This window comes from Melospiza georgiana, chromosome 19, assembly GCF_028018845.1.
Source record: "Melospiza georgiana isolate bMelGeo1 chromosome 19, bMelGeo1.pri, whole genome shotgun sequence".
In the NCBI taxonomy this organism is placed as follows: Eukaryota; Metazoa; Chordata; class Aves; order Passeriformes; family Passerellidae; genus Melospiza; species Melospiza georgiana.
Window position 1 is genome coordinate 6853888 of NC_080448.1, and position 72089 is coordinate 6925976.

General features: G+C 43.0%; 1 protein-coding gene across 1 annotated transcript; it reads right to left on the bottom strand.

Annotated features, from left to right (window-relative positions):
- Positions 1–275: 275 nt before the first annotated feature.
- On the bottom strand, positions 276–22657 carry MYL10 (myosin light chain 10). The gene is made up of 7 exons (XM_058037567.1): positions 22614–22657; positions 13934–14020; positions 11163–11238; positions 9710–9814; positions 6227–6305; positions 1253–1301; positions 276–507 (listed from the first exon to the last, which is right to left on the bottom strand). The coding sequence occupies exons 1-7, from the start codon at positions 22614–22616 to the stop codon at positions 409–411; spliced, it is 498 nt and encodes a 165-aa protein (XP_057893550.1). The 5' UTR covers positions 22617–22657; the 3' UTR covers positions 276–408.
- Positions 22658–72089: the final 49432 nt, after the last annotated feature.

Sequence of the window (72089 nt, forward strand, 5' to 3'; positions counted from 1 at the left end):
TGCCAGACACTCTTCCTAGTGCAATAAGCTAGAGGAATTCTCAATTAATACATGGAGCTTATGTATAAAAGACAAGAGGTTAAGTAAGATTGCAGTGCCCAATGGACCATCTGGTGAACATTAGGTTTGTCAATAAATCACAAAAGCACCAGTTCATCAAGAAAATTCCATTTCAAACCAATAAAAAAAAAAAATAAAAAAAAAAAAAAAAGGGAGGAAAAACCCTCACAAAATTGGAATTTTGATATTTTATAAAAACAGGAGCATTAAATAACTTTAATCTATTTTCAATTATTTTATTGGTTCTCTTCCAATGACCATGTGGCTTTCACATCCTGGATGTTTGTACATGAAAGCATCATGAAATAACTGGGTGCATCACCTCAGGAGAAGCTCCTCTCTTTGCTCTCAGTCTTTCTCCTCACCATGGGTGATAACATAGCAGAGGTTCTTATAGTCAAGGTTCCCAGAGACATCTGGAGGGAAAGCAGCAAACATCTGGTTGATCTGCCAAGCAAACAGAGAGAAGTGTCACAGACTGTGGGACAGCAACATGAACAGCTTTTCATTTTACACCCAGCTCAGCTCCCTGCTGCCCTGGTCCTTTAACCACCAAGGAGAAGTTTTCCTTGGGCTCGGTAAAGTTGAAACCAGAGTTGGAACATAACTGGTTAATAAAGTTCTGCTAGAATCCCACAAGTTCTCTGTTGAAAAGAGCTCTCCCTGAACCCCAGGTAAGCTCTGGTTGATAAATGTCCAGTCTCTGTTCTGACTGGAACAGACTGTCCAATCTGTTCTGTCCACAGACCAACTCCACTCAATCTCCTCTTCTGAGAATAAAGTGCCCCTAAATTCCTCCCAAACAGCAGAATCCATGCTGTCTCTCACAAACCACCAAGTCAGTACATTATTTCAGATTTCAAACCAAGTAACTCACAGAAATGGAAACCAGAACACAGTCCCCACCCAAATTCACTTGGACTCCAGTAGATCAATTGCCCAGCTGCCCTCCATGGGGAGGAGCAGCACGAGATAGGCCACACTTGCACTTGGATGGGAATCCAAAGAATCAGTTTGACTTTGATTTAGCCATGGAGCTCTTTAGAAGAGATGCTTTGAATTGTTTCTAATTGCCAGAGCTGGCATCAACCTCTTCTCAGGCTGGATTTCAGCTAAATTCATGCATTTAAAGAGGGGCAAGGACTTAGTGCTGAACAGGAGCTGGATTCCTGGTTTGAATGAAGTTCCTTACCTCTTCTTGACTGAACCGGTCTGCCTGTGTCATGAGCATTTCTTTGATGCTGTTCAAATAAAATGAAATAACCTGATTAAAGGGTGATAATGGCACATGACAATTCAGATGGCAAGATCCCTCCTGAAGTTGCATGAAAGAAAATCTGTGTGACCGCATAAATTAGAGCTGCTAATCCTTACATGATATTGTAAGAGATTTTCTGTGGGCACCCATCAGTGTCAATGCCTCGCTCTGCCAACTTATTTCTCTTTTGTGACACTTTATAGAGGTTTAAAATTGTTTAAGGTTATTACTGTAATTGAAATACAGCAATTTTGTATGCTTATCTTAGCCTAAAATGGTAGGTTTCCTCACTTGCTGCTTAAAGTTTGGATCACTTAACAAAACCAAAAGAGGGAATATTTTCTGTAAAATCTGAGGATGAAAGGAACAGAGCATGAAATGAGAAAGAGGACTTGAAAGAGAACTCGAGCCTCTATTGCCAGTCATCACTGGAGAATGCTTTATTTGCATGCAGCCATTCCCAGAGGAGCTGTGGAGCTGCATGAGCCCTGCTGTATTTCACGGTGCCCTGTCTTGATCTGGAGTCACAGCGCTGGAACACGGAGCTTATCCCACACACAATCTGCATCCCGTGCAATTACATCAAAGAGAATCTTTTGGGGGCAGTCTCTCAGCTGATTTACCCTCTGTTTTAAACCCATTGTGGGAAGGCAGTCGAGCATGTAATTTTTTTTTTTTTACCTAAGTTTAGAGGTGAATAGAAAAGCCAGGAAGAATTATTTTTGTTTCTAGTCTAACCCTTGTACATAAAATATCTTTATACCTCCCCCAGTTTCTCATGTACTGAGGGCAGCACATGCACCACTCGCTGGGACATTCACCAGTATAAACTCACTTAGATTCACATAAACATCCCTTCAATAACACCAATAATTTCCTCTTCCTGTAGAAGAATTCCTATATTAATCTCACAGTTTTCATTCACGCTGAAGAGGCAGAGTTGTCTCCTTTTGTCGCTACCAAATGTATTTATACATTATCAGACACAGCTCTGGAGCAGTAAAACAAACTGTAAAGCTGTGATAACAGGTGAGCAGTCTGTTGTACAAAAACAAAAGCTGAGGCAAATATAGAAATCTGGTTTGGTTTGTGGATTTGAAAAAAAAAGCTGCTTTTTTCAAGAATTTGTTGTGGGGGGAGTGAGAGTGGCAGCTTTTCTAGAAGAAGTCCTTTCTGCTTTTTAAAGGGAATATTTAAAACTATTTCTAACAGAAATGTTAGAATATATAGAATATTTATAACAGAAATCATGCCTGAACAGGAACATTTGCAGGGGAGCAAAATTCACCTACCATGGGTGCAGATGTTCAGGCAAAACAATAAATCCTCCCTTTCAGCACATGAGAAAAGTCCCCCAGACAGAAGTGCAGTTTGGGTGGCAAAGCTACAATGGCACTCACAGCTCTGAAAAATTATTTTTTTCCAGGAAAAGGCTACACATCCCAGTCTGCAGCAGGGGCACAGACACTTCTGCAGCTCTTGTTGGTATAAATGCACATTTGGAAGCCCAGAAAGGGAAAATTGAAAACAATGAAGAAGGACAAGTGTGAAAATATCTGTGCAAGCTTTGGGAACACACAGAGCTTAAGCTAATTGGTATATTTTTCTTGCATTACTTCACCATTCTCTGTAGTTAGCTAAATTTCTTCATCCCTTTGTCTCAAGTTTCTGTTTCTGTTCTGTTCCTCTGGCCATTTGGTATGTGACTGCATTTTTGAAGGCAAATTCTCAAATGATCAGTGGGTGCAAGAGTAGAGAGATCATTCCTCTCAGCATAAATTATTGGATATATTGGATATATATGGATTATTGGATATATATGCCCTGGACAAACAGAATTAGCAAATGCAAATGGAAGTGTGATCCAGGAAGAAGCTTGGTGAATAGAAGGAAGCACTTACAGCAGTTTTGTCAGAAGTCACAAATAAACTTCATTGCAAACAAGCCTGAATTAAAAAGAGATCTGGGCACTGTGTGTCTTCTATTCACATGCTTAAAGTATTTAGGGGAAAAGAAAAGATCAAATATCTAATTATAATCTTCTGATGCACAGCCCAGTAGGCTCTGGCACACTCACAAGGAAGAAGGACTGACTAAAGGATCCATGCACATTTTCCATTATTTATTTTATAGGGAAACAAACACTCACCATTTCCAAAGCCAAAAATTATGCACTTTTTTTGGTTTTGTATCTTGTTTTCTTTAGGAATCTTATATTCTTCTCAAAAAATAGCCCAAAAACCAAACCAAACCCCCCATTCCCCAAAAGAATTTCATTTGCCTTGACTTAGGAGTGTAAATATTGTCTCTTGTCCTGGCTCACATAAATTCATTCTACATTTACAAATACCTTGTTGCATTCTGATATCTTTAAAGCCTTTTAAAAAATTATCTGTAAAATCTCTGGGACATTTTTGGTTTTCCTCTGGGTTTGCCTTTTCTACAGAGCTGTCTTGGAGGAAATCAGGTGAGTGGGAAGGAGCAGAGCTCCACAGCTATGGGGAGAACCATCTCCAGCTCAGCCAAACACCTCCAAAGCCCAGCATGCCTGGGACCTCTTCCATCCCCTGGGTCCATTTTCCTTTGGCCCAAATCTGAAAAGTTTCATTGGCCTCAGCATCAGGCACAGTTGGTGTTGGCCTGAGTCACTCTGCCCCACGAGTGGCATTTGGGACTGAATCATCCAACCTTTCCAAACACTGCCCCAGTTTACACCAGCTGAGAATGGGACTGGGAGCTTTTTCTCTTTTTGACATCATGCTGTGGGAAGGGTTTTATGTGTGGTATAATGATGCAGACAAACAAAGTCTGTCATTGAATTTGGAAGTAAGTTATAAACTCCTGGAGCTTCTGGAAAGGTTAGAAGGCTCCATCCCAGCTACCATCACATGGACTAAGTGAGTCATTTCCAGACTAGAGGTGAAAACACGCAGAGGGAAGAAACATAAAAATCCCCAGAAGGATGCTAACTCCATGAACATAAAAATGAAGTTCTGATTAAAAGGTCAGCATGACTGGTTTTTGAGAGAAACATTCCAGGATTTTTTAATACGGAGAAATATTATTTATTAGCATTAACTGTCGCATTGAAATGGCTGCATGAGCCAACAGAAAAATTATTTCAAAACTTCAAATGTCTACATTTTGGAAGCATATGAATAGAAGTTAAACCTCAAAGACATCCACAGAATTGATTTAATGGTTTGTTCTGTAATGATCAACATTACCCTCGGGTCTAATAAGTAAACATTATGCTCTGTTGTGGTGATGAACTAAAACAATTGTCTAATGTTAGCAGTGCAGTGGGGGTGGGGACAAGATTGACCTTTTCCATCAAGGAAAAATTAAATATTTCTCTCTCATCTTCCTTTTGGAGTGTGATACTGCATTCCTAATTTGCCCCAAACTCCAACTGGCTTCCAGCATCCAAGGAATGTAGAGCTGAACACAGGGTGGCAAGATGCAGATTTTGTATGCAGGATATTGTTACAGATAGTGGTGGGAAATATAACGTTTCATGGGTTCTGGAGTATCAGAAGGTTGTATTTCATGGCTGTGATTTCACTACTGTGTGATCTGCCCTATTTGGTAAAAGGCTGCATTAATTCTGTTGTTTGAGTCACTTCTGATATGATCCTCTGACTCTTCTTCCCAAGCTCTTTGGGTGATGTTAACCTCAAAACCATCAGGACAGATCTTAACCTTCTGTTCCTTCTGATTGGTTTCTATATCCACTTGTGTTTAATTAATTTGGAATTTCTCACTCAAAGGTCTCTCTTATTTTGCATATTGCAGAAGTTCTCAGACCCACTGGGGTACTGCCATAGAAAACCACCTTGGTAAAGGAAAGAGATATTGAACACGAATCTTACATTTTCAACTACCTTTCATCAATTATTGCAGATAGTGTCATGGAAATCTCCACAGGGTTCTGGTCAGAGGCTATCACATCATAAACAGCAATAATTGATGTAAATGCAATTTTGTAACTCGTAGTTCCCTGATAGATTTCCTATACATATCATGCTTTATAAAAACCACCTGAAATGGCTGCTGCAGAAGTACAGACCTCAAATTCACCAGGAAATTTCAGCATATGAACAAATTTAAGCATATACATAAATCTAGGTACATAAACCACTTCTCTGGAGCAATAGGTCCAATATCCTTATCCTCTGCCCTGATGTGATATCATTTATCTCACTCACCTGAAAGTCCTGCTTGCACCATTCTGGCAGTGCAAGGAGGGTTTGCATTTGTGCAAATACCTCTTAAAGTCCTTTTACATTGCTTTGTTGGTGCAACAGGATATGAATACAAATGAAGTTCTGCCTCCTTATTTAAAAATAGCCATATTGACAATAATTGCCAGATTATTAATAGTATTATTTGGTTTGGCTCTCACTGTATCTAGTGGAATTTTACAGCAAATTATTTCTAGAAGCAGAAGGCTCAAATGATAAACACATAAAAAGGAAAATGTCCAGCACTAAAACCATGTCTCAGAGTTAATTAAATTGATCACTTTTTTAAAGAGGGGAGTAGCTTTCCCATTTTAGTCAAGCACTGAGAGTTAGGCACCAGACATTCATTTTAATTTTACATATGGAGTTAATTTACAAAGAGTCATGTGTCGATTTATATCCAGACCTTCAAAAAGAGGCTATCTAATGGCCTACATGTGATTATATTTCCGTTGGCTCTTGCAATGTCTGAAGACAATAACATCTCTTTTTGGTATACAAATACACTCATACAACAGTCCAGACTTTTAACTCTGGCTTACAAAGCTAAATGTTTCTCTGCCTCTTAAAATACTATGAAAAATGCAGCTTTTAAGCAGTTCTTTAAAACTCTGCAATTATTATTATTGTTGTTATTCTTCTAAAGGATTGGAAATAAACTTACTAGTCTGCCTTTATGCGGCCTTTTCCTTCTGGGTCGAAAATCTTAAAAGCATTCAGAATGGTTTCTTCTGGGTCCGTGCCTGAAATTAATGAAATATAATTTAGAAGCCTGGATGTATTTCTCTGGCTGCAGAATACTTGCTAAGTAATTACATTCGCTTGAAAACAGTGCAAAATGGAGAATTCTGCAGTTGTGGGTTTGAAGACAAAGGTTCCCTGAGTCGGCAGCATTTGTCATGTCAGATAAACAATAGAGGTGAATAGTTCAATGCTCAGAAGCTTAAAAATAATAACTCATATCTATTCTATGTCTGCAGGAGAGAAAACTTCCAGGAACTGGTCTCCAATATCAGTACCCAGAGGATTAGTGGCTTTCAGAAATGAAAATATAACAAACTGTTTCCCTCACTGGCTTCCTTTAATCTTGCACTGTACGTTCCTTGTAAAAACACTTTTTGATGTTACTTGTTCTTGGCCATATAGAGAAGAGGTTATTTCCCTCACTAAGGGAAATGGAGCTCATCATAAAATCCAAATGCCAATGGAACGCAATGGAAACAGGATGATCAATGTGAGATGGTGATCTGCACTTAAATCCCATTGTGCCCTTCTCCTTAAGTGTCTCTTCATTAAGTGTTACTTACAGAAACAGGATGGTGTAAAGAATTAGACTGTGGCTACAAGATTTTGCTTCTGCTCTTAGCTGGGCACAGATTTTTAGTATGACTTTAATATCCCTGTCCTTCTGTTCCCAGCAGTAAAATGATTGTAATGGTCTCCCTTTTCTTCCTTCCATTATCTATCCCATCTCTTTAGACTGGAAAACATTTGTGTCAGGGACTCGTTTTCACAGTGCCTTAATCTTGGCTGGGGCTTCTGACTATTCTGTAATGCTGCAGATTCTGAGTAGACTCATTTTCAACCCACACCAAAGGATACACTGTGTACTCTGTTCCTGACTGTTCCCCAATATTTCAAAATATTCCTGTAGTATACACAATACAAATCTTTGTAACTGTAGGAAACCAAATTTACAAGCAGATGAACTGGTTCCATGGACAAAATGAAGCTATTTGGTATGCTGAAAGAGTGATTAAAAAAGGATACAACAACAAAGGGGTTGCAGATTCAAAGTTTGTTTCAAAGTTTGGCAGAGGTAGAACCAGAACAGAACCCAGCCAAGGTTCCCTGCTCTACAGACTCTCCTGATGCCTTCACAGTTTGCTTTGTTTGAAAGATTTCACAAGGATTAGCAGGATCCTGCAGGATAGAATAGTGAACACACCTCGGGCTATGTGGCCTCCTCCTTGCCACACAATGGCCATGTACATTATTTTTGCCAAGCTGTAGGCAGTGCATTCAAACTGCAATGAATCTGTGATCAATACAAAGAGCATTGGTGTTTAATGAGTGTTTGGATTGTCCCATGAAGAGAAACATCCCCCAGCTCTGAGGAGAGGGCTGCATTTTAAGTAGTCACCGCTGTGGGGGGGATTTTTTTTTCCTTACTGTGTTTTACATTTTCTACTCTGTCATATCCTTGGACTTTGGCTTTGAAGAGAAGCAATGCAGCAGGCATTCTTTATTGATTAGCTGGTAAATAAAGTGGTTTCTTTGATGTGCGGCATCTCTGTTTTCTGTACAAATTGTATTATTCTGACTCCCTGTAGAAGCAGCTCCATGTGGTTGGCATTAACATAAACCGAGTTTTGTTAGCTGTTCATCTGGCATCATAATCTCAACATACAAAGCTAAAGCTCATCCTGAAAATCCCAGCTTCCCCTTTATGACAGAAATCAATTATAGCACAACAAATTTTACTTAGAAAGCACCTTTCACCAAATTCTCTGAGTGGTACTTAGCTAATAAAGAGTGTTGCAAAATTGCCATATCCACTTCCTCTAGCCCTTTCTCCCTTTCTAATTGCACTACAAAGGCTCTTCATCCCAATTAGTTTTGATTGGGAATGTGCAGTCTTTTGGCTCTGCTTCCTTTGCATGACAAACCCAACCAGAAGGGCATGACAAGCACAGCTGTGATTTTCCCTTCACCAAATGGAAATTAAAAAAACCCTCCTCCTTTGCTAGTAGCCAACAGGAAACCTGCAGACAAGAGGGCTCTGCTTTGCCATTCACCTTCCTGTGCTGGCTCTGCTTTTAGGCCTCAGGATTGGCAGGGCCAGAGGCTTTGCCAGCTCCAGCAAGGGGGAAGAGGGGAGAGGAGGAAGAGGGGAGAGGAGGAAGAGCTCATTTCCATGCTCACAAATGGAATGGGCAGCAGGGCACCCCACAACAAGCATTCACATATCCCAGGAGGAAGAATATGGAGGAGGGAACTCCGTACTCTGCCAGAAGACACCTGGAATGTCCTGGTGGAGGTGCCACACACAGGTCGATGTCTGGGCAGTAAAATCCTCTCCTCAGCCAGCCTTCTCCATCACCCCTCGTGCTTCCCAGACTTCCTGCCCTCTTTAGCAAGAGTGTCTTTCTTCCAGAACCAGCTACATGAATTCTTTCTTTCAGACCTCTCTGTTTTCTATTCCAAGCATAGAAAACCCTTCACTGGAATTGTGTTTGGCAATACAAAGCCAGAGTCCATCAACCAAACAATAAATGTTTTTAAGATATGATCAGATTTTTCCATTTTTCTATTCATTAGTTATTTTTACAAACTTCTGGAATGTGCTTGGCTAAGACCAGCCCTGCTTTGAAGGCTTTCACCTTTCTCTCATGCCTGTAGGAAGATGACTGGAGTTCTGTCTTGGCCTCACACCCCCCCTCTTGCAGTTTCCACCCATTAACTGGAGAGGAAACATGACTAAATTACCAGCTCACACAGTGAATTTACTACCCACATTTCCTGAACTTCCCACAGTGTTCCTTACATATTCTGGGGAAATGGGTAAAATCCCTCTCCCTTATCATTGTAAATCCACTGAAATTTAATTATTTCAGTTTATCCACCTCATTAAGGGTTATTCAGTAAAATCTTCACCTAATGGCAAAATCACCTCAAGTGACACTGAGGTTCGGCCATGGAGTTACAATTAATACAGAAAATGAGGAAAGCCCATATTTGCTTAATGTCCTAAGGAGTGCAAAAAGGGTGGGTTTTTAAAAAACAACCCAAAACCAGCTAACACAGGGAGTGCTATAACTAGAGCATGAGCAGGAGTTCAGCCCAGGAGCCTTCTGATGGTGAATAACTCCCCTGCACTGTGCTCCAGGCTGCTGAGGTTTCATCACATTCTGGACCCCAACTCAGCCCTTTCATGTTAGTTTGTGTAAGCTAAATCACACCTTTGAGTTGTCCTCTGCACCGTCCCTCAGCCTTTCATTCTTCCCCTCTGTCTGCAAAACTGGAGATCCCTCCTTGCCTCTAAGCACTGTTCTGTGGAGACATTATTGTAATTTGCAAGGTGCTGAGATATTTCAGTGCTGAGGATCTTTGACAGATACCTCTCCAATCCCCCAGAGGTACTTACCTTTCAGCTTTTCCCCAAACATAGTAAGGAAGACAGTGAAGTTAATAGGACCTGGCGCCTCCTTCACCATGTCTTCAAGCTCTTCATTCTTGACATTCAGACGACCTGCAGCAGAGATCATTTTTCATAATAAATCACAAATTGTGTTTCAAAAAACGATTCCCATTCATCTCCTCCCACTGGGGAGCTCAGGGCTCTGTGCAACTTTGCTAATAACATGGTAGAACACAACTCCCAAATACCCCAGTGAAAAAGAAATTGGCAGAGCTGGCTCTGAGATCAAAGGGTGATTGAAGGAGCAAGAAGGATAAATAACACAGACATGGCCAGCAGTGGACGAGAGAAGGGGAACTTCCAAATAAACTGCTTTTTGAGTTGGGGCTTTTTTTTTTTTTTTACCTCAGGTGAAATATGGGCCCCACTGATATTAATATAGCAGAGATCAAAGTGACTGAAGTGAATCCAAGGTCTCAGTTTTTGCCCTCGTGGATATTGAGACACCTCTCTGAGTAGAGGGCAGATGGATGAGATCCCTTCCCCATCCTTGTGCAGCCCTATTGATGAGAGTTTAGACCCTGGCAACCCTCCTCAAATTGAGTGGTAATTTGCTGTGAATGTACTTTATAGGCATTGAAAGGCTTCACTGAACAGGAAAGATAGCAGAACTTGGCCTTAAGAAATAAATATTTCAGGGTAACAGTAGCTACAGGCCAAAGTTTGCAAACCTCATTGTCACAATAAAGAGTTCAGGAGCTTCTGCTCCTTGCACTGACTCTGCTGGCGTCTGATTCCACCCCGGGGAGCACTAAAGATTCTTATCAAGCTCTTTTTAATAAGCTCCAGATGGCAAAAGCCCAAATGCCTACATCACTGTTCAAGCCTCAAATGCTGCAAGAAGGATACAACTCCAGGTTTGGGATCATGAGCGCTTGAATTTTTTCTTTCCTTGGGAAGATTTGCTCTTATGTGTTTGATATCCTCAAGGTTGTGATAGCCATGGAATGGACAATACCTAATCTCATGACATGCACATTTCACCCCACACAAACTCCCAGAACTTCACATGGAGCCCTCCTGGGTTTGTGTGGGCAGAGGGGCAGCTAGTCCATGACTGCAGTGCTAATCAGTGCATATTCCATGGCTCCCAGATGAAAAAGCCTGGGTTCAGAGGCAAATCAGAAATGCCTAGCATGGACCCCTGCTTGGGTGGGCTTCTTCTGAAATAGTTGCAGGGGAGGGATCAGATCTTCATTCCACTCCCTGCTCAGGACACTTTCCAGCTGGAGCTGTGCAGTGAGATCCCAACCACCACAGGGAGGAAGGTCAAACACAACAGGTTTCCTTTTGCCCCTGTGTATCTCATTTCTTCCCCCACTGTCATTCTAATACCAACCTTTCTTCTGTGCTTGAAATTGAGACAGCATATCTCTTAAGTATTGAATTGTTAGTTTACCTAGTGCAGCAAATGTGTCTCTCAAATCTGCTTTGTCAATAAAGCCATCCCTGTTCTGATCCATGATGGTAAAAGCCTGTGGGAAGGAAAAGGAACAGGAATTGCCATTTCCATTGCACAGAACAGTGCTCCAGTCACACACATCAGTCCATGGGAGGATGATATTCATGCTGTAAAAAGGAATATTTAACTTCCTTTGATTCCTCCACATCATTGCACTTTCCTCACTTTCAACACATTACTGTATCTTGGCAAGGGGCTTAATTAAACCCACCCAAACTTCTTCTTACTAAATTAATGCTCAGTGCAGCGTGCATTGGGCTGAAGCCAATGCTGGCAGCTCCAGCCATTCAGCCCTTAACCCATAAAAGTTTGAATTAGGGAGGCTTTAGTCAGGGCAGATTTAGCCAGAGTTTGCTCTGTGTTTATACCTTCCCCATACTCCATTCTTTGAACGAGGCTGAAATGTTTCTGTAAAACATTTCATTTCTGTGGATATCTCTCTGCTATCAACCTGAAGTCGATACCTCCTGAGCCTTAGAATGATCCATCACACAGAGATAGCTGAATTTTCAAAAGTACTGAGAAATGTAAGTTCCATAAAATTGTTTATTCAAAGTTTTTCCCCTTTCCAATACACTGCATCTTTGAGACTGTGCTGTGTGCTCTGACTGACACTGATGTGCTGACCTTAAATACCCTTGTCAGGCAAAATTTAACTTTTGATAGATAAAAACAGTTGTTTTTTTTTATTTTCAGCCAACACAAACTTGGTGTGCTCTAACCATTGTTTACCAAGCCAGCTAACTGCTCATCTATCTGTTTACCCATTTGTGTGTCCATCTCTTGGCTGCCATCACACTTATAATGTTTCATTGATTTGGAAAGATTTTAATGACCTGAAATTCCCCTGGCCATGCCATGGGGAATATGAGTTGATCCTGGCATGACTCTGAAGCTGGTTATCTGTCTGACAGGTACATCAATATGGGACAGTATCTTTGCAATGGCCAGGAATTATTCTTTCTTCAGACAGTGCTCCCCTGAGATTGCAGTAACTTGCAGAGTTTTAAAGTCTGCTGCCCTACAGGGTGCATTTCTTCCCATGAACAAGTTATCTCCACAAATCTTCAGGTATTTTCTCCTCCAGTTGCTTGCTAAGCCTCACTGCTCACAGCCCAGTTTGCCCATGAGGCTCCATTCAGTATTATGTTCATAATCTTATATTTACCTTCCAATCAATCCCCTTACAAAAAATTAAGCCCAACTCTTTGGAGATGTTTTGCCCTTGCTTTAAATGGTGATTCCCCATAATTTGGAAGCAAAAGAGAAAGAAGATATGAAGAGCAAAGCCAAACCCAGGCAGCTCACAGGAGACAGGAAGAGCATCAGGCACTGTAATGGATGAATTTTAAATAACATAACAGCAATGCTGAAACATTTGCTGATGAGCTGGTTGAAATCTCTAGATAAAAATATTCTAATCCAAACCAGGTTTTCAGAAATATGTGTCCCAGATTTGCAGTCCTTAGACACAACATGGTTTTGGGTTTCACTCGACCACTCCACTGCCTCATGCTTTTGCCATTATTCTGCCACCCATCCCCTTAGAAATGCTCCTGGTATTATCTTATTTAAAGAAGATCAAATAATGGCATTCTGTCCAGTTCTTTGTGTTGGTCCATCTTCAAACAGTAATTCCCAAAGAAATTAAAATTGAAGGTTCCTATGATATGGAGAAGAAGTGGGAGAAGAGAGTCAAATATTCCCATTGACTGCAGGGAAATGATTGGTGGGTCCAGTTAATTTAGCTGGGTCATATCCCCAGGCCTTGCCTTGGGTTTGGTCTTGTCCATCACTGAGCTTTCCTGGTGGGAATCCTGAAGAAAAGTAAACTTGAAAGCCACAAGAAGGCACAACATGAAAGAGCAGACATTTATCACACTGGAAATTGCTTTGGAGACATGAGTTAGAAAAAATGGGGAAAAAATCAGTAATTTAAAATGACAAACCAGTGCAGAATGTGATGGTCTCATGGACTCTCGAATTTGTCCCCACAGAAAAAGAGCAGAAACTCATCAAACAGATTATGTGTCTTTTATATTCTCCAGCTTTTAGGCCACCCATCAGTTTTACCTCCTCAGAGGTAACTGGTCAAAGAACCTACAGTGCCTGGACCACCAAATCCCTTGGGAGCTGAAAGCTGCTTACTTCATCTCCACATGTTGTCTTGTTTTATTGGCATTTGTGGAGAAAGCTGAGGGCTTCTTGGCATTTTCATTTCTCCTTTGTGGGCAGCTTTAGAAGGGCACAGATGAATATTTTCTGTTGCTGTTGTGGAACAGAGCAGGAATGAAAGCCCTGGTTCAGCCTGGCATCTCTATTCAGGACAATACTTGAGCACATAAGACTATTCTTATTTAAAATACCACTTAACTTTAACATGTGCTCAAGTGTTTTCCTGAATCAGGGCTGAAGTGGATGAGCTGATGCTTTTCCTTTATTTTGGGGTGGGGGCTTGGGTGCTTTTCAAATAAGTCTAGAGAGAAACAGGGGAGTGAGTGAGGGAAGTAAAGAAAGAAAGAATGAAAGAAAGAACAAACAAACACACAAGGAAAATGATCTACCAGCCAAAACCACAGGGATGATTCAGAAAACAACTGTGTGTTCTATTAAAGCAGATGGAGAATTGAATAAGGATTACAAACAAAACCTATGTTATTCATTAGCAATAACAGGAGACTATAGAGAACAGCAGAGTAGTGACCAACCTCTTTGAACTCCTGGATCTGGGTTTGTTCAAACATGGAGAAAACATTGGAACCACCTTCTATCTTCTTCTTTGCCTTTTTGGGAGCCTGGAATATAAATAAGAAGATCAAATATATATTCCTTTGTCTGTTAAGCACCCATGAAAACAAATTACATCTTCAACAGAAGGTAAAAACTACACAGTCAAGTAATACAAGCGGATTGTGCTTTGTTATTGCAAGGTTTTAAAATTCAATCTTATAGACAGATAGATTTAGATATAGATATGATTGAATATATATATATATTTATTTATACAAGGGATAAAAATTGCTGCCTTATTAACAGATTGAGGCTTTTTGCACTCCCTGCTGTGTCCTGGGACCTGACAGCTCAGACAAACCAGGACAGTTTGTCACTATGCTGCCTTTAAGAAGGTGAGGGACCCAAAGTGGGGCCCAGCCTCCTGCCTGGTGCACTGCTGGCTCCCCCAGGAGCTGCCTGTTCCTGGGGCAGGGTCACCTCCACCTCAAAGGATCCCAGGCCATGTCACACAGGGACCTCTCCCCTTCCATGCTGGCTCTGCAGAGCTCAGGGGTGACAGCCCTTGGTGTGCAGTGGTGTCACTTGAAGGTATGAGTTGGAATTCCCTAGAATTCTAGCCCTTGGTGTGCAGTGGTGTCACTTGAAGGTATGAGCTAGAATTCCCTGCCTGCTGTCTCAAGAAATTCCAGAATTCAGGTAAGTGCCTCCAAGGGCTCCCTCTTCCCAGTTCCCATGCTGGGACTGGCAGCCAGACTCCAAACAAGGCCCTGCATGAAGACTGAGCTCAGGAGCTGGAAAGGGAAGTTATATCATTTCCTACTCACACAGAAATGTTTGGAAATCTGCTTGGTCTGGACCAGCACTGACAGAACAGATTAATCCTTCCCAAGCAGGAACACCTTCTACTCCTGGAGCCTCTACTCCTGCACCAACCTATGGCACTGCAGTGCAGTACCTTACCAGACCATGTTATTTTAATATTCAAGATAATCATCTCAAATGAAAGGGCAGGACTGCTTTTATCACCATTCTCAAGTCTGGAGGCTGAGACAGAGCAAGATTGGGGAAAGAGCTACAATGATATCTAAGAATCTAATGCTCACTAAAACTCAGTCAGAACTAGGCTTCATTAAATATCTTTGAATAAGGGCCCAACCAGCTTGCCTAAGACAATATAGTTCTTGTTCTGCAGTAAAGAATAAAATCTGTGATTCCAAAGGATTACAGAAGTGTTTTAACCACAGTGTTATCCTTACTTGGGGCAGGATAATGAGCTGCAATGCCTTTTGAGTTCCCTTCCAGACAGATTACTTTTTTCTTTATCATTTTTACTTTTAAACTTCATTATCATAGTCCCACCTGGTTCTCGTGTCACAGAAAATTAGTCTTACTTAGTTTGGGCTATTCTGCATGAAACAGAAGGTAACTTCTACTGTCTCCTTTCATCAAAATAAAAAAGCCTGTGAAAGTTCAAATTCAATACTGATTTCAAATATCCTGAGGAGCAGAGCAGCTCAAGAAAATATTCCCACTTGACTCTGTTTGAAGCATACATTGTCTGATCAATTTAATTTGCCAGGCAGATTTCTGCACTCAGCCACCCTGGTTTAGATCCCAGGATATGGAAGGGGGGAAATTAGGGCAATGTTAGACACTCTCCCACATACCCACACTCCAGACCTGTCAAGCTCCTATCAGCTAATTCAAAGAACTAAAATTTGGAAATAGGAATGGAAATTAAGTGAAAAATATACTTGTAGTGAGGATAAAAACAAGGATAGAATGCCACCACAGGCATGGAAAAAAGAAGTTAATAAGTGGAATGTTTAATGAATGTAGAAATATTGATTTTGGAATAAACAGATTCCCTCCTCCTCCTCCTCCACATGAAATAAGTGCTATTTTGAGCAGTAATGGGCAATCTTCCACATAACGTGAGGTGCCTGGAGGAGGCTTTCAACACTTGCAGATCGAATGGAAATATTCAGAACAATCCTATGTATTTGCATGGGTTTGTTCCCTGAGGTAAAGGGGAAGCAGATGTGGCCCAGGGGAGAGTCCTGCCAGCTGTGGGGGGACAGCAGGGCTGGGGGCCTGGGCAGGGCAGTGGGGCTGGTTCTGAGGGCTCCTGGAGCTGCTCCTGCTGGACACAGAACAGGCTTTGCCCTCCTCATGGGCTCTTCTGCTGGGGCCAAACACAGCATCCATGCCCACACTGATAAATATTCCCCGTGCTAGGAAACCATGGGCAGTGGGGTCCAGCTCTTCTAAATGCCAAATACTGGCAATTCCTCCATTATTCCTCAGTTTATTGGGTTCTCTGGGCTGTAAGGCTTCAAGCAAGAGCCATAGCTCTAAGGAAGGACCAGATAAATGCAAAAGCTGCAGCTCAATAGCTATTAGAAAAGACCAGCAATTTAAAAACCACCCAAAAAGCTTCTGTACATTAGTGAAGTTCTTTTCAAGGCAAAGAAGATGGAAAACTGATTATACAGGGAATAATTACTGTAGCATCACAGAATCTTAGAATGTTTTGGGTTGGGTGGGACCTTAAAAATAATTTACTTCCAACCTAGAAGAAGTACTAGAAAAATTGATCCTAATATATTTGTTCACTGTTACTCTCTGGTTTGCTGTCTCCACGGATGACAGAGAAGATCAGTTCCCATGATGCCCAATCAATTTTTAGTTTTTCTGCTGAAGGTCTGGATATGGATCCCATTTATGACCTGCTCATAAATAAGAGAGGGCTGAGACCAGCAACACATTTCACAGGGGCCCATGAACAGCTGCCACGTGGGTTTGATTTCCATCACCAGGTTCAAGCTAAGTCTTGTAGTGTCCAACATAGAGCATCTTGGATTACCAGTTCCCAATACTGGGAATGCAGCTTACCTGCCCTTAAAAGCCAGAAAATTCATAATCACAGAGAGAGCTGCACCCCAATTTTGCACAAGGTGTGGGCAGGGAGGTGCTATGAGGGGGAAGGCTGAGAGAGAAGTAGGTGGAGCAGGAACAGAACAGAGTTCATTGTTTTTCTGGTGGGTAACTTGAATTAAAAGACAGCTCTAAGAGAACAGAAAAGAATAACTCAGAACAGAACAGTTCTGTGCTGCTGTCTGACAATTCCAAACACTCCAGAATTTTTTAATGAACACATTCATGGTTCTGACTCCAGAGTCTCTCTCTGAAAGAATGACATATTAAAAGGAACATCACAGAGCTGAGCAAACATATGGCTTCTAAGATGTCAAGGATTTAGTAGGTGACCCACAGAGGAGAAAGTGGGTGACTGACACATCCCTTCTGCCTGCCTTGATTTCCCAACTCTTGAAACCAAAGTGTGCCAGGCTGCACTTTGCAGAGATAGAGCAGCTCTCGTTGCAACATGTGCTGTGAGAGTGACATACAAAACGTGCCAGATGAGAAACTGAAGAGCTGAGGGTCCCCTGGGCTCGGGTTCCGAGGCCTCAATAGCACAGCAGTGGGAAGAATGTTGCAACAACTGAACAAGCCTATTAATATTCCTGCCTGAGAGTATTAATCATCCCATTGTGAAGAAAACAACACTTCACTTTAGAGGAGAAACCACAGGCTTGTCGCATATCACTCATTTGTCTTTCCAGTGTTAGCACTCTTTCAATTAGCCTGGATTTTAAAGGGTCTTTTTTGTTGTTGTTGTTGTTTTGTTTGGTTGGTTTTGGTTTGTTTTAGAGGCTTTAAATGAAGAAATGGAACCATACCAAAATCTGGTCCCAAGAAAACTCTGCTGTACCAGACATTTTCTTTGAGCTGAGTTTCTCTCACTGAGGTTCTTTATATTTCTCCTTTCTGGCAGCGTCAGGGAGCCCCAAAGAACCAGGGTGTGCAGGGACACAGGCAGGCAGAGACAATGAGTGTGTGTGGCCTTTGCCTCTCTGGATGTAAGAAAAGGGATCCATTTTTTATATGCTGCAAAGGTGGGAGGGGAGTGATGTTCAAGGGAATCAGAAGGAAATTTGATTTCAGGGTGACCTAGAAGAAAAGGGGGTGGGGAATCAGTTTCTGCCTCAACATACAAAGGAGGAAGGAGATGAAAATACCTTGTTCTTACTTCAGAACATGAGGCATTGTTTGCCCTGATAAATTCATAAAGAGGTGATGCCAGAGCAGATCCATGACACTGGATTATTGCAGAGCTTTATCATCTCAACCACTCAGTGCATTTTGCAGACAACCAAGAAAAATACAGAAAACCAGGCAAGATGCAGCAGGGTGAGCAAGGTCCCTCAGTGGCTGCTCAGGGGCACACTTTTACCCTTCAGTAAGTGGGAAGTGACAAACCTCCACCTGGCATTTCTGCAGGACAGGAACATCTCCACTGGCAGTCAGGAGAGATGGGCAGCACTCTGCCACAAGCTACAGCTTTGCTTTGCTTTGGTGTCGTTTGGTTTGTTTGGGGTTTTTTGGGGTTGGTTTGGGTTTGGTTTGGGTTTGGTTTGGTGTCGTTTGGTTTGGTCTGGTTTGGTTTGGTCTGGTTTGGTTTGGTGTAGTTTGGTTTGGTTTGATTTGGGTTTGGTTTGATTTGGGTTTGGTTTGGTTTGGGTTTGGTTTGGTGTCATTTGGTTTGGTGTAGTTTGGTTTGGTTTGATTTGGGTTTGGTTTGAGTTTGGTATTGTTTGGTTTGATTTGGGTTTGGTTTGGTCTGGTTTGGGTTTGGTTTGGTCTGGTTTGGGTTTGGTATGGTTTGGTTTGGTTTGGTTTTGGGTTTGGTTTGGTTTGGTTTGGTTTTGGGTTTGGTTTGGTTTGGAGAGGTTTGAAGAGGTTTGGGGAGGTCACTCCCTTGTTTAGCCCACCATACTCCAAGCCCCTCAGAAAATGCTCTTAATAATTAACAATTACATAATGTGGTGTTCCTGACAGCAAAGTCAAAAACACAAGCAGAAACACTTCCTTACTCAGCCACTTATTGCGTCTTCTTCTAATTTTTCTATGAAAGACAACTCAGTGGATGAGCAGGGAGAGAGCCCTGCAGGGAGAATCAGCAGTGGACACTGTTAAGAGCTTGATTTTGCTGTCCTGTGCCCTTAAGTGTTTATTCAGTCCAGGACAAAGTAGACATAAGATACCACCAGGTTTTTACTGTTTCACATTTTGTACTTCCTTCCTCTGCAACTACATGTACAACTACAGAAAAGGCAGAATCATCCATCATTTTGCTCAGACTTTGTCCCCTGCTGTGATCCACTGTAGGATGTCAACTCTCAGTTACTATTACTTTTTCATCCATCACACTCTCTCCTTGTTTTTCATCCACTCTGGGATCTCGGTGCTGACATTTCCTGTCTTCAAATTTCTGTTATCATCAGATACAGCTTCTGAATCAGAAGTTGCATCTCCGGCCTGGACAAGGGATTGCTGCAGCATGGGACAGGATATTTGTTGATTTTTGTCTCACAGGTTTGCTCTGCTGAGATAATTTACATTAGATCTGCACCAAACAACCCAGCTATGGACAAGCCACCGTTTTTTAGAGGGGTTTAGGTCTTTTCCATGGCAGGTGAGCAGCACAAGGCCAACCCAAGTGCATGCCTTGGAGGGAACAGTCTAGAGAAGTAAGCAACACAAACTGCTCTAAGGGCACAATTTGCATTTCAAACAGGCAGCAGCCTCAGATCATTCAAATAAACCACGTTATCAGAAGTGAGAAAGAGAAGATCTTTTTATTACCTGCTCTGCAGTCACAAACAGACCCCTCCCTTCTCATCCCCACTCCATTTTGTGTGCAGTCCCAGCCTGCACACACCCACACAGACACACCTTTGATCCCTGGTAGATACAGAAATCTGCTGGCCTCCAGCCTCCCTGCTTCACACTCTGGACACTCCAGGTTCTCCTCCTCCTCACAGAAACCCTTCCCTGTCACAGGCTCCTTCTCCTCCTGCAGACACACAGAGGGAAGGCTTCATCTGCCAAACTCATCCCGGAGCAGCAGAGCCTCCCCAGCCTCTCCAGCCACAGCCTTCTCCACCCTGAAGACATTCAACAGATGGGCCAAAACCCAACAGCTGGGCCAAAATCCAATAGATGGGCCAAAATTTATTCAATGGGCCAAAGCCCAACGATGGGCCAAAATTCAACAGATGGGCCTAAATTTAATAGATGGGCCAAAGTTCAACAGCTGCTTTTCCCAACCCAGCAAATCTTCTTCTCCTTCATGTGACGAGATGAGCAGTCCCTGTGTGCACACATGGGGCTGTCACACACATGGACACATGGTCACACAGACACACAAACACATATGGAGACACACACACATATATGGACAAACATAGGGACACACAGTCACAGACACATGGACACACATACACACTCCCAGGGCTGTCATTCACACACACTGACAGACACACATGGACACTCCCACTCCCAAGGCTGTAACACACACTTTCACGCACACACACACTGCCACACACAGTGACACACACAGTGACACGCACACAGTCACACACACACACTGACACACACACACATGGACACTCACAGGGCTGTCACATACACACTGTCACACACACAGTGTCACACACAGTGTCACACACACTCTGTCACACCCAGCCACAGCAGCAGTGCCACCAGCAGCTCCGTTCCAGCTGCCAGGTCGGTCACCGTGGCCGTGCTGCGGTCGGTGCTGTCTCAGTGCAGGTGGCACATTCCAGCCTGCAGAGCACATCTGAGCAGGGCGCAGGCTATTTTTGGGCACAGTGCTCCCCTCAGCAAACAGAAATGTGCTACAAGGTGTCACTCGAACTGAGCAAACACGGGGATGTTTGGGGAATAAGGAAAAGGCTTCCCTCTCCTTCCTTGTGCCACTGCCCTTCCTGATGCTCACCAGCACAGAGCATTCAGGGAGACACCACAGACCCAGCTGGTCTGAAATTCCCTGGAATTAACAGAGAGCCATAGACAGTTCTCAGAACTCCATTCCACAGCACTTGTGTGGTCTGCTCTTGTTAGAAAAATTATCTCCCTGAACCCTGCCTCTCTCACTGTCATCAGCCCTGGATGTCAGAGCCTAGTAGCACTGGCTGACTTGTAATTATTTTTTACTATGCTGCTTTGTCTGCACTAATCCTTTGAAAGTAGCTTTACTGCACATCTGAAATATTATGATGCTATAAAACCTCTGTAATATTTATAAATCCCTTAAGACATCATAAAGAGAGAAAAAAACCTCCCCACAGAGTTCATCTAGCATAATTACATATACATTTCCCTCTGATTAATAAAAAATGATCACTTCCTTATGTAAAGATATTCTTCAGCTTTCTTTCATTAAGGCTATTTTTTTCTTTCCATTTTAAATCTGTTTCATGTGTCCCTGTATAGTAAGGTACCTCAGAAGAGATTTTCCCAAAACAAAAGGCACAATGAAAAGAACCACCACAGAGCATCGTCAGTTGAGCTGGGAGCGAGGAGACAGACAAGTCTCTCACTATATTTTCACGTCTCCTAACTTAAGCATTTCATCACAGAATGTCCTGGAATATCTTCAAACATCAATGAGTGTTGGTGTGTCATTGAACTAAGCAGGCAGGGAAAAAAACTGATAAGTAAAATCTTGGGAAAAAAAAATAAAAAAGGGAAAAAAGAAAAGCTAAGACCCAGCACTTGTCCCCCACCCAAAAAAGGGCTGGTTTGGACTTTTCTGAGGCTGATTAAAGGGAAACCTGTAAATCCACACCTGAAGAGGCATAATCAGCACAAGGTCCCTTCTGAAGCACTGGTGAGGAACATGATTAATGTGAAACCACTGACACTGGGCTGGCACTGGCTGAAACTGGAACCTGTTTTGTGCATGGATTTTAGAAATGCCATTGAATGTGGTTTTGCCCTGCTCAGAACAGCACGTGGATCACATTCATCACCTGCTTAAATAGGATCAAGTTTGAACTAAGCTTTGAGAAAGCTTTTCATATACAACTCCCTCTCTGCTGTTCTCCACAATGAAATATTCCATAGCCCCAGGGAGCCACCGGCCAGCATTGCTTTTAGGCAGCCTGAAAAGGACCTGCAAAAAGGAGCAAAATAAACAGAGACAAAATCACCTGCTCTTTTTTTTTTTTTCCTAATACTGTTGTAGTCATTCCTCTGAATTTGCAGGAGACAAAGATCTGCCCACAGTTCCTTAGGCAGGAGTTCTTTGCTCTTTGGAATCACATCAAGTGAGGTGGCTGGTGGAGTCCCAGAGACAAAAGCCAACAGTGAGCAGGGCAAAAACACAACACAGAAATTTCTGCAGAGCTTCCTACTTCTCCTCATGGTCACAAGAGCAGCACAGACCCAGTTCCAGAGAAATCCCTTTCCCTCAGTCCCCATCACACCACAGCAGATCTTAATTCTATCTCACACCAGCCATGCCAGGGGTGTGAATGTGGGACAGAGCTGCACCAGCTCTTCCTTTCTGCAATTCCATCTATATTCTGTGCCTTCCTCCTTTGTGAAATACATGCAGAGCAGTCCTTGGGAGTTCCCAGCTCACTCTGTGGGGTATATCAGCATTCTGGATGTGATACTACAATGAGATTTCATGGGATGCTGTGTGATCATTCCTGCTCTGTTGGAATCATAAGAGTCAGAAAGAAATACAGAGATAAAGACATGGGGAAGGATAAAACCTACCATGGTGCTGCTGCTCCTTCCACCCCTGCTCTGCCAACCAGTCAGCCAACAAACACAATGCCAATTGTCTCTTTATATAGTGTCACCAAGGAATAAAAATATGCCTGCTCCAAGTTTAGACAATAGATGTAAGGTTGGAAAAGTGCAGTAATTGGATCCCAATACCATTCCAAGCATCTGTTCCACGCACAGCTTTTGCTTTCACAGAAATAATGCAGCAGATAAGCAGAGGAGGCAGTTGGGATACAATTGTACAGCACTCACAGCAAGCTTGAGCTGAAGGGGTTTTCCCATGTACTGCTAAATAATGAACACAGGGCATGCACTGGGAGATTTTAAGTGGACATGGCATTTTGAAAAAGCAGGAAGGGAAACACAATCCTTGAGAAAATGCTGGGGAAACCAGCAATAAATCCTGGCCACTTCAGTAGCCCCAGAGCCTGGTGCAGGCATTCAGAGCTCCAGCAAAGCATCTGAGGCTCTGCAGAACTGCATCTATAACTGGAGGGTGGAAAAGCACCTCTCTGCAGATGGCAATAAAGTGACTAAGGTCAGGTCTCTTGTCCCTGAATTTATAAAAATGCCTGAAGTCCAGGGCTGTTATCATCATATTTTCTGGAAAAATCTCTTTGCCCAGGATTTCTTCTCCTGGGAAGATGAGAAGCCTCAGAGAAAAAGGAAAACAATATTATCTCATTTGCTTCTCCTGTGTTTTGCTGCTTTGGAATGTGTTTGGAGATTGTTTATCCAACAGGTGATTGTTTCACTGGTTTTTGGTGTGAGTGTTTTCACTTATTGGCCAATCAGTGCCAAGCTGTGTTGAGGCTCTGGAAAGAGTCACGAGTTTTTCATTAGTATCTTTTAGCCTTCTGTAACTATCCTTTCTGTATTCTTTAGTATAGTTTAGTACAGTATTCTTTAATATAATACAGTATCATAAAATAATAAATTTGCCTTCAAAGAACATGCACTCAGATTCATCATTCCTTCCTCTGTCTGGGAACCCCACAAATACAAGAGGGGGCCATATCCCAAAATACTGCAAAGTGGTGGAGGGTCATGGATTTCAAAGCATGAAAGAAGAGGTGTGTGGTCATGAATGTGGCAGTGGGAGCAGGAAGAGAACAGGAGGCAGCGTAGGAGCCACAGGGACTGTGTCTCCCAGGGAATGCTCGTGGACATTAATACACATTCCATCCCATTGGAATTGCTGCAATGAGCCAAAACATTAACCACTATGAAATTGCAAAATTCCACTGACATGAAATCATGGTTCCTAAAGGTCTGATCTCTGTGTCTCTCAGAGTATCCATACAGGAACATCAGAACATTCAATTCAGCAGAAACAGCAGGTTTTTCAGGAACCTGCATCTGAAATTTTCTCTCCATCAGTCATCCCAACCTTGAGTCACAGCAGTGCTCAATCAATTAACTGAACTTTGAGACAGATGTGCATTCAAGTTTCTGGTTGAACAAGAACCTTGTTCTTTCTCCAGGTCCAGCCCCTTGCAGTGCTGTCATCTCTAATCTTAGATCTGACTGCATGCTCTTCAGGGCAAGGACTGCTTTAGCTATTGTGGGGCACCTGAAACACCTACAGGGATAATTAAGTAATAAACAGGCATAATACAGCTCATCTGGCTTTAGTGAAATGGCTGTGGATGCACGTTAGAAGGTAGCCTGGTGTTCATTGTTCTGGTTTAGTGACATTATACCAATCCCCAGTGTAACAGAGCATGAAAAGAAATCCCTCAGTCCCTCTGCCTGCAAGTGCCTGCTGGAGAGCAGCCCCAGGTTTGTGTCCTAGGCTGGGTCTGGAAACCTGAAAAACTCAGAGTGAGGTTTCTGAGGGAAATTCTACACGATTTCCAAGGTTCATTATGATAAAGATGTGTCGTGTTCACCGGGTTAGGTCCTGATTCATCAAAGCTGTTAAGAATCCACTTAACTTTTAGGGAGGAATAGTCCCACTGAAATCCACAGAACAGCTCACAAACCTTCATGTGAGAATGTGGTTACTCATTCTGCAAGATTAATGTCCTAATTCCAACAAAAGAGACAAATGAGCAGCAGCTTTGTCACCTGGCCTGGGATTCCATCCTGTGAATTTTGTGTCCTTGCTTGGAAGAATCCTTATCCTTTCACCCAGCCATTTCATGGTTTTCTCCTAGCAGCTCTGTTAACAGACTTTTGTATTGTTTTATTGGGAGTTTTGTTTTCTCTTATCTAGTATACCATCAATCACCATTGTTATTATCAATTTGCTCCTTAGTCTTGTAGCTTGATCTGCAGGCATTTTCCAATAGTGCCTGTATTTTCTGCATTGATCTTTATCTTTTCACAGAATTTCTATATTAAATGAATCCTTCCAAGCTGTTTTCAAATGACATGACACATTGGGATAAAACCCACACCATGCAGTGTGTTTGTAATGCACATGTCCTGGGAGACCAGAACCCTCTCTGCTTAGTCTGTGAAACAAATCCACAGAGGAATTAAGGGAGACATACATCTTGGCTTTAAAGGTCTGCTTGCTTCTGCAACTGCCTCCAAATTATAGAAAGGCTCCAGACTGGAGAGGGGAGGGAGAGAAGGGGGGAATAACATAAGGACTGAAAAAGAAAGGCTTGAATTTAATTGCCCTAAAAATTTCAATCATTCAATCTGGTAATTAGAGAGCTGGCTGATTCAGAAAGCAATTTCATTTGGAAAAAAAAAAATAAAAAAAGAGCCCAACAAGATAATTGATGCTAAGTGAATATTTTACCTGAAATATTAAATACCAAACTTAAGTCTGCCTCCAGGGCCCTTTCTGCTACCCCTTTTTGATCTGTCTTTCTACTTCTTTGTATTTTCCTCTCACATGACTCAACAGAACAGGACACTCCTTCAGAAAATCAGATTGTCACAGGGACAGGTTTATTTGAACTCTCTGTGCTGTGAAGGAGACAACATAATGATTTATTAGTAAAGAAAATAATAATAGGAAGTCTCCTGAGATGCAGTCTGGCTGGAAATCTCAGTGAGAATTTCCAGGGCTGAGTCTCTGTGTCTGGCCACGAGGACAGTCTGATGTCCTACCAAGGGGAACATTTTCTTTAGGAGCTGATCAAGTACAGGGTAACAGCTTTCTTTGTCAACTTAACAAGGATTAGCAGAACGTTTCATGTTTAATTCTGGACTCTCTGATGCCATGAAATGATACTTCAAGGCAGAGCTGTGCAGCCCTGCAGAGCCCTGTGGGTGTCGGTGTCACAGGGGTCTGATTGCACAGGTCTCTTGGCAGGGTGGAAAAGGAGCTGCTTTATTGCACTGCTCAGGAGAAGCAATTGCTCATTCTCTGATATTTAATGGCCTAATGAACAAGGGCAGCATCCCATACACACCTTAAAGGAATGTTGTGTACCTGGAAATTAGGTAGATAATAATTTATGCTGCATTTATAGATGGAGAAATTATAAAGAAAACTGCACATGACACATTGGATTCTGGTTTCCTGTGCTGTTCTAAGTGCTCACCAGTGCAGCGTTTTCACACAAAATGTTACACTTTATTCCTGTTAGTAATGTTAAATTTTAATCTTAAAAGACCTTTTAAAGTGAGGTTCCACATCTATTACTGCTCAGGAAGCCCACATCAAACGTTTCCAGGTGCCTTTGCAATTTCCAGCTTTGAGACTGATCATGAGAACGTTTCTGATCTGTACAACATTCAGGATCTAAAAAGGCAGATGACAGGTCTTGGGGACAATCCTTGTGGGGAGATGGGATGCCAGAAGCAGCGCCAAATGGGATGTGGCCTTTTTTTACAGCCAGAAAAAAATCTACTAATGCAGGAAATGTGTGGCAAGTACTTCTGGAAGTATTGGGCTGTTACAGGTTATTGCAGTTTTGATACCAACTTTTGGTTTTGAGACCAACCTTATACCACAAAATGACTGTGCTCCTGCCCACAGAGAGTCTCGTGGCCTGCCTTTGAGGGGATACCTTCAAAAGAACACCCATGGCAGTTAATCAGGCTTGGGGACATCCTGCCAATAGGTGGGGACAGTGCCCTGACCTTTAGGAGAGCTGCATTCCATCCTTCACACCACAGGACTCCAGGTTCTGTGCAAGCCCTGGAGCTGAGCAGACTCTGGGTCAGGAGTATAAACCAAGCACTAAAGGGAGAACATCAGCTAATTCCAGCAGAACCACCAAGCTAGGGTGGATTTCAAGCCCTCCACAGAAAATTAGCAACTTGAACCACCCACTTTTCCTTAATTAGCTTAAATTTATCAGAAGTTCCTGTTCTTTTAAGAGCCATGATGATGCCCTTTTCTCTGTACAGTTGTTCTCTCAGTAGCTGATGAAATTCTTCATACAGAGGACAGCTTACCCCGTGCTGCTCAGGAAGTCTGGTCTCAATACTGAATTTTGGAGCTTGGCAACAAAGCAAATCTCAGGCCAGTGAGCCTTATGTTCAGTGTGTACAGAGCTCCTGCAGTACAGGTACAAAGAAGATATTACAGACACCTCTGCAGAATTTTAGATAAATTAAAAAGTGCAAATCCCACTGTGAATCTCCTCTCTCCATTGAGCAGAGACACAAACACTGTTTTGGAACCAGCCAGGGCTGCTGTAACTGTTAATTAAGTTCTGTGTGTTTGTTGTTCAGGACAGTAAATGCAAACCCCCTTCTCTGAGCTACCCCTCCCTCTCTGAGAATTCATAGCCACTATCTAATCTGACAAAAACTGTGTACTCTTTTATACTTGGAGGTCACTTTATGTTACTTACAGTGTGTTGCCTTATGTCAAAAGGCATAACACAACATAATGAAAAGCAGACTAATATAACTCAACCTGACATCAATGACATAATATGATATGGCTACTGAGAAATGCACTGTTGTCATTGTTTTGTGTTTTCATCTGATACCTACTTGCCATTCCAGCATGGGGCATTTGTTGCAGAATTTAGAGAAGGTTCCAGACTGAGCACACCTGATTCTGCTGTGCCTCCCAAAATTTTTGCACTGAGGTCACTTGGTTGGATTTGCTGGGGGTTCCTCCTGATTTACACTAGCAAGAGTCAGGCACTACAAAATCATCACATAAAGTGCAATTACTTTAGGAAAGCCATCTAGTTGGAAAATGCAGCTCCTGGGAGTAAGGAAATGGCAACCCTGTTACAGTCCCTGTAACCTTAGCTCTGCCCTCCTGGGCAGTAAAGGAGCCTGCACTGGTTTTCCTGCAGGATGTCATTTCATTTTGTAGGACTGTGGAGCAAAGCAGCTGTTCAATATTTCTCTTAACTTCTTCATGTAGTCTGTGGTCCCATACCTCATTTGCTGCACATCAAACAAATCCTTTTGTGGCTTAGGTAGTTTTCTCCTTCCTGTTTTTATTTGCTGTTGTATTGTTCTAATTACCACAGTAGATGTGTATTTCAAAACCAAGGCTGAGTCTATCTTCCCAATGCACCCACAAGTTTGAAACACACTGTTATTCCTTCCTTGTTCCACAGACAGGGAGCAGGAGCACAAAATTGCATCTATAGACTCAATGGGAAGTCTGTCCTACACAAGCCTACAGCACAAGGCAGCAAAACCCCAGCCTTTTGCATTAATTCTTTATTTTTATTCCCTGGCTACTTTATCCTGCCCAGGTCCTCAGTGGAAAAAGCAGGCATGAGCCTCATTAGTGAAAACCTTGGGCAACACCAGGTAGAAATTAATTGTTCTGGTGGTGAATCCATCCAGCAGAACCAAAACAGGAGACCCAACAGCAACCAAAATAATTGAGCTGATGGATTATAATGAAACACACCATACTTTTCACTAGAGTTTTACAGACAAATCCATCAAAAAAGCCATCTCTAACCTCTTCTCCTCTCTAACACAGGCCATAGAGTTTTATATATCAATTTCAAGCCCATGTCTTCTGGTCGAGCTAGAACCTATTTTCAAGCATTGCTGTTGTGGTTATTATTAATATTATCTTATGTTGATGGTGGTTGGCCAAACCAACTGAAGCCATAGCTTCCTCAGTGACAGAATCCAGCCCCCAGTGACTCTGAGGGGACTCAGCCTCACATTCCACACTCCAGCACATCCTGCACTCCCACTTTGTGTTGCTGGCCATTCCACCTCTGCATGGATTATTTGGGGGCCTTGGAAGCAGTGGGACAGATCACTACATTATTGCTGCAAGATAGGATTTGATGAGAATGTAATTAGTTTGTGCTGACAAAGCCTGTTCTTCCTGGCCAGAAACCCTGCTAAGAAGTTCAGGTTTAGCAAAGCAGAAGTCAGGAGGGGAGGGAGGTTAAAGGAAAGCTCAAGAGCTCTGGGAAACCAGGTGAGGTTTAGGCATCTGCCAACATTCTGGCCAGATATCCCCACAGAAAGGAATTACATTCACTTAAAACTTTCAAAGAATGAAGGAACAAAGCTTGACAAATGGTTCTCTCTGTCAGAAATTTTACCTGGATATTTTTGTCTTTCATTTAACTTTTGATGGGGCCTACTATGCCATTTTCTGCTAGGATGGGGTCTTATTTTCTAAATTAATCTTCTGCATTTGTAATTTCTGCCTGTGCCAATACACAAGCATAATTTTTTCAAATGTTTACAATATGGTATAGAGCTTCCTAAAATTTTAGGGTGAGCAATTGGAACTCTTCACCTGAAATTTTACAATGTACGATTCTACCTCCTCTGAAAAAAAAATGGCATAGCAAAATCCATTTTTGTTTACAGAAAACAGTATCTAAATATTGACCCAGTGACTAAATTCATGGCAGGTGTTTGTGGTTTCATTGCAGATGAATCTCAGAGTTGGCTGGGTCACATCACACAGAGATTTGGAGCCGGTGATGCTCAATTGCAAACACACCAGAGTGGAATAGGACAAAGGCAGCAGTACCACCTCAGAGTACTGCACAGATTTTAGGCTACACCATCCATAAAAGCACTAGAAAAAGGACTGCCAAACGAGGGACAATTCAAGAATTTAAATGCAGTGGAAAATGCCAGCTGAAATAGTCACTTTAGAAATTATGGATGTAGTAGGTTGGCATTGCTCTGCAGATGTTGAATGTAGAACATGGCAATATCCCTCCAGCACAGCAGCTGTAAATCCAGGAGCCACAAAGGCATTTAACAACTTTCTGTAAATGTCACAAGTTCCTAATTCAATCCTTTGGCACTTTTCTAAAAAATCATTATGGGGGAATCATCACATGGCATGGTAACAACCTCCCCTGTTTGTGCTAATGAAACAGCCCACGTGCCTAAACCTGAATTAAAATAATGAAAAGGAGCACAACACGTAAAAAAATTGCCATATTGTGACCTCACAAACAACAGCATAAACCCATTGTCATCTCTTAGAAAAAGTGGGATTATTTGGGACTGACCATCCTGAGACTGAGGACAGAATCTGCACCCTTGGCAGCATTCAGAGTCATGGGATGGTTTGGGCAGGAAAGGAGCTTTGAAGATCAGTTTGTCCATAGTGCTGGGAGCTGTGGCTCCACTGCAGAGCAGGAGCTGCAGGCGCAGTGTGCAGGAGGGAGGATTGGCCTGGCAGTGGAGGCTCAGTGGTCACAGTGGGTGACAGCACATCCTGCCACTAAAGGACCTTCAGGTCAGACCCTGACAGTGACCAGCTCTGAGAAGAGCTGAGAACCTCCAGTAAAAGTCTTCAGAAAACAGACAGACACATTCCCAATGATGCTTCAGCACCTTCAACCCTCACACTGGGGACTTTCTGCCTGAGTGCTTTGGCGCTGTGGGTAGAACCCACAGATCCAACACTGAGCTGTGCCTGAGAATCTTTGCTCCTGCCTTTGCCAGTCTGTGCTAATCCTTACTCTGAGCTGAGACTAATCAGGTTCTTTTAACTTAGGGCCCCCCAAGCTATCCTTGTTCTGTGGGATGGATTACCCTGTTGTGACATGTCTCGACCTGCTGCTCGACTCAGTTCTCCTGCTAACCCATTTTATATTCCTGGCACTTCAAAACACAGACATTAGTTATGTATGCATGTGAGCCAACCCCAATGTGCTCAGAAATGCAACACAAAATCCCCTGGTAGTTTGAAAATACACACTACAGTCACTCAAACAGGAGGAAATGCAAATGCCACACTCAGACACATTGGCATATTCCCATTTAGTCCATACAAGTATCCCAAAAGCAGGACTCCACACCCCAAATGTCATGTTTTAGAGGACACAAGGTTTGAAAAATAACAATAAATTGTAATAATTGCCTCTCAGGTGGGCTGAATTACTCCTTGAAGAATTAGTCTTCCTCCCTCGTCTGTGAAGGAAGTATCTTTAACTTGAGCTTTTTGGTTTAAAAGCAATCTGAGCCATGAACATCCTGGCCATACAGAGACTCCCTAAACCCCAAAGCCTAAAGCCCAGAACATGAGAACAGGCATAACTGAAATGATCTGGGTGCACAGAGGGTTGAACTTCTGTAAGAAACAAACTTGACACACATTGTACCTTAGTAGAAGTCAAGACCAAGGCTTCTAGAAGCCAAAATCTCTCCTGAAAGGAGGAGCAGCCAACAGGTCCAGTGCATCCTTCACCAGTGGGTTGCAGTTGTGGTGACACTGCTCCACAAACCATCTGCTGTCCCCTCAGCAGGGATGGAAGCTGCTCCTCGATGAGGAAAAAAGTGCAGGAGAAAAGAGCTGTTGGCTCCTGTCTTCCACCAGAGCCCAGGCTGAGCTGGAGCCAGGTCCCTGCACAGGGGGGACACTGAGCACACACTGTGCCCTCAAAATAATTTGGGAAAGGCATTTCCATGGTGCTGCTCAGCACGGCTGGGGGTGGACATCGTGCAGCTCCTCATTGAAAAGGTACAGAGCAATGCACTGAGGAAAATCTCCTTTGGGAAAGGAAAATAAATTTGGAATCTTAGCTGGAAGGTGCTTACCATGAATAACTGTGGCTCCCAGCCTGACTTCCACCAGCAGCTGGAATACAGGCAATGGCAATGACTGCAGAGGCAGGGCCACCAGAACTTCCCACAGGGAGCCAAAAACTTAACAAGCTCCTCAAGAGACAGAATTAACAAAGAGTCACCTTTTTCAAGTTTTTACTTTTCTTATGGTGAGTGAGTAATTAATTCTCCCTCATCAATGATAGGCAGTGAACTCATTCTGTATTGAAAGGGAAATGCAAAATAACCCAGGAAATTCTCTGTGTTCACTTTCAGACAAAAGGATGGCCTTCAGAACTCACTGATCACATGTATGTACCAGTTCCTGAGGGCACAGAAGCAAACAAAGTCCCCCTGACAAGTCTGCTGGTTCTTAAATATGCCAGGCACAAGGAAATCCAATTTTCATTAACCTCATTAATCCAGATACTCTTTTGCCTGCTGAGTGCCTACTTCAGCGAAGCAGGTAAATGCACAGTCTGTTTAAACCCTATTTTTATCTCTTGTTTTATGTGTTTATATGTGACCAACCCCTCTTCATTCATTCAGCCACTGTAGCTGTGCACTTGTGGAGGATCCCACATGGATAAATGTGGGTTACTGATGAGAGAGAGGTCATTTGCATTTTGGTGTTTGTCAATGTGACATGCAAAGAGTTTCTGTGCAAGGAGGCATCAGTTGCATGTCATCCTGCTTTTGGTGTTTATAATTTTATTTTTTATGTAAGAAAACAGACAAATATTCAAGGCTAATAGAGGTGCAAAGAACTGCCTTTAGCAAATCCAGTCATTACTCCACACCTGTCCTGGACAGTTTGCTTCTTACCAGCAAGCTGACAGATCATGGAAGAAAGGACAAACTTTGGGTACATTACTCCTACATTACCTCACTCCAGTCTTTAGGTCAAGGAATGTGTTATGTATCCTGAGATTTCAGTAGGAGATCTTGGATACTCAGGGATTTTTTAATCAACTCACTTATCTACTTGACAGAATGTACAATTTTAGTTCCTCATGTATAAGATAGGATGTCAAGGTGTCCTGCAACGTTAAGTGGTTAAAAAAAATACACCCCAGAGCTCTTCAAGTAGCTCTTTCTCCTTGTAAACCATGCTTGACTTCCTGATTTGTTTGAGGAAAAAGCCACTGAGTGTGTAGACGTCTTTTATCCCTCTTAGCCACAATTCCTTTGAGAAATCCAACAGCGAAGGTGGATACAATTATTGTAAATAATGTTGGATAGAACCCAGAGCAGATGAAGGTGGGAGGATACAGCTCAACAAGAATAGAAGTGGTTTCTAATGAGAGAGGGAATATTTCACTCTCAGCATGGCTGTTATTATGTCCTACACATTAATTCACCCGAGAAGTCTTGAAGTAGCAGAATGAGTTTGTATTCACTGAAGTGGCAGGCACTGGCATGGCTGCCTTCCTTTTACTCTTTCAATTAATACTTTCTTGATTTCTCAGAGAAGAATATATGAGAGTTGAACCCTGCGAGGCATGAGGTACCTGACAAGGTCTCAAAACCTGCATTATTGCAGCCTAGTCCATTCACAGCAGGACATATTTCACTCTCAATTTTATTTTGATTATTTTCTGTATTTTTCCTAGAACTGTGGGACATGATTCACCTTCTTGAAAAATAAGCCCTAATAATTCTATCAGAGATGTGAATTCTTCTGCCCAGGAACACCCATGCTTGGACAGTTTCCTAAACCTTCCCCTACAATTGTTGTGGAAATGTCCACTTTGCCCTGAACTGTCCTTTTTACAAGGGAGCAACCAACACATGAGCTGGTGCAATGATTTACCTCAACATCCAGAAATTTTTCCCCATCTTTATTTAAATCCCTGTACCCTCACTATGCTTTAATTTTCTGGACATTCCTGACTTCTGAACAGGTGGAGGTCACCAGTCCTGCCAGCCAAAATGTGAATAAGTTCTTCTTCTCCTTTCCCTGCCAATGTCCTGCAGGAGCTGCAGGGCAGGATTATTGTGCTCTTTATGAGGATCTCTTTTCATGCTGCTTCCCAGAGCTAGAGCTGACAGAAAAGAGGACAGGAAGGTAGAGGGGATTATTTTCAGGCTGACAGAGGTACCCACGAGTAACAACTTTGGTGGTGCCATTCTAAACCCTTCATCTCCATTTAAGAACTTTGCCTTCCCAAACCTGCTAAAATCCTGAAAGTTTGAAGTAGAATCCTGCTATGGTTAATTTAAGTCAAATACAGCCTGAGTGTTTGGTTCCCTAAAGGATCTAACTATAAATCATAGATCCTTGTGACATCTCCCACCTCACAGAAGAAGAAAAATGCCCCACGTCCTTTTTCTGTGTATTTTTCTTGTCACTTGCCTTGCACTCACATCTGCCTCTCCCTGTGCCAGGAGCTTGTTCCTTGTTCCACAGCTGTGCAGCACTGAATACAACAGACCCACAACCTCATTTCTGGGGTGCTACTGCAAGGCTGATAGAGAGATAACTGCAGCCAGCAGTGAAAGCTGCTTCTCACAGAATTCACAGAATGACCAGGTTGGAAGAGACCTTCAAGATCATCGAGTCCAACCCAGCCCCAACACCTCAACTAAACCCTGGCACCCAGTGCCACATCCAGGCTTTGTTACACACACCCAGGGATGGAGACTCCACCACCTCCCTGGGCAGCCATTCCAGCACTTTATCACTCTACCTGTGAAAAATTTTTCCTGATATCCAACCTATATTTCCCCTTGGCACAGCTTGACACTGTGTGCTCTGGTTGTGTCAGTGCTGCTGGAGAAAGAGCCCAGCCCCAGCTGAGCACAGCCACCTTTCAGGGAGTTGTAGAGTGATGAGGGCACCCCTGAGCCTCCTTTTCTCCAGGCTGAGCACCCCCAGCTCCCTCAGGGGTTCCTCACAGGGTTTGTGTTCCCAGCCCCTCTCCAGCCTCATTGCCTCCTCTCAACGTCCTTCCCAAGCTGAGGGGCCAGAGCTGGGCCAGAGCTGGACACAGCACTCCAGGTGTGCCCTCAGCAGTGCCCAGTGCAGGGGCAGAATGACCTCCCTGCAGGGCAGCACAGTTCTGGAGAGGAACAAATCCAGGCAAGGATGTCACAATCATATTTTCTGAAAAATCTCTTTGCCCAGGCTTTTCTCCTGGGAAGCTGAGAAGCCTCAGAGAAAAAGGAAAACAAATTCTTATCTCATTTACTTCTCCTGTGTTGTGTTCACATGTGGAATGTGTTTGGAGATTGTTTATCCAACAGGTGATTGTTTCACTGGTTTCCTATGAATTTTTTTGACTCATTGGCCAATCATAGCCAAGCTGTGTCAGGGCTCTGGAAGGAGTCATGAATTTTCATTATTATCTTTTTAACCTTCTGTAATTATCCTTTAGTATAGTTTAGTATAGTGTTCTTTAATATAATATAGTACCATAAAATAATAAATTAGCCTTCTAAGAACATAGAATCAGATTCATCATTCCTTCCTGCCATGGGGCAAATACAATACAAGGGCTGGGTGCCTGCAGCTCCACTGCCTCCAGCCCGGGCTGTGGTAGCTCAGCAGCTCTCAGCATCTCAGAGGATTTATTCAGAATAGTCTGTGTGTGACTGGAAACCACAGCTCCCAGCCACTTCTCCCTGGGTGTTGAGTGAGAGCCTGAGTGCTTGCAGGCCGGCCCTTACCTTTCCCAGGCGGGAATAAAAGCAAAACATGGAGCTGAATTTATTTCCAGCCAGCGGAAATTTCATATTGAGGGTTACAGGCGTCCTGTGCCTCTTAAAAGCAAGTAATAAAATGCTGCTCTCAATTACAAATTGTATTTACATTTTAAACCCCCATATGGTTTGGGGGGGGGTGGAGGGAGGTTTCAAATGCATTAGCAGCAGAGCTGTGCCATGATTAGTTACAATTTTTTGCTCTTTGTAATGAACAATTAATGCCTCCACCTTTTTTTTTTTCTCTCTCTCTTTTGCAAATTTAGCCTGTGGCTATGCCAGGTATAGTCAGTAAACAAGACACAACTCCTGCCTCATGTTATGAAGCAAAACAAACAAATGCATGGAGATGACCATCTCTAAAAGGCCTCTTGGAACAGGATTCACATGCTGAGTATAAATTCCATAAAAATTGATTTTTCTTAGGTATCTTCCTGGGCTAAACTTTTCAAAGTGTCGGGACATTTACCAGGAAAATGCAAAGTGCATGCAAATGTGCACAGCTCTATCCTCCTGTGCTAGGCAAGTAAAATCCCTTCTCCCTGCCCTCAAGCACTGCTGAAGACAAAGCACTCCTTGTGTTACATGGTCACAACAGGACCTGCTAAAGGGTTTCACCCCAACATTCTCATAAGTCCCCTTTAAGTACCAAAAGGCCACAATGAGGTCTCCTTGGAGCCTTCACCAGATTGAAAAACCCCAGCTCCATCAGCCTTTTCTGAACAGAGCTGGGAACAGAGCTGGGAGTAGAACTGGGAGCAGAACTGGGAGCAAAGCTCTGCCAGTTCACCACAGCAAACCTGCTTTGCTTTTATTTACAAATAATGCATTTATGACACAAAGGCTATAAATGCTATTTCATTACTTTTACTGCTTATTTAGATACTTCCCTAGAGGGCTAATGCAGCATTACTGTTGCGTTGCTATTTCAGCTCCTGTTTTTACAGAAGTTTAGTTTGCAGCTAAACCATTAGGCCCATCTGGGGCTAGGCTGAGCTCAGAGCTCAGCTTTGGACGAGGAGCACATTTGGTGTAATTAGATTTGTGGGTTTAGGTGTTTGGGGTTTATTTTATTTACTGTATAACTCTGTAATAAAAAGAAATGCCTGTAATTTATAGCCTAGCATTTGGCAAGTGGTTTGTCTGGTCCAGGATTATTTTTTTATGGCTGAAATTTTAGATTTAGGTGAGAATTTCAAAGAAGCTTAGTACCCACAATTAAGGTAGATGTTCATTGCTGCCAAGCTCAAGCATTCAAAAATCATGAATCAGGCATGAAAATACCAGTATTAACTCAAAATAAAAAGACATGGACACAAACTGACACTCACACACCCACATGGATATACAAGTACCTCTGAAAAAGGCTAGTATTTAATTTTGTATCAGATTAACTCCTAATGAAAACTTATGTTTTCATATAGGGTGCAATATTTGTGACAAATAAATAAGCAAAACCATTTTGATGTTGGATTAAGTATACTTAAGGCAACAATATTAAAACATTTTTATTTTGCTGAATAAGCAGCAGTTTTCATTGAGAACCTGGGAATAAATTAGTCTCTATACCACAATATTGCATCACATTGGCTCATGACTTTGGGTTCCTTCTTTCCAATCTGGTATTTGTTTTCCACATGCATTTTTCTCAAGCTTTTCTCTACAGTAATGAAAGCTCAAAAATTCCTGTTTTGAGTTTCACACAAGCTAAGATTCTCTAACCATCCATCTTTGGGAACTCCACACCTAAGAAGAACACTCAGCATGATAAGAATCAAAAAAATATCAGGAAAAACATGAACAAGGTGTGCTGCTTTCCTTTATCAAGAAAGCTGAAACTTTGCTTTCTTTAAGAGTTCAATCCCCAGCATAACAAATACTTGCCCATAAAGAGAACTTCTAAGACTTTCTGAAAAATATAATTGCTCTTTTAGGTGCCTTTGTAGAGCAAGTACTCATCAGATGGTACAGACAAATGCCAACAGAAAGAGAACTGCAGTCAAAACATGTTCTGTGAGTGCACCCACATTGCTCTGCACATATATGAGTGCACTTATAGAGCATTTACTGCACTTTGGGAATGTTATTGCAAATGTTTAGGCACTGTGAAAGAGGGAAATGCAGCACTGAGCCAGCTTCTTCCAGAGGTATCCCAGAGCAATGAGAGTGTACTGCTGACTTCACTGAGCTGGGATCCAGTCCTCAGAGGGGAAAGGTGAAAAAGGCTCTGCAGGAGTTTGAGAGCAGGTTCTGTATTGAGGACTTTGAGAGCAGGTCCTGCATACAGCACTTTGAGGGCAGGTTCTGCTCCAGGACTCTGAGAGCGGGTCCTGCATCCAAAACTTTGAGAGGAGGTCCTGCATGCAGAACTTTGAGAGCAGGTTCTGTATCCAGGACTTTGAGAGTAGGTCCTGCATACAGGACTTTGAGAGCAGGTTCTGTATCCAGGACTCTGAGAGTAGGTCCTGCATGCAGGACTTTGAGAGCAGGTCCCACTCCAGGACTCTGAGAGCAGGTCCTGGCTCCAGAACTTTGAGAGCAGGTCCCGCTCCAGGACTTTGAGAGCAGGTCCTGCATCCAGGCACAATGGGAAATTGCTGGTTGTATCCTACTATCCCAGTGCACAAAGGGCTGCAGGGACTGGTGCTGTTTTCCTAGAGCAGAAGCCCACTTGCCTGTGTTATTGTAATGCACAGAAGTGATGCCTTGGTGCTGAAATCCCGAGAAGCAATGGCACATTAACACCATGCTGCTGGAATACATCAGGGCAATTGTGCTCCGTGCTGTGTTACTGACTGCAGGGCATCGCAGTAACAACACTCCAGTAACCCAGTCCCCCTGCTGAGGTGAAAGAAACATCTTAATGGGAGACCCTGACATTTCTGCAGGCCCATCTACATTCCTGCAAATCAACACAGCGATTGCCCTCGCATGAGGTCACCGGGAGCCCTGTAAAAACATTCAATCACAAAAAAGTCCAAACCCCAAGTCAAAACATAACTCACAGGAGTAGTGAAACCATACTGGGCTCCCAGCTAACTGCACTGACTGGGGAAACAATCGGGGTGGTGAAAGAAGGGCATTTCAGAGCTCTTCAAGAAAAGCTTTAACAGCACTCTATATCATGAGTCAAAAACTCAAAAGCCTACAGTGGACACAGAGCAATTCACTTGGAAGAATTCATGCAAAATGTCATTTGTTCTGGCTACTGGATCTGAAGCTACCAGGGCGTATAAGTGTTTATTCAGGTTTTAAAGCAACACTGATCCTCCAGCCAGGCCTGGGAACATTTCAGCAGACCCTGCAACAGAAAGAATTACCTATACAAAAGAGCTGCACAAGATAAACTGAAATAGTTTTTAAAAAAGCATAAGCCTGTCATAGAGAGTCTCTTTCCAGTTGCAGTGACAGCCTGCTGTTCATATTGATTTTGGGTAAGTACAGCATCAGCTGGAGATTAAACCTTGCCCCACCATGGCTCTGACACTACAAGTCCTCCTTTTGTCTCAGCCAAAGCTCAGTCAGTGTAAGGGGGCTACAATGGAAAGTTTGTGCAAAGTGAACCAGAACATGACTGCACAGCAGTCACCATGTAGAAACCAAACTGAGAGCTAAACTCACAAAGGCCTTGTCCCCTTCCAAAGCTGGGACAGTGGGGATCAGCATGTACTCACCAGTCCAGCTGGAACTCACATTCAAACAGCCCCTGAGAGCACCAGAGAAGATGTTCTGTGATCTGGCCTTTAAAGCACAAAAGCATTTCCATGGGCAAGGTCCTGCAACAGAAGAAATTTTATTCCTTCTCTGCAACAGAAGAAATTTTATTCAGAACTTCCCTTGGAGGTTTTGGGTTCATTTTTGATTTTAAATTCCTTTCATCCTGAAATCTTGGGGCTTGATTCTTACATCTTGAGAAGTCCTTCATGTCTGTGCAGAGTGGAAGTAAGAAGGTTCCTACTGAGAGTGTCGGGCAATCCCCACTCACCTTTCCATGGGCACAATGTGCAAATCCCAGTGCCTGCCTGTTCCTGGCACTGTCCCAGGGCAGATCCACCTCCAGGAGCAATGGGACACAGGTGGCCAGTGTGCTGTGGCAGGGATGTGTCCTCTTGCAGACAGGTAGGACAGAGCACACAGAATGCTAATTTCTTGCCCGACCTCATTAAGGGCCACCACAGTTCATCTGTAGAATGGAGCAACACGATTCAAGTTAAGTTTCAGCAAGCCAGTGATAAACACTGACAGTGGAACTTCTGTTTTCTACATCCCAGAGACCAAGCTCTTGCTGCTCATTAATATTTTACATCATTTTTATTCATTAGTGTTTTTGTTGAGGTGCTCTGCCAGAGGTAGACATCCACTTCTTGCAAACTCAAGGCAATCTCTTTCAAGCAAATCTGTGATGCTGGCAACAATCTTTGTGTAGTTAACTGAGATTTCATAGAAAATTTGGGATTTTACTAAAAAGCTGCAGACTATTTACAATGTTTGTTGTTTATTTGGTTTGCTGATGGTGGTTTTGGTGAAAAAAAATTGGAGTGAAACCTGATTAATCAAAACAATCCTGTTTCTGAAAGAAGAGTGGATGTTTTCAGATTTTCAGACTAAATCAGAAAGAGACCAAATTTTGTGTCAAAACATGTAAAAATACGACTGTTCAGATTTAAATGTCAAAAATAAATATTGTGTCAGTTTGTGAAAAACTGAGCACAAAGCAGCAGTAAAATGTGAAAATCTTATCATGAAACATATAAATATTCCTTCTTACCCAGATACACAGATGCTACTGCACAGCAACAGATCCCATGAATGTGCATGGGAGAATGCCATCAGCAGGAGGTTTGATCTTTAAATATTAGAAATACCTAAAATGCCAGAGTGAAAGCATAAAGGGCAAAGAGATTTAGTAAATCATGCTGATTCCAGCTCTGCCTGAAAAGGTTTTAACATCACCTGCAAAGTATCCAGAGGAGTAATTATTTCTTTTTTAAGTGAACAAACAAAACTTTGAGCAGCCCATTGCTGTTTGTTTCTGTTGGGTGCTGGTTTGTGCTGTGATTCCCATCCTGTGCCCAGCACACAGCAATGAGGTTAAATTGGTTTGGATGATATCAGCTATTTGTAATTAAACCAGCAGCCCATGGCTGGGCCTTTCTGTGCCCATGTTAGGTGTTAAATTAAGGTCTGATTAAGAGTGTGCTGCTGCAGTGAAGGTCAAGGACTAAAGATCACAAGCTTTGTTTCATCTAATAACAATAAAGACTGTCTGGCTGCCAAATACCACAACAGCCCTTGTTCTGCTATCAGACTGCTGTCCAGCTAGAGGGATCTGATTTCACTGGTATCCCTTTTTAAACCCCACTTCTAAGAGGGTTTGTAGCTATTTCATCTGTGTGAAGCAGCACTGTGTTACCCGAGGCTATACAGTGCATTCTATATGATCAAAGCAGAAATGCAGCAGCTTCTGACGAAGAGTTATCGTGGCTGAGGGGAACAAAATATCAAGGAAGGAGGAAAAAAAATGATACAGAGCTACAAAATACCAGGTCATGGCACCAAAGTAAACACCCACAGGTAAGTTCAGAGCAGGAGACCACACAATGGTGGGAACTGTGCACCAGTGTTTGCTTGGAACAAATCACAGGCTTGTCCCACCAGCAGCCAGCAGGAGAGATGTGGCAGACAGGACAGGCAGGAGATAAAAGCAGAGTGGTGAAGAGAAAAGCCAGCAACTTATTTGTAGGATAAAGACAAGAATTGGTGCATAAGGGCTTCTCCCAGCACAAGTGTTTTCCACAAAGACAGGCCAGGAGGCATTAACAGAGCAGTTATCTGTTAGGAAAGAACAAAATTCCTAACAGCCCAACAAAGTCTGCTCCCAGAAGATGCCCATATCCCTCTGCAATGAGTACAGGGTGCTGGGACTTGTTAGTTTCCTGAAAAGGAGGGTGGAGCAGAGTAAGAAACCATATGGCCCCAAAATAATCTCTCACAGACACATCCTATTCCATACTTGGGGTCCAATTTCAGAGCAGATACTGATTCATTTTTCAAGAGTCATCTGAAGTGTCTTTCATGTGCTCCTAGTACCTCATAGACTATTAATAGAGCAGTGTCATACCTGGAAGGACAATTTTGCTGCTCTGTGAGGCTGCACACAGAAAACTCCTCACAGGGACACACAAACACACCAAAGCCAGAGTTTGGTCAGTCCTTTGTGAATTGCTTGATAAGTGTGATCAAAAAAATTCCTTGAGGAGTCTTGATGCTTTGCATTTCAGGGTTGGAGTTTGTTTCCTTACAAGCCCTGAGTGAATCCCAAAATACTAAATCAATGATCCAGCTCAGCATTGAGTAGCTTCCAGCTTCTTGCTGTTGCTGCTGAGCTACAGATCCTGCAGAGCAGGCTTTGCTTTGGGAGCCCCCAGACTGCCTGGAGTTGCATCAGAAGTTCAGTGAACACCACAAAATAGATAGCCAGGTGTGAAAAATTACTTCTCCAGAACAAAAGAAATATGTTCACCATTGGGGGCCAGTGCCTGAACTGGGAAACAGCACTTTACTGAATTAGGAAATTCCTGTACACCTCATTTCTCACCTATTTCTGAAAATACAATGAATCATGTGCTAGTCCCCCTTGAGTCCAATTTTCTAATGATAACAAGAAACTTTTTCTGTCACCACTTAGATTTCAGAACACCAAACCTAAAAATATTCCAGTCAAAGTCAAAGGTTTGGTTTGGTTTGATTCACCTCCTGATCATCCTTATTCCTGAATTTTGCAAGCCAAGATTGTAAGTTGAGAACCCCAGTTTTATTGCCATGTTAGAGATGGCGGTGAAAGCTTCTAAATAAACACAAAGGTTTAGCACTGAAGATATATCTCCATATCATCTGGGTGACAGAGCTGAGAAGTCCTGATTAGCTGCTACAAGTCAAAGGAAGCTGCCTTTGGAAGTCACCATTCATTTTGACAATCAAACCACTGCTGCTAAGGTACAATTCAGAGGTTTAAATTTAAGCACTTCAGCCTGGATCCAAATAACATCAAAGTCAGTCCAGGTAGCAAGTCAGAACAGCTCAGCTCCTTGTTGGAGTAGCATGACAGCATCATGTCCTTACATCTGTCACTTCCCAGGGTGAGTTCCAGGGGCTCTGTCACCAGCAAGAGACTCAAGGATGCCTCTCACCACAAACAGGGACTGAATTCAGGCTCCTGCTCCTGCCTCTGTTGAGAGAAGGGTTGCTTTTGAAAACTTTCCAGTCTTATCCTGGGGAGCTGCATGACGTTATCTCAGTATCTGCACCAGTCCCCCAGCTACACTTAAGCTCCTATAAGAGGGATTGTTGTACATATTATGGTAATGTCATTTATTTATTTTACACAACTGGAAAATTTAAGGGCAACCACTTCACTTCTGTGCTGTGTAGATTAGAGTGTTCACAGTAACACCTGCTTACTGAACAGACAGCAAAAAAAGCCCTTATATTCCTTCTTTATTGCAATTTATTATTATAGCTTGAATGGTTCCTAGTGACTTCCTAAGATTAATGTTAATATTCTAATCGGAGTCTCCCCTCTGGAGTTTTATTGTGGATTTTGAACATTCATTTCATTTAACATACACATGGGACCAAGTCTGGTGGTTCCAAAAATATTTGTAGTTGGAAATCACAGTGATTTTGTGTTAGGCTTGGTGCCAAGGAAATCACAAATCAGAAGTCTGTTATAGAGTAGTTCTAATTTCTTGGCATCAAAATTCCTCTTTATGTATGTGCATAGTGTGATGTTTTCCTGGGCTGTATGGCACTAACAATTAACTGAGAAATGCACTGCTTATCTATTTTCCAGGGTTTCTGGTGGAACTAGAGAGCTTGTCTAGCCAGCTGGGGATTCACAGGGATTTTATGGACTTCCTGTGTGAGCTGGAGCCTGCCTGTTGGATATGCATCACTCCATATCACAGCTGGTGTTTTCAACCAAAAGTGTGGAGTAGAAATTTCATCCCTGATTTTTTTTGGCTGGATTGATTGTTTAGTCTAGGAACTCTGAAGGAGACTTTCTAGGTGCTGGAATTCCTCTTATTCTTCAGTCAGCAGCTGATGCTGTGTGGTGAACATCAGAGTCTAGATTCACATCTTAGTGAGCAAAGATTTATGTTCCTCCTAACGCTCCTTGACGTTAATGAGTATTACAGACATGTATCCCCATGGATTTAGCTGAGAACATACCCCAGAGTGTGTGTGGAGTTTGTCATTAGGGTATCAGACTATTAAAACCAACAGAGAAATTCCAAGGGTAAGAAAGCAATTGGATCTCCTTCCTCCTCTCTGCTGGAGCACGTGAGAGATGCACTTTAAATCTTCTCCTATTTCCAGCCCTCTCACGACTCCTGCACTCGTTTTTGGTTGTTAATGACTTCAAAGAAGAATTGATTGCCACTTTTAAGGCACTTCCCATAACAACATTATGGAATATGTTGCTGGAAGAGGATATTTCTGTAGCTTTATAGTGGTCTCTAATGAAGGAATTTCCATGTGGCTGGGGGAGACAAGGGAGGATTTTTCCTCAACTGGCTGTTTCAGGGATGGGATCAATACAATGGGATGATCTTTACAGTCCTTATCTGGGGATTGTGACTCCTTAAAGAAGGACTGTGGATGCTGGGATGTGTCACCTGAGAGTAGAGCAGCAGCCCCCAAAGGCTGGTTCCTGCAGATCTATGTGCAGGTCCTTGCTCTCCCCTGCCCAGGGCTCCTGGTTTTAAGGATATTTTGGGTGGCACACAGCTGGCTGTATGATCTGGACATCTGGGGACAATTCAGCTGCAACCCAGATAAACCAGACACAAAAAACAGACTGCAGGATGTAAATTCAGTCTCCCCCAAAGCCACGTGCAATGCTGACCTGTGGGACTGTCAGTGCAGAATCACCACATCCCTCAACCCCATGATCTACCTGCAACAAACAACTCTGGAGCCAGGATTCTTGCATTTTCTTCCCAATATCCCAACCAAAGGGCAGACACAATTACTTTTCTGGGCTGACTCTTGTCACACATGAGGTTTATTAGCCCTGTGTAATCCTGCCTATACCAGCACACTGAAAGATGGAAATAAAAACTTCATGTTTTCCCTCAGAGTCACTTGAGACCTTTTGGAGAAAATTTTCATAAGAGAACTCTAATTTAGCTAATTTGGAAGCACTGGCTCCTGGATCTGTTGCTCCCCTGGAAACACACCCATTGCTCCCTCAGAAAAAGGAAGAAAACAATACTAACAGAGATTTCTAAAATACTTTGAGATCTGTGAATATAAAGGGCTGTCTGTAAAGTGTTTAGAAAACTTCAAAAAAAAAGGTGCTACATAAATGCATATTTATTGCAGTGCTGACATTCTTGTGGCAGCTCTGAATGCAGAATCAAAAGCAGAGGGGGCAGAATGTAAGTCAGAATAAGAAACTGTCAGCCTTTAGCCTCTATCTTAAACTTCTTTGAAATGTTGCAGACATTCAGAGAATCTAGTTTGCCAATATTGTATGTCCTACAGTAATTACACCAATCTGGAATATAAATTTTCCTTCCCCCTTCTGGGAGAAGACAAAGCTCTTAGAGATACACACAAATGGAGCTCTAATCCCACAAACTTTAATGCCTGTACCTAATGTCAGGCAGCAGAGCTGTCCCACTGATTTCAGTGGCTCTGCTCAGATGCATGTGTGGAAACATTTGTGTGATTAGAAGTTAATCATAATAAATGCCAGTTCATAAGAGATCCCTGTGTAAACAATCTATTTCTGCATGCAAGTGATGATTTTATTGCTGTTCTGTAATTCTGTGTAGAGGCTTTGTGAAGAAGTCTTATATTTTCTAAAGCACTAGAATGTTTCTGATAGTGTTTTTCATTGCTAGCTCTTTGGGGGCTAATTAAAAGAAATATCTGTTAAATTTATTCATTGCTTGGTTCCTTGAAAGCAAGAGGCACCTGGTGTAAACATTAAAAAGAAAATCAGGCAGCAGCCAGACCTCCTCATATATTAGATGCATTAGGACACTTTATTTATACATATGAAATTGGCTTTAATGACTTCAAAAGGAGGAAATGCCAGGAAGAGCATAATATGAGCAAGCTCAGTAAAGCTGTCATGAAGATGCCTAAACCCACAAAAAATCTAGAAATCGTGCTTGCTCCCCCCTTCTCCTCTCAAATAGGAAGTGGCAATTCCAGCTGCAACTGGCAAAAATGCACATGAAGAACTGCAGCACTAACCAAGAGGAGCAGCAGATGAGGTGGAGCACCAAGTGCCTGTCTGCAGGGGAAGTGCCACCAGTGGGAGATCAGAAATAGCTCATTTCTACTGCTCTGACTGATTCACTGAAACAAACCCTGAATTTTGACCCCTATGATTTAAGGCAAAATCCTTAAGGATGTGAAATCCATCCTTCTGTTAGGACAACATTTAAAGAGGCACTTACATTGAGCATATGCTTTACATTCATTTGGCTTTAGTTTCAAACAGGCTTAGCACTGTTTCATCCTGTTCCCATTACAGGCTTCAATAAATCAGTAATGGACAGTGACTCAATACCTTATAATCCAGCCTGCATTCAGCCCTGTCCCACAGAAAGATGCAATAAATTAATGATCAATAGACTGTGCAAGTGAGGAATATCAGCAAAAAGTTCTCCTTCATGAAGAAAAAGATTTACTTTAGAAGTAGATTTCACCTTAGGACGCGTTATTGCAACAACATGCTGATTTGAGAAAGGTATTTCACAGGAGTAAATCTGATGTTAGTGAGATCAATGACCACTTTTAGTGGGAGGAACCACAGCATCTTTTCTCATTTAAAGAGCTGAAGCTTTGAGCCAGGTGTAATACATAGGAAAGTGTCCAAAGAGGTTGAAAGATTTATGTTACAGGACTTTCATCCACTGCTATTTGGGCACTTAGAAAAAGTGCTAAGCAAAAAGAAAGTTTGACCAAAAATGATGAAAGAGCAAACTGATTTTGATAAAACAAGAATCAGGATTTCATTCCAAGTTCACCTGGTATGTGACAATCTAAGACAAGCCACAGATTGTATCAGGTCTCCAATGGACCTGATTGCTCCTACACCTCTTCTAAGTGACACTTGAAACAATTGGCCATGGACAGGAAGGAATTGCTTCAATCCTGGTTGGGAAAAAAACCTTTCAGCTGTTATTCTCCTCATTCCACAGAGTGCAGAACAGTTCCTAGGTAAGCAGTGTGAGGAAGGCAGGTAGAAGCATTTTTAGCATTTTTAGCACTGCACAGACTGATCCTGTGGGCAGGGAATGTGACTGCATGGTCAGAATGCAGGAGAGAAATTAAGAATTTGTAGTCTAAAGATGTTTTCTGACCTGCTGGAGTCCCATAGGTGTGATCTTTTCAAAGAGTGATTTCCCAGTTTTAAGAAGCAGAGTTTTGCTGACTTCTTTAATCACACCAGAGGCGCCTTGTTTCTAGGGCAGGAACTTTCCTCATGGCCTTGCAAAGAAAACAAACAGACACTGGTTTTCCATCCTGCCCTGACCTTTGGAAGTTGCCATCTCTGCCAGTTCTGCACTTTCTGGCCCTGGAGAGACCAGTTCAACCCTGAGTGAGGGAACTGAGCCACCTCTGGAGTCACCATCACACCTCCTGCAGGTGTTTTCCTTGGAGGTCACTCCATCCAACTAACCAGGTCTGACCCTGAGTAACTTGGGAGAGCCAAGCAGGAGGATTGTCCAGACCTCCAAAATCAAATATGAAACCCACAGAGCCTCAGAGGAGCCCGAGCAGGAGGAGCTGCAGCCAGAGACACCGACCCAGAGCAGAACTGGGCACCAGAGCAGTGTGGTGTGGCACCAACCCTCCAGCCCAGGGGACTTCAGGAACTTGTCCAAGTGACTGCAGGGATGAGTCCTGGCTGAGTTCAGGTTGAGAATAAGGCCAGACGAGGGGGAGCTGCAGAGATTGTAAGTTATAAAATTATTCATTCCTATGAGCCCTGTGTGTGAGGTTTCTGCTTCCCCCAAGCCAGGTGACATTTAACCACAAAAATATTTAAGGTGCTTTTTAGAGGGATCTGCATCACTGATTATGATAAAATACAGGGGTGTGGGAGAGTCAGGATGCAGCTTTTTTAGTGCAGCTCCACATGAAGGGGGAAAAAAAGGCAATAAAAAGGAAGTCTTGGCATAAGGAAAACATCCCAATGAAATCCTGTCTTTTAATCTTGGCCGCAATCTCTTCTCATCATCTTTCCTGCTTTTTAATGCTCTGCTGCACTTTTTATATTGTTCACTTTATCAGCTTCACCTGTCTCAAAAGTCAATAAAAGCAGAGGCCACAGTTTTAAAATCCAGGCAAATGAACTGAGGCACCAAATTTCTCAAGTTCTCCAGAGGTGCTGACTGCTCACAACTGTCAGGAGCAGCAACACAACCTGTGGGTGATCAGTGTCTTTAAAAATCACTTAAGTGCTTGAAGAGGAACATAACTGGAAAACACAGAGGATAATACTTTCAAAAGCTTGTGACTCAAGAGTCACTATTTTACTTTCAGAAGTGATTTAAGCACTTGGGAGTTCAAGAACTACTTAAAAATCAAGTGTATTCTGAAATGCATAATACTTTCTGTGTATGGTGTACAGATACCTCTTCTGCTAATGTACTTGCCCAGAAGTTGTAGGCCTCTCTCAGAGAAGATTCAATATATTGAAATTCCAGTCCAGGATTGGCCACACTGTCACCTGCAGGAGCTCCATCAATATTCTAATGGGGAAGTAACTTCCCATGTTATTGCCTGAGGACACCTCAGTAGAAGAATGACCCAAACAACATTATACTGATTGCTGTTGAACAACCTGAGGAAAACTCTCCTGCGCTTTTTTAGTGCCTCTGATGGAAAATGCTTTTTTACCATTTTTTTCCTGACATCTGTTCATTGTGGGCACACAGTTTGGGGTGATTGGGGTGGGGCTGAGCTCCAGCTGTGAGAAGCAGGTGAGAGCATTGAAAGCAATGAGCCATGGAGTGCCCAGGTGCACTGAACAAAGGGAACAGAGGGCACACAGGTGCATTGCATGAACATGAGGGGTGTAAAAAAGGGCTGAGAACAGGAAGGGTAGATGCCTGCAGCCTTTTGAGGTGGTATGATGTTACTCTGTCTGGGCAGATGCTTGAAGCTTTCTGATGAGGTGTGGTGTTACTCTGTTTGGGTGAGTGCTTGAAGCTTTCCAAAATGGTCTGATGGCACTGTCTGTGTTGTGGCTGTCTCAATTGTGATAGTTCATCTCTAAGGCAGCAGTGGAGTCAGTGTCCCACCATGATGTATGTGAGCTTCCAGAACTCTCCGAGCAGGAGGAAGAGATTGCTGAGTGTACAGAGACAGCAAAGGCAGTCATGTCATGGCTTAAGCCAGCTTGTTGATCGAGGAGGTTTACAGCTGTCATTAGTGAAATGGAGAAGGGGCTGCTGACACAAGCTCACACCACTGGCAGCCATAGACCAGGAAAAAAATCTCAGCACATGGCAGCATTTCACTGCTGAGCTGTTGGCCTGGAATTCTGTTAATATTTATCCAATGTGCTGATCTTTAACATTTGGAGTGCTGCTGGTAGCAGGGTTTCCAACCAGCCTGAGGCCTTCACAAGGTGAGTGTGGTGTGTGGCCAGGGGCAGATTACAGCTTGGCAAGTCCTGCCAAGAGTCCAGAGGCATCTGCAGCTGAAGGGGTCAATCAGCTTGGACCTCCTTGGGCTGAGCTGCCTGGATCTTCAGCAGCTCCTGGAGGCACTGGGGAGGCTGGGGTGCTGCAGGTGTGGTTTGCAAATATCCCACCTTTACATCAGCAATGTGCTCAGTGTCTTTGACAGAACAGTTTGGTCTTGCCTCTGGAACAGAGGCTTCCAGGTCAAGTGTTCTGATGCCACTATCATTGCCCATCCCTGTAAGAGTTGTCTAGAGCACACTGGGGTTAATATCTTTGAAGTATTCAGGTTTCAAGCCTTTTCTCCTTGGAAAGGCATGTTTTTAATAGAAAGGCACATGCTATTTTCTCTTTCACTGTCTCTAAAGAGGAGGAAGGTTCTCTGTTACTGTTTTAGAATCTCTTTTCTCTGATTCAGTTCAAGCACTTTCTTTGGAACAGCACTTAAGTGTTTCTTCCTTAATTTAGACAAGGTTTAAATGAGTTCAAGCTCTTTCTTCAGAACAGCACTTTAGTGTTTCTTCCTTAATTTAGACAAGATTTAAGTCACATATTTTGATGCATTCATTTTTCTTTGGTTTTCTTTTGCACAGAGAACCTGTTGGCTTTCAGTTCTTTAACACCATCCACCACTCCTAATTCAATCCTAGCCAAAAAAGTTTTCTCTCAGTTTGCTTCCTGGCCTGATGTGCTACTTAGATCTCTCTCACTGCCAGAAGCCTTCCCCTCTTCTGCTATTCATCACAACAATTTCACATGCTCTCTTCAGCTGTTCTCTCCACGGGCTGGTGAAGCTGGTATGGTTATTATCCTCTTTATCTTGTACAAAGTTTAAAAAAAAAAAAAAAAGATTATTTATGGGTAACACTGGGGACCACCCATACAGCAAGAAATATTGAGAAAACCTGTTGTTTTCATGCTTTGGGCAGTTACACACATGCTTAGCTTGGATCAGACAGTCCTTCCCATTTGACTTCTGTTCTCTGTAAATATTTGTAGCTTTGCTGATCAAGCAGTGCTGGATTTCTCAGCTGGGCCTCCATATGGACCATAAGCTGTGGCACTGGATTATAGAACCTCATTCAATAACAAGCCTTCTTGAATAGCTGTTTGTTTCATTCTCTAATTTGGTCATGAAAAATCTGTTTAGGAATCAAATGGCAGAACAAAGTCTCCAAATACAGCTGCTTTGGCTGTAGTATTGATTGCTGTGAGGCCCATGGCAATGTAATGAGGGCTCCAAGGCATTATTTTTATTTCTCTTTTATTGTGACCTAAATGCAGTAACTTGTGTATAGGAAACAGCAAAAACGTGAAGGACTTTTTATATATTGTGTGACTCTATTTAATGCACTTTATTTTTGTTTCAGTCTGGTTTTGCTCATGAACAAAGCACATTTCTTGTTTGTGCCTGCCCTGTCTGAGCACTGAGAAGCTTCTGAGGATGGGCTGAGAGCTCTGACCATGGCACAAGCTGCAATAACCTGAAGGAGGGAGCAGGGTGAGTACCTGCCCAAGGCTGGGGATCTGGAGTACACAGAGAGGAGATGTATCCCAGGACAGCCAGGAGAAATCCTGTGACCAGCCACAGCACAGTTTTGGTGAGGGATCTGAACATCTAACTCTGAGCTCAGCATCCCTGGCTTGCCCCTGACCCAGCTTTCCAGTGGGGACCCAGAGAATTGTCACCCTGTGTCCCCTGGAAAGGATTTTCCATCCACCTGCACACAACTCAGCCACAGCAAAGTTTCGCTCTTGACTCAAAAGTCAAAGCTATTGGGCACTTGTAAGTTCTCTAGTTTGCAATCAGCAGTTTCTTCCCAAAAGATAAAATGTTACTAAGAGGAAAAAGACACAGAAAAACAAGGTTGACTTCAGACCTCAGTTTTACAGCTTTTTCCCTTTTGGAGCTAACAGCAACTCTAACACCTCCCTTTTGCCCATGGAACTCAAAGTGCTTTACAAAGGCAACAAACATCACTGACAGCACTTTAGAGTGAGGGAAGCAGGAGCACAAAAGGGGAAAGTTATTTATCTGAGAACCCTTCAAGAGACCAACAGCAGAGGTAGGAATACAAGCAGTAATCTGCTGTCTAGGAAAGCTGATCCCTGGACATGCTGCTTATAGTGGTCACATTTCTAATGCCAATAAAATCTGTGTTTTCAACCTCTCTGACCCCCTTATCAGTTTTTCCCTCCCTTCTCAGCATACACATTTCCAGTTAGCCATCCTGTGACAGTGAAAGTCCCTCTGGGATGGACTTACTGCTTCTATTGCTAAAGCTGCTTTTTCCAGGCCTCTTTCTTAGGTTCAGGTTCTGGTGTTTATGAGATAAATTTTATGTTTTGTGCAAAGCAGGGAGATTAGGCATGGGGGAGGTTCAATATGTTCAATAGGTAGTTGAGACAACATCTTCTATATAAAGATTATTTCAAAACTGCCCTCGGTGCAGCTGAATTTAAATGCAGCCTTGCCTTTTTTGCAATTTCCTGCCAGAAGAGCAGCTCTCAAGCTGTTTTGAAATAAAAAGACACAAATGCTGGAAGGAGAAAAGTGGGCAATTGACCTCATCAGAGCTCTGTGTTGGTGTTAGTCAGGCATTTTTCCAACTAGAGGGGTTTGGGTTTTTTCCATTCTTTTGGGGGGCAGGGGGAAAGAAAATCCTGATTTCTCAGAACCGAAACATTTTGCAGGAAACACATCATTTCCACAAATAGCTTTCTGGGAAGAATCTTCCTGCTCACCTTGAGACTGATGGACAAAAACTGATTGGGAAAAGATCCCAGCATGGCCAGTGGTCAGCACATTCCCTGGCGATGTGGATTTACACCATGTGATACAGGAAAGGTTGAGTTAGCTCCAAATAAAGCAGAGCAAGGATTTGACACAGTCTTCCCACAGCCACTGCAAATATCCCAGCCTTGGAGTCATCTTCTCTCCTCTGTCCCAAGAAATGGGATTTTTATAAAGTCAGGACCAACCCAACAAGAACAATTGTGCTCGACAGATTGATCCCACTTAAGGAGGTGTTTTAGACCATGAACTCTGGTCTCCTGCATCCTATAGAAATATCCTCAGGCTTTGGTATGCTGGGAGCTGAGCCTGTTTGCTCACTTGCTCTTCCTTCCTTCTTATTTTCATTTTGATGAGACAAAAACTCTAAAACATCCCCATTTTCCCTAAAACATGTTTTGCTTTCTAGCCAGCTTTGTTCAGCATTTTAGAAAAGATGATACCAGACATTTAACATCTGCCCCACTTTGAGGCTGCCACTGACACCAAATCTAGAAAAGGAAAACCAAAATAATACACATAGAAGGAGAAGCATTTTCTCTTACCTTACCAGGCTGTGAATCAAACCCCAAACTTCAATATTTTCCCAAAAAGTGTCATTGAGTTTGCTTGTTTAATAGAAAATAAAATGTGTTCTTTACACTTAACCATCATTTAGAGAAGCAGGAGCCCACACAGCAAAGGTTCCTGGGCTGCAGCTCTGCCTTTTGTACATTGCTGTTTGTTGATATTTTTTGTTCCTAGTCCTGGAGAGAAACTCCAGGAATTGTGCAGGGTGCTTGCAGAGCTGGGAGCAGATGATCCCTTTGCTGCTGGAGGACAGAACTCCCTTCAGCTGCTCCTCACTCTTAGTGAGGAACTGCAAGCCTCTGTGGGATGCACCAGGTGAGGGGAAATCAGGGAGATCTCAGCAAGAAAGGACTCAAATCACCAATATCAAAGTTTTAATTTCACCAATTTCAAATTTTAGTGTCACATTTTCCAATAATTAGATCTCTCTTTCCAAAACTGCTCAGGCACACAGGAGGGATGATGCTGACCAAAGTTTCTTTAACTTGTTCAAGTTCCCTTTTGGAAAGAAGCTCTTTCCCAACCCTACCAGCATAAAATAATGTTTTACTCAAAGCTAATTCTTCTAAATTAGGGTCTACATTTACATAGAAGTAAGGATGGCAATTTGAAAGAGTATTAGCTGAGAGGTGCTGAAGAATAATGGCATTTTTCTGTCATTACTATGAGGAGGAAAGGAAACTGTACATCACATGAAAGGCTGACCAGCTGCTCCTGTTACATAATGGATGGGGACATTGCTGATTCAATAAATGCTAAGAATACAGAAATTTATCTACAAAGACAGATACTCTTGTGTCCACATTAAGACGTTACTAAAATACATGACAGAAATATACCACATATTTCCTGGATATTTCTCTTTGCATGCTGGTTTATTTCATCTCTTTTCTCCCCAATACTTTTTACAGGCACTGAAGAGGAGCAGTGGGGGGAGATTGGTGCTCTAGCAAGCAAGGACCTCATCCTAACCACATAACAGGGGAAAAAATCATTTCCAGACTAAAGAACTAAACTTTGCACAGCACTTACTGAACCTGAGTAAGATTTAAAACTTGAGTGGAGTGGCAGGCAGATCTGAGCCTACCTTCAGAGAGAGTGGCTGCAAATGAGGGGGGACCCCAAGAAGTAATGAGCAGATAAATACTCAGTTCCTTCTGTCAGTAAATTTACAACATACTCAAGGAAGACATCAACAAAAATCTCCTCAGACAAATTCTGAGTAAGTTGTCAAAGAAAGAAAAAGAAAAAGGAAGAAAACAGCCTTATTTAAACAAAAAAAAAGTCAACATTTGTTAAATAAAACAAAACATGGTGCTGAGCCTGCAGCTGAATTCAAAAGCAATTCTACAGGTACCTAGAAGAAGTGTTGGGAGAGAGAAAACTTCTATTTCCCACACACATCTGGTGCTTGCAGATCAGAACTGGGTATTTACTGAGGTAAGATTACCTCATGCTGGACTCTTTAATTCCTGTCCTGTCCTTTCCAGAATTCAGTTCTGGCTGTACAAAATACTCCAAAATGTGGAAAACAGAAATATGAGGAGAAAGACAATCACATCTACTGGTGTAGGTAGGTATGTGAAGTGCCTCTATCTATCTATCTATCTATCTATCTATCTATCTATCTATCTATCTATCTATCTATCTATCTATCTATCTCTAGATATATATATATATTTTTATTTTTTTTTTTTACATCCTGTACATGGATATGAATTCATGAGTTGGGAGCTTTGGGATGTCAAAGCAGTTCCTGATAGTTCCTGCACAACAGCTCTGCATTACAGGTACATTAGATATGGAAGTAAAAATAAGGTACCTGGGCTCTCTAAACTGTTTCTGGTTTCTCTGCAAGAGAAATATAATTTCCAAGGGCTCAGCTCCCATTTAAATAGCAAAACAGACTTCCTGGTTTTGCAGATATTATGAAAAAGATCCTCTCCCTGCTCTGCATCCTGGCTGTATTTCATTTGGGGCAGCAGAGCTCCATCAATTTGCACAAGCAGGGAGCTTCTGTTTCCAAACAGACCATGAGCAGAGTTATGACCTGCAAATCAGGCAGAATATCCTTGGCTCTGTTTCAGGATGCAAATACTGTTTTTTTCTCTTAGAAATATTAAAATTGAATGATCTAGTGAGGAGGTCTTTTCTACCTACTTTGGTTATGGGTCTTTTGAGAGATTATCTTGACTATCAAGTAGCTTTTAGTGTTTATCAGTGACCACAAGATCAATTTGCACTCTTAGAAAATAAATACAATTCTTGCTTACAGTAAAATTCAAATGTGCAAGTATGGAGGAAAAGAAGAGAGAACAGGATTAATAAATTACAATTGTTAGCAAGGACTAACATGTATCGAAAATGGCAAATTCTCTGGAGTACAGCTGAGCTTCTTTTATTCAGGTCAATGACTCTTTTTGTGATTCTCTCCTCTCAAAAAGAGCATTTTTCAATGATTTATGTATAATAATCTCCACATCAGCATACCGTATTTTTCACTATTTGTTTGTTAAACATGCAGCAAGGATCTCACATTGAAGCCCTTAGCCTTGAAAATGCAACTGGGATAAAGGCATAAAAATATACATATAAAATAGAAATATTTATTACTGAGGCTGATGTTTATGATTTGACATGTAGGTAAGGGGGGAAAATACGTCATTTTAGATTGCTGAGTTAAGGCTTTAATGGTTTGGCTTTCAGACAGATACGTGAGGGCTGTTTATTAAGCAAAAATAAAAATCACCCATTCACAGGCCACCAGAGCAGGAAACTGCAGTCAGTGTTGCAAAAGCAGCTTGTCATTGGCCTGTGGCAGTGCTGGCTGCTCCAGCCTGCAGGAGTCAGAGCTGGACAATTAAAAAAAAAAAAAAAATTTAGTTAAATGGCTCAGATGACTCGAATCAGTTCAAACAGATTTGCAAGTTGTTGGGTTCAGGGTGGGTTTTTCAGGACTGAATTCCATCGTGGCAGATTTTCGGCCATCTCTACTCCTGTCCTTCAAAGTCCCCACCCACCACTACACCCCAAGTGCCTGTTTCAAGTGCTAATGTGCTGATTTCATGAAAAAAAAAACTAAATAAAATTCAGGTGTCCACTTGTTTGAAGTCTCATGTATTCCAAAGTTTTGTCAATCCGTCTAAGAGCAGGAAAGAGCCCTGTGACAAAAAGATGATAATTCCCAACAGTGAATCAGAGGCTGAATTATTACCTGAGGTAAAGGCTGAGCATGTTTTTCTTTGTCTTAAATCACCAGTTTTTCCATAGGAACATCTCTCCCCAGGCTGGAGAGCTCCCAGGGACTCTCAGATGATCCCAAATCACTCTGGACAATCCCACCAGTAAATCCATATCTGGGGTAATTCTCATTTTCCCTCAGAAGATGTGAGAAATGCAGAAGCCACATATGGGAATTCTGCACTGGGAAAAATAGCACCACATGTGAATAGTGACAGCGTTTTGGAGGTTATAATTTGTTATAGAAAATATTCTAATAATTTTTATTATTTGATTGACAGGTGAAAATCCCAGCAGATTGCTATTTCAGTGTGAATTATGTTTTTTACCAGGTCATACCAAACATGTTCCTTACTGATGTCGAGGATTCCATTGTATTTTCTGTCAGTACAAAAACTCCACCAATATTAATTCCATTTTCAAATCTGAGGGGGCATGGACAGACTCTACACAGAGAGGGGGATGGAGGGGGACAAATCAATAGATAAAAAAATCAGATTTCCAGCATCTCTCAGCTAACAGGTCTGTCCCACCCTGGCCAAGACTTTAAAGGCAACCAAGCCTTCTCACTAGAGCTGTATTCTCAAAATTGACTGGGTACTTAGTAGGCACTGAAGTCCATAAATATTTCACAAGGAAAAGAATGCATTTCCCAAGCATTGACTAGCTACATATATTATTTATATGAAACCATAACTTAAGTTGAAAAACAATAAATGCTTCAACAACAGACCTGTTCACAACCTACTCCATTACTAAGTAAAGTAGGCTCTGCCTGCTCCTGAGGATCCTGTAACTATGCAGAAATTCACTGAGACCTGCACAGAAACCTATAAAGGTGCAGGATGAGATTGCAGTCACTGCACCAACACCAGTTAACTTGAAATTACATGGACAAGAGATTACAAGATGCTGAAAATCATTTACATTTCATATTTGTGCTGCACTTATGCTCATGTTTGAGGTCAGGTCTCTCACTCTAAATAAGGGAAGGGAAGGCACAAGAAGGGAGAGGTGTTACCTCCCTTTTCATACCCAAACCATCAGAGTTCAGGGAGATTAAAGACTCCATTTTCCACCACCATGGCCACTCACCAGTAGCCTTTTCCAGAGGAAAAAGGTGCTACAAAAAAAAGAAGTGGGTCATAAAAACCAGAAATTGCAGATTCCAGATTGATGCCAAAAAGACTCCTGAAGGTCTGGGAATTGCACTGAGACTTTCCACTTCCCAAACAACTTAGCTACAAAACTCCCCCTTCTTGGTGAAGGATCTTCAGACAGGTTTTTAAATGGCTGCTTTGTCATTCAACCTGTTCAACCCCACAGAGGAGGCTCTCAGAGGAGGTGTAACAGACTAATGCTCTTTTGCCTGAAGCACTCATAACATTAATGGAAGTTAATTCTGCTGGTGGAAAAGGTTTAAGTGAGTTTTGCTAGCTCATAACCACAGCTAGGGAGAAGGGAAAAGCTTTTGGAGCAAGTGGATCCAAGATGTAGGCATTACCTCCACCATTTACCACTCAGCTGGCAGCTAATGGCCCATGTATAAACTCAGGATGAAAGTGGGTAAAATAAATTGCATTCTTTGGAACAACCATCTCTTCTTTCAGTGGCACAGAAAAAAAAAAACCATCCAAAATGCACCCTGAAAAGCTATTTTGAGTTTGTTCTTTTGGCAAGACACAGAAAGTGCCAAGATAAAGTCAGTCAATTCAGTATTGTGAAGGGAGGGGGAAAAGGCAATAAAAACAGTGGAAGCTCTGAAGACAAGACTCACCTCAGTGCAGACAGCAAGAAGGATATTTATGCACTATTTATACCACTCCAAGTGCAAATTTTGCCTTGCATCGATTACAATTCACGTCTCAAAGATCTTTCTGCAGCTCTGGCATAATTCTAATAATGCAGAGGCAGAGGAAAAGGGAAACAGCAGCCACTTTGGGCAGGATCAGCTGGCACATCCCTGTCCCCTCACAGCCCAGGGTGTCACACACGTCCTGACAAACACCCAGACAGAGCAGGCTGGAGGCTGCAGCACGACAGAGCAACAGAGCATTTCCCAGGCATTTCCCTCTTGTTCCCTGGCTCTGCCTCCATCCCCTGCTCTCAGTAGGAGTGGGAGGGTTTGGGGTGCTTGGTTTGGCAGTGATGTGCTGGGCCAAGCCTTGGCCAGTGTCAGGGGAAGGAGGTGCATCAGGGGGATGTCTGGCTGATGTTGTGCCACCCCTGTGGTCACCAAGGCAGGAAGGTGTCCCTGCAGTCCCTCCAGAGCTCCCAGTGACTGTGCAGCCATGGCAGGAGTTAGGCCTGACCCAGTCCCAGCCCAGCTGAGCACAGCTCTGAGCAGTGAAGCCCCCCCAGTTATTACAGCACTGCTGGTTTCTGTGGCAGGTGAGAACTAACGCAGTGTGTTTGGATCCAAGAGCCCTCTGCAACAGACAGGAAGAGAAATAACTTTGGGAAAGGGGGTGTTGACAAGCAGGGACTTGTGGAAACTGACTGGAAAATCAGGAGTCTGCACACCCAGCTCCCCCCACTCCTAGAGCAGCCAAAAATCACCCCCACCATCAGAGCATCACTGCTCTCTGTGCTCCATTTTCCATGAAAAGGCATTTTGGGGAAGTTCTGCTTTGGTTGAAAGAACCAACTCACCCTCAACACCTGCTCCTTCCAAGGCTTATCCAAAGAGGATTTCTGGTAGCACCATGAAGATATGCCCAGCCCTGTGCTCCACTAAAGCCAGACTCCACAGGTTCTTTGCCCCAGCAAGCTGAAATTGCTGTCACCATTTAGCAGGAGGCAGAGTGACAGAACCCCTTGAAAGGATTATTCAGCCACCCTATGGTCCCAGACAATGCCCTAAAAGATTGGAATGGGCACCCAGCTTGGCCTCACACAATTCCTGCACTGGCCACACCTCCAGGAGGTGATTCCCTCTGGTTTCTGCAGCACTGAGGTACCAGTGAGCATCCTGCAGACCTGAGCCAGGGCATGGAGCAGCTCCCGGGAATGTGCTGTGTACAGGATGTTGGAATTCATGGGCAGCCCAGGTGATCCCAGTGCTCATCCCCAGCTGATTCCACACCCAGGACAGGGGATGAGAGTAGGACTGTGTCCAACCCAACCCCTCTCCACACCAGTCTCAGGTAGGTGTGGATTTGCTGTTTGTGAACCCTTCACAACAGTGGGAAATCACATCCAGCTCTGTCACTCTCAGGGCTCACACTATAAAACCTTCATTGCTCCAATCCGTGAAGCAAAATGACAAATGGCTCCAGTCAAAAGCTTACAGTCAGGACCTAAATCTTCCACCACCCCCTTTCTGCCTGAATTCATTTTAGGTGTTCTGTGAGATAAATTGTATTTTGCATTCTTCCAACTGCAAAAATAGATTGTTCAAGCTATTAAAATAAATATATGAAGAAAAAAATTGAGAACATGAAAAGGAAAGGAAATATTAGTGTACTCAGAAGTCAGAGTCATGCTAAAGAATCCCAGTGCTACTGAGACACCTGTGCTATATTTCTGCAGGGGCAGCAAGGAAGAAAGAAAATAAAGGGAATAAAAAAAGAAAAATCCTACACCTTTTCAGAGTCTTTTTGAAGAGAGTTTAAGGTTAAAATAAAAGCAGGTGTCATAACTTCAGTTGCACTGTATCAGCTCACTGACTTCAATGGGAGCAAGGGCCAAATTTTTTTAATCTTCTGCTTATACCTCCAGGTACTGTAGGGCATCCCCTGGGCAGTGTCAGGGGTTGTGCCTGAGTTACAGATTTTGCCCAGCATGGTTATGGTTATGATCTCAAGCAGCCTTCCTCCTCCCTCTCCCACACATTGTTTTTCTCTAACTGGCCAAGTTCAGTTCTGCACAGAAGACACAAGAAAATCTGAATTGTCCAGGGGGCTGTGTTTGGATGTCCCAGGAGAGGGGCTGGAGGCTCCTCCTGGAAGCTGTGCTGGTCCCTCAGTCACCATTACCTCCTTTCACATCCCTTCACACTGGTTCATGGATTTACCTTCCACCAACACTTCAGTGAGAAGTTCTACATTCCTCAAGAAGTGAAAGCCAAAAATTCCAGATACCAAAGCTGCAGAGGCTAAAACTGAAGAACTGGTACCTACATGTTTGTGTAGCTGGGCCCCTGACACTATAAAGCAGCAATTACCACTTTTTTGAGTCTTCCATCACCTCAGTCACCCACTAGACCAGATCTCTTGGGTCAGCCCCTCTGACCTGTTTAGTAGAATATTTTTTATTCTGACAGTTGCAGATCAAGCTGAACTGGATCTATTTACCAGACTTGGAGATTAAACTCTTGAAAGATGAAGCTACTTTATATTTAGGCATCTGAACTTTTTTCTTAGAGAAAAATATTTTTAAGTTGATGTTTCATTTCAGATAAAAAAAAATTCATTCCACTTAAAGTTTTTATTGATTTTTTTTATTCAGCTAGCAAACCAAGAAATAATTATCAATTATTTCCACAGTGCTGCTTAGATTTGGGCACCAAATAGATTTCAGTGCAGACAAAAACCAAACAAGGGCTGTGTTGCTAACTCTGACCAGCTTACTCTTAGTTCTGCAATACTGGATTTTTTTTAAAGCTCCAGCTTCTTGAATCATATGATTCTATGAATATCTCAGCTTGCTTTCCCACTGAAAGTAGAGGCCTGACAATTTGAGTTGCAAACATAAGCTCACATGGTGAAGCAGTAAATGTCCCAAACAAGCAAAACATCTGTTTTTCCATCTTACTGATTCTAAAGTCAATCTTGTCATATAGGACAAATATTATTTGTGATTTTTGAACTCTTATGGTAGAAACTACTGTAAATTACATTCCAGGAGCTATTTTAGAAAGAAATCTCCATCCCTGGGGCTTTTGACCCTTCTCTGTTCTTGGCCTTCTCCCCTGTGTTTTGGGGAAGGAAACCATCAGGCAGCTCAGCCCAAACCCGTACAAACAGCAAGAGTTAATTTGGTGCAATGTATCTGAGTGTAGTAACTGATTACATTTTTCCCCAAAGGAAACTTCAGTTAATTTGGTTAGTGACTCATATGCCAGGCTGCCAATTACAACACAGATGATTACACACATAAATTCACGTCGGAGTGGCTCAACGATCACAGGGAGGGGAAAAAAAAAAGAAAAAAAGGAAAAGAATAAAAAAGAAGCAGAGAGGGAAAAAAAGGGCTCCCATTTACCTCAGTGGGGCTGGGGGTGGGTAAGAGCCCACCCTGCAGGGTGCTGGGTGCCCATGCAGGTCTCTGGAGACTGAGTGCCAAAAGCTGTGAGACTGGGACGTGCCATCCCTGCAGTGGCAGTGTCTGTAGCTTTCCATTTGGGATTTTCACTGCAGAAATGTGTGGCACGCTCTCTAAAAGATTGTTTGCCAGTATCGTTAGAGGAATCCATACACAAAGGGAGCAGGAAGGAGGTTAAATGAGCAGTGCTTGGCAGTACATCAGTAAATCATTTAAAGATAACCTGTGCATACCAATACCCTAAGAAAAAAAAATCCAATTAAAGTAACTTATTGCAAACCCAGTCCCATTTCTGAAGTGCTTTATATTCCTAAGGAGGAGTGGGAGAGGGAGAGGAAAGAAACAGGACAAGGAGTGAGAGTCTGATGCTATCACATGAGGAAAGCCCAGGCTGGGGATGGGAAAAGAATTCCTACATGCCTCATCAATGGGAATCGATACCAAGGGGGTTGGCCAGGCTCCTCAATACATATATTCAGAGAAAATGAGACTTTGCACTTAAAAGCAATAGGAAGTTCTGACATTGGTGGTGAGCGTAGGAGGAAGAAGGTTTTCTTTTATCTTAAAAGGAAGATACTTCACTGGCCTCAAATGTGTTTCTAGCTAGACATCCCTGCAGATAAACAGCTGCATGCAGTTCCTGAAGCCAGGGTCAGCAGGCTGCAATGGGGGAATTCATGCAGCTCCTTGCTGGGGAGGTTGAAATCCTTTACAAACAGTAATTAAGCTTCGTGGCACCAGGGTACTATTATACCAGTTTTACAAGGGAATAAAAAGAATGTGGCAGCAAAGTGATTTGCCCAAGGTCATCCAGCAAGTGAGTGGCAGAACCAAGTACTGCATGCAGATTCCTGGTCTCCCACCCTCACCTCTCACCAGCAGACAAGCCCCCTACCTTGGCTTTTATTAAATAACCATTACAAAATGTAATAATTTTAATTTGGAACTATGTAAATTGACTCTTTCCCAAAAGACAGCAATTGGCTGTTAAATAAATACCGAGTGATTATTGCAATCATATTTGCTGACGAGTGGATCATCAGTGTAATGTGCTGGGTTCAATAAAAAGCTTATTGCCTGTCAAATAAACATGAGTCTGGACTGACATGGGACAAATCCAACAGCCACTGGCTTTGGTGGGAACTTCAGCTGCTCAGCACCTTTTAGAGGCTGAGTTCAAGTGTTTTTTGCAATGTGTAGAGAGAAAACTGGTGCTGCCAAAGCAGAACTAACTCCATTAGCAAGATGACTTTGGGTCAGATCCTGGCACCCTAAACTTGATTGTGAGAGGAGTTAAGTCTCGCTGATTTCTGTAAAGACAGCTCAGTGTGCAATGCTGTTCTTAAAAGGGTAAAAGTAGTAAAAATAATTCCTGTAGTATGTAAGGTTGGGATGGTGGTAGGAGATTGTAGTTGGATGGCTCATGGTAGCGGGAGGAGCAGGGTGATTTCTGTGTTGAACAGGAGGAAGAGGATGGCTACTAGGAAGAAGCAGATTGAGAAGGGGAATTTTTTACTTTTTCTACTTTTTTTAACTTTTTTTACTTCTTTTACTTTTTTTACTTTTTTTACTCCTAAGTATGAAAGGATGCGATGTTTTTAGGATTCATGTTAAATTAAATGCAGAAGAAAATGCTTGTGTTTTTAGTATATTTCAGGAGGAGAGAGCTGTAAATACAGCTGAATGGTCAGATTAGGTCTTTCAGAGAGAAGGCCTGCACAGAGATGAAACTATTTTAAGTTGCCAGTTTCTTTTGTGTTTTTCTAGACCGTGAGTTTGTAAGAACAGTGTTCTTACAAAGGACGCATCAAAAAAGCCCCTGTACCCTGCAGAACTCCTTGTCACTGGCAGCCACCCACTGAGGCAAGCACCTTGCTGGAAACTATTGCTTATTTCCTTGCTTATTTCTCCCGGCGGTGTGCAAGGACACGACCCCGGGATGTGATCCCGGTGTGTAACCCCGCGAGCATCGCTGCTGCCGCAGCCCGTCCGCTCCTGCAGAGCCGCGCCGCGCTGCTCTGCGGCCGCTCCTGCTGCTGTGAGACGAACATTTCTCCCTTGGCGGGCTGTGGCGGAGGCCAGGCGGCCCGGGCAGTTCCCAGGGACGGCACTAGGTGGTGGCAAGCCGCTGGCGAGGAGCGGCGTGGCGAGCGGAGCCGCCAGCGAGGCGCTGCGGCAGCGCCGGCCCCGCGCTCCGGGCGGAGCGGGCTGCATTTAAAGCCCTCATGGCTCCCGTTAAGGGCTGATGTCCTCCGCACAGGGACGAGCTGTACCGCTCCGAGGGAACAATTCTTACCATTCTTATCCGCAGACCTTCGCAGGGTGTTCTTTTCGCCGTTAATGTTTCCTTAAAATAGTTACTTTATTTTTTTTTTTTTTTCCCTCTCCCCTCCGTTTAGGGTTTTGCTTTTTGGAATTTAAGGAGATGCAGGCTCTGCTTGGTTTCAGGTTGGAAAATGTGGAATGCATCCTCTGTACCATCCGCGCTCGCACAGGCCAATTAGAATGTTAATAATAATTAAGTGTCTTACTCCTAAGACGCTCGTACACAGGGGAATGCTAAAGTGCCAGTCAGCTAGGTTCGTTCCATGCAGGCAGACACCTCTGCAGACCTCGTGTGTTTGCTAAGGGAGCGGAGCGATTCCAGCTCCGGCCAATCTGATTCCAGATGATCAGCTCAACAAACAAATTAGAGCAGCCTGCAGAAAGAAACGTGCACCAGAAAAAAAAAGTCCAGCTGTGGCAGCTGAGCTCTACCTTTCACCTCCAACTGAGCCACGGCAAATAAATACAGGGCGAACCCTATAAATTTCCAGTGTGCAGGGGTTTGTGGGAGTCTTTATCTAGCTTTGGTTCACACGCTTCAAAGCAGCTCCATTTCAGATTTGAGATAATCCCCTAATTAAACACAAACTCAAGCCTTAAGCTGCATGTCATCTGATTTCTACCCCAAAAATCAGAGCTGGACACATAATCTAGAGCTGCTGAGCCTGTTTGGCTCTGTTACATTGGAGTGGACAGCAAGGGCTGGCCCAGAGGTCGCTTCCATCTGTGAGAGCCATGTGAGTCCCACCTTGCCCAGCTCCCAGGCTGGCTCACAGCTGACCACAGCGTGCTGTGATTCACAAACTCAGCCTTTCAGATGTTTGCAGGCAGCTACATCCTTTGGTGGGCAAGGGGACAGGAGCTTAGAAAGATTTGATATAGAAAAATTCTTGCTTTTCAGGGAACACACAGGATGGAGCTGGGGAGAAAAGCTTGGATACAGTTCTCACAAACAGAACCTTTTGAGTGACTCTGAGGAGTTCTGGAGTTTAACAGTACCTGGCTAAAGGGAATGAACTTAGTACATTTCTGATACCAGATAACAGAAATGTTATGGCTACATTTCACCCAAAGCTCTACTTTCAGAAAAGGGAAAAGAAAAAGAGAAAAAGAGAAAAAGAGAAAAAGAAAAAGAAAAAGAAAAAGAAAAAGAAAAAGAAAAAGAAAAAGAAAAAGAAAAAGAAAAAGAAAAAGAAAAAGAAAAAGAAAAAGAAAAAGAAAAAAAAGTGAGTCAGGAAGAAATATCTCCAGGAACAGGAAAACAGAAAACTGTGTTTATCCAGAGCACACACCAAATAAACCAGTTACAAAATAAGTTAAAGAAAGACTGAGTCATTCACATTTCCAATAAATTAAAGGGAAAAAATCCTGTCATTTTTCACTCTATTTCACATCAGAGAGCAATCACAACAGACTATTCACTTAATGCGATGATGACTTTACCCCTGCCCCCAAGGGGTTTCTCTGCCTCTCTTGCACAGCCCTGAAAATTACCACATTTGCCCCCATTTTACATCTCTCCCCACACCCAGTCTGTCCCATTTCAAAATGCTTTGGGTTCTTACATCTGCTGTCAGACTCTTTTTACTGTCCTTTGATTTTCACCAGCTGCAAGAGAAAAAAACCTACACAAACCCATGTATCTGATTAGATGTGCATGACACATAATACCACACCTGAACGTACAGCTGAGCTCACCCAGATCCAGTTTTCCCAAAAGATCAGAAGTCTGAGCAAAATCAAGCCGCTCCAGGAACCCAAATCCTGCAAAGAAGGTCCCCCTGGGTCCTGTTTCCAGTTTCTCCACAGATAACCTGAGGGGATGCTGTGGGGCCAACTCACCACTGTGGTAGGAATTTTGCATATCCAGCTTCAATTTTATCTCCAGCCCTTGGGAAGTAAAAACTAAATGAGGAATCTAAAGTGAGGACTCATCTTCCTGTTGAACTGGAACTTTTCTAAGCCACCATGGAGTTTGAAAGTTTTGTTAAGCCACGTACACAGGTACTGATGACTTTTATTGCAGATCAGTGAAAAGAGTATTGCACTTGGGTTAGGAGAGACCTCAGAGATCCCTTCTGCAGTCTCCTGCTCAAAGCAGGACTAAGTCACAATGCTGTAACACAAGATCTTGAAGCTGAAGAGAGCAGATGTGGGGATGTTTTCAGGTTAAGGTCTTCCCAGAGCTTTTCAGAAATTGTTACTGAAGCCTAACAGTACAGAAACTGAGTTTACTCTGGAGCACAACAGCTGCTGTGTTACTCAATAAAAAGATTTTCTATATTGCATTGCTGTGTGCACCGAGCTTCTAAAAGCATTACAAAAGGTAAAATCAGAAGTGTATGGTGGAAACCAAAAAGGAAATGGCTGCATTTGAGTTTAGCACAAAAACCCAGTTATAATTTCACAGGAGAACTGAGGGAGAATGGAGTAAACTCCTACACTGCTCTTACTGCTTGGAGATGGTGACACAGTGAGGCTGAGAGCCGAGAACAACCTGGAGACACAATGTGGGTACTCACTCCCACAGGGATGCTGCTGACTGACTTAACTGGAACTATATTTGAGCAGAATGTTTCAGATCTTCTGCCCACTTTGTACGAGATCAAATTCCATCCACTCACTCAAAAGCAAGAACTTCTGCTTTCTCAAAAAATTAATTGCAAATTTTAAACATAGCATAGTAACACAACATGCAAAAATAAGTTTGACTAGCTCTAAGTGATTTGCACTAGCATTACTCTGCACACACAAATTCTCAAACTGTGGAAATAATGAGATATTCTGATAATAATCTTCCTCTCAGCTGTACAGTAAAAAACAAATCTGTTCTATTGTTATTGAAGGCACCAGTGAAACTGTATGAGAATATCTGAAAATGTAAGAAGTATTGAAAAAGTCAAATAGTCTGAGCTTTGTAATTCACAGTTGTCTAATAAGACTAATGTTAGTTTTTTGACACATTGCCATCAATAAATTACAGGAAAATTAGCTGGGCAATTAGCTGGGAGCAAAATAAGCATCCTCATATTCTGTAAAACACAGCAAATTATTTTATAAATAAGCATTTGATCAAACAATCATTTGATCTTGAGAGCTGCGTAATCAAAGTTTTCAATCACTTCTCCTTAGCTGCCAAGAGTTTCAGCCTCACGGAAGCTCTATCATTTTGTCAACCTCCAGTGCACAGAAATGTTGAGGCATGTCCCCACAAGATGATCATCTGTCTGCCTTGCACTTAAAGCCATGAGATGTTACTTTTTACATTAGCTGAGAATTGCCCAGTTGCAGTTTTTAAGTTTGTTAAGGATGACAAAGATGAGCATGACAGACTTGTGGTGATTAAATGCCTCTTGGATTTATTTCACAACGCACTAAATGTTTCTTATGATACAATCTTAAAATGAGAATGAACTGATCTCGTACCTCCTGAATTTTATGACATGATGAATTCTCTAGAGGGTAAATTACAATGAAACATTGGTGGCAAATTACGTGGTTATAAATGTAGCTCATCCAAAAACACCTCATGACAACAACATGAACTCTGTTCAGTCATTCAGTGTGTGATGTCAGCAAATATGACCATTTTCACCTGATACAATCACCTTCACTCAGGGGGAAACAGGCTTCACAAAAGAGCTAAAATTGTACAAATGCTGAACGGAAACACTTTGTTGAGAAATACTTTATATGTTACATGCTAAAAATTAAGTGAGGTGTGCATGCACTTCACAAGTATTGAATTTTGGACATGGTATATTGCTTTATATTCAGAGTCCTGGTTCTTTGAATTTCTTATAGTTTGTGGAATTAATTATGTCCACTTCTACCTCAAATGCAGAAGGGGAACAAATAATTTCCTTGGATAAACGGACTCGAACAGATTGCAGTAGACCACAAAATATTGATTATGTTAAGTTTGAACTTCAAATTAAGGCACAAATGAAGGTTAATTCCAGTTATTCATGTAAAGAGTCTTATGACTTCCTTTAAAAATATATTGAAAAAGTATCAAAACTGGTCATAAGCACTATTTTCAGTAACAAATTGAAGTCTACAGGACTGAATTGTATATTCAAGACTAGTCGATGAGAACATAAGGACCAAAAAAATAGATGATTTGCTAAGGGAAATGACATTTGTTTAAATTGCTCCTTCAAAAGGGCATTCTTCCCTTAATCACGTAGCTCTTTCCAAGGTGGGTGATCGTCCTGCTCAGGATGCAGAAGAGATGCTGTGGCCAGAGCAGCCCTGGATTCCAGCTAAGCCCAGCCACAACGCTCCTTTGGTTGTACCCAAAGCGGAGCAGTGGCTCTGACTGCCAGGCTGCAGCTGGAGACAGGCAAGGAGGGCTTGGTTCCACCTTTTCCTGGGCAGATCCAGCTCAGATGGATGAGGGGCTGTAACCAGAGCTTCCCATGGGGACTTTGGACTGCTGTGTGCTCTCTGCCATAACCACACCAAACCAGCTGTACTTTGGCACAGCAGCTGGAAATGGCCAGCTCCGAGGGGTCAAGGACCTGCGCTGTGTTCTGCAGGTATCACTGCATTATTTTTTACTTCTCCCCAGGTAATCAGGATGTTGTTGCTGTAATTAGTATTAAATTTGCAGTATGATTGGTCTGGAGTCCTATAAGCACACATAATTTCAGGACACTGCTGAATCCTGAGTTCAATCCTGTTTCTGTTCCACAGAAACAACAATACTTGTGCTCACACTTCCTCTGGAGCTGTGGAGGAAAATTCAAGCCAGGGACACTGAGTCACTCTCCCAGAAAAACCAAGCCAGTGTGAAGACAGTTTGAACAAGCTGGGGTTTGGGCCTTTACTGTTTCCTGCAGGTTCCAGCTGACAAGATAGACACCACTGAGGGAATTCAAACTTCTGACAGGCTCCAGTGCTCTGAAACAGCTTCCTGGGTGAAGTTAAATCCCAGTGTCACAAGGGACTCTCCAGCTGTGACAGTATCACTAAGGTGGTGTGGCCTACAGAACTCTCCTGCTTACATCTGTGGTCCTGACCACTTTGAAATAAATCCAGGGGAGTGTCTGTTTTAAGCAGCAAGGTGGACCAAGGCTTTTCCACATACCTCTACAACCCAGTCAAACCCTTCTGGTATTTTAATATAAGGCTTTAGGAAGTTTCATATGGTTGTGTTTCCTTTTTAGCATTAGCACATACCCACACCCAGCACTTCATTTTCCTAAAATACAAATGTGTACATGTATAATAAAAACGTTGACAAGTCCTAGTCAGAATTTAAGAAGTTTTAGACCTGGAAACCTGTGCACCTAAAAAAAAGGATAAAATGTGCCCCTTGCACTGCTAGTTTCTGATTCCAGAGCCTGAGGATGCAGAACAGCAGTCCAAGGGGCACGTGCTACAGAATGTCAGCTGGCATCAGCAAAGGTGCCGTGGATGCTGCAGAGCTCTCCTGTAAGACTGCTGACTGTTTTCATGGCATCACATGAAACACAGAAATAAATAGCTTCTCTTCTATGATCACAGCATGAAAGTTTTGCTTTGCTGTCTATCCCTTCTCATTAAAAGCATAAAACACAACACAAGACAGGGATTAGACACAGAGCAGGCAAACGCAACAGAGCCACAGGGAAGAGCTCAAGGAGTAAAGGGATTGGCACATGTGCCAATAAAGGCAGCCCTGGTGTCAGCTACAAGTTGTGCCCTTAGAAGCCTGAACTGAATTTCCTCAGAGAACAGAGGAACAATAGGCACAGACACTCCAGACCACACAGGCGTGTACACCCAGTTCCTTCTCCTGAGCTTCAGTGCAGGTGTTAAAAGAAGCCTCACCCCCAGCAAACTGTCATAAAACTGTTACTTTTTCTTTTCTCAAGTCCTCTTAAAAACAAACAGGCATGCACTCTTTTCCTGTGAAGCAAGTTTAGGGGTTTTTTCCTATTTAAATTACAAACACATCAGAAGTCTCTCTCACCACAGCGCATCCTGTCTTTTCTCTGTCTGACATTTAGAGTACAAACTCTTTAGGGCAGGCTCTGTCTTCAGTTTTTATGTCTCATACAGAGCCAAGACATATTCTCAGTGTGGAACAGTAAGTTAAAAAGCCCATCTACACTCACAAGGCTACATGATACATGCCCAGCTTATCTGTGATACACACATGACATGGTCAGTAGAACAGGTCTGTGCAAGCAAAGTCTCCATGTACACACAACAAAACAGAGCCTGACTTGTGTGCTGGGGCCTGCACGCCTTGTACAGCGTACACAGGAGGGCCTTGTTCATGCATCTGATTTTTGGAAGTCCCCAGGATCTCTGTAGACTGGGGGGAATAGGGAGAAGCAGGGAGGAGTGCAGAGGGAAGCTGCTGTGCCCAGCTGAGCTCCTCACGGCGCTGTTGGCGAGCGCTGGGGAAGGTGAGGGTGACTCAGGCACTCAGACACTGTGCACTGGACTGTGGGGCTGAGGGAGGCTGGGAACCCCTGCCCAGTGTGACCCCTTTCCTGGGCAAAAGCAAAGCAAATCCATCTCTCTCAGCAGTTCCAAGCAGCAGCTCCAGTCAGGCGCCATGATGACATCAGCCCTGCTTTTGCAATTATTTAACCTCTGTCGTTCAGATCAGCAATGAACCAGCAAGGGTGACTAATACACACATCAGCCCTGAGAAGTTATCAACACACCAAACAGGGGGCTGGCCCTCAGGAGCGAACTCTGCTTTCAGGAGTCTGTTTGGTCTGTATTTGCGGGAAAATTGTACAATATTGAACATTAGGTGTCCGTGAGAAGCTCCAGGCAAACCTCTGTGTGCCGTGGCAGTGTCAGTCCTTTTGCCAGAAGGATGCAGATGCAGCAGATATTTGCTTTTTCTCATTTCTGTGTGTCATTTTGCACTACTCCCCCCCAACTCTGGCTCCTGCTCTCACTCCTCATACAAGCCTGGAAAAAGTAGCTTCTCTTCACAGACATCTACAATAAACATGCCGATACTTGAGATGTAAACTGAGAGGCTGGCATTATAACACAGCCTCTAAATCAACCTCAGGACCTTGTTAGCATAATTAGTGATAGGACTGGTGGCTTACAAGATCCAGGACAGAAAATGGAAAAATAGTAATAACAATAAAAAAATGCAGTTGTATCCTAGCAATTGCTGGGATGATTGCTGATGGTTCAAAAGCAAGTCATATCTTGCGTGAGACAAATACATTTTATATGATGTTTAATCTCACAGGAATTCTGCCGGAAATACTCAGAAGCTTGTTAGAGGAAAATATGAGAAGCTACTCATGTGAACAATAAAAGATTCTTGTGTGGTGGAGCTACTGTGACTCCCATGCTGCTAATAGGTGCACATCTTGCAATTATAAGCATGCTGAAAAATAATGCTACATTCACTGCTCCTATTTACTAATTTGAAGCTTTGGAGAAGAAGACAGTCCTGGACATCCTTCCAGTTTAAACTCAGGTAAGATGGAGAAGCACAGAGGAAGGGATTTGTTCAAGATCACCTGGAAGTCAGTGGCAGAGCCAGAAATATATAGAGCCCTGTCTATAAGGGATCTGAGAGCACTAATAAGTTTTAATGGCCCTAATCAATCTGACCTGCAGCCTCCACCCTCTGCCCATGGTCGGGAGTAGCATTAAAGCTCAGCCCTGGGTCTTTAGTCACCAAATGAGCAAAGTTGAGTCCCTGTCCCCAGCTCACACACAGAAGTGCCTGTGCCTGTCCAGGGACCTTGTTGATCCTGACCCACTAGTTTCCCAGCTTGACCTCAGGCCAAGCTCATCACTGTGGACCTGCCTGCTGATAACTGGGCTATGCTTGACCATTATTAGCCTTGCTAGGCCTGATCCTGACCTGTGGATTCACTTCCTGGCTTGAGGGGTTGGACCTGCCTCATCCCCACAAAATTGTCTGATGCTCTGGACTCCAGGTTGAGGTTGGCTGCCACTCCCAGGCCAGCCCTGCCTGCCTCCCTTGAGGGCTGTGGGGTGGGCCCTGGCTGGTGAGGACCCTGACCTTGCAGCCACGTTATCCCTGTCAGTTCCCTGTGTCTTTGGGAGCAGACATGACCCTAAAACACCACCCTGCCTCCCTTGTCTGCATAGCACCAAGGGCAGGAAGAGAAATGCCACATGTGTTGATTTGATCAGGGAACACAGGCAGAGAGAAATAAGGTACCAACTCAGACTGGAACTCTTCTTTGTTCCGTGTTTTAAGCATGTCCTTCCTCCCACTTCCCATTGGAGATGGCAGCATTGCCTGCCCCAACACAAGGCAGCAGCAAAAGACAGTGAAGGGGTTATGTTCTTCATAAGGAGGGTCATGTTCTGCATCACTGTCCCTTGAGAACAATAAGTATTGGCTGACAAGAGTAAAACGAGAGGAATCAGGCTTTAGCAGGAGGAAGTGATCACAGCAGAGGGCTTGAGAGCACGGGAAGGAAAGGCAGAGACCTGGGAAGGGGAAGCACTGTGAGATTACCCAGAGGGACAGCCAGGGGAGGCAGATGCTGCTCCTGAGGACTGATTTGTGTTGGGCTCAGCAAAGCTCTAGGGCAGCTCTGGTATTTGGGGCTCAGAAAAGCAGAGGGGTTCAGCAAGCACTGGGTGGAAGATGTGAGATGCAAAGAGCTCACAGCAAAAAGGGCCAGGTTGTCCTTTGCCTGGTGTTAGATACATTCCTGCTCCTAGCTGCAGCTGGGATCTGGCATCAGATCCTGGCTTTCCTGAGAAGTGTTTGGTGTGGAATGCAGCATTCCAGCAGGGTTTATCTTGCACAGGGGGACCTGGATGTCTGGAGCCTTGGCTCCATGTATGGGGGGAAGAACAGCTCATCCAATAGTTTGGTCTCTAACTCCAGTGTCTCCTAAATTTGGCTTTTCACTCAGAACAGCAGGAAATTCACATACAGCTCATGCTGAGGTTAAAAGGCAGCAA

Bases quoted from the DNA above. Each gene is read 5' to 3' on its own strand.
- MYL10 (XM_058037567.1), bottom strand. The intron at 6,306-9,709 runs GTAAGTACCTCT...CATTAATTTCAG, and splicing joins GTTTGGGGAAAAGCTGAAAG to GCACGGACCCAGAAGAAACC. The intron at 508-1,252 runs GTAAGGAACTTC...TTTGCTTGGCAG, and splicing joins ACCGGTTCAGTCAAGAAGAG to ATCAACCAGATGTTTGCTGC.